Source organism: Gadus macrocephalus, chromosome 1 (assembly GCF_031168955.1).
Source record: "Gadus macrocephalus chromosome 1, ASM3116895v1".
In the NCBI taxonomy this organism is placed as follows: domain Eukaryota; kingdom Metazoa; phylum Chordata; class Actinopteri; order Gadiformes; family Gadidae; genus Gadus; species Gadus macrocephalus.
Genome location: NC_082382.1, coordinates 24,806,777 through 24,867,724, shown reverse-complemented (window position 1 = coordinate 24,867,724; position 60,948 = coordinate 24,806,777). Strand labels below are relative to the sequence as shown.

General features: G+C 44.1%; 3 protein-coding genes and 2 long non-coding RNA genes across 7 annotated transcripts in view; 4 read left to right on the top strand and 1 right to left on the bottom strand.

Annotated features, from left to right (window-relative positions):
• The first annotated feature begins 2,459 nt into the window (after positions 1–2,459).
• Positions 2,460–2,898, top strand: LOC132463739 (uncharacterized). Its single transcript, XR_009527136.1, has 2 exons — positions 2,460–2,550; positions 2,709–2,898. It is a non-coding gene; the product is annotated as an uncharacterized LOC132463739 (long non-coding RNA).
• A 60-nt stretch (positions 2,899–2,958) lies between these two features.
• On the top strand, positions 2,959–34,943 carry LOC132464133 (uncharacterized; the record flags this gene model as incomplete). Its single annotated transcript, XM_060060337.1, has 9 exons — positions 2,959–2,973; positions 4,769–4,793; positions 4,893–4,980; positions 9,999–10,162; positions 23,649–23,668; positions 23,777–23,822; positions 23,924–24,023; positions 32,550–33,564; positions 34,805–34,943. Coding segments are annotated over 8 exons (1,170 nt in total), but the record flags the coding sequence as incomplete, so codon positions are not given.
• LOC132463717 (uncharacterized) lies at positions 29,045–32,041 on the top strand. The gene is made up of 3 exons (XR_009527122.1): positions 29,045–29,186; positions 29,584–29,668; positions 31,907–32,041. It is a non-coding gene; the product is annotated as an uncharacterized LOC132463717 (long non-coding RNA).
• A 2,326-nt stretch (positions 34,944–37,269) lies between the features above and the next one.
• On the top strand, positions 37,270–50,370 carry LOC132463579 (tumor necrosis factor receptor superfamily member 14-like). Of its 3 annotated transcripts, XM_060059869.1 has the most exons (9): positions 40,741–41,029; positions 45,926–46,075; positions 46,201–46,332; positions 46,559–46,714; positions 47,135–47,222; positions 49,242–49,408; positions 49,579–49,604; positions 49,737–49,764; positions 50,127–50,370. In XM_060059869.1, the coding sequence occupies exons 2-9, from the start codon at positions 45,955–45,957 to the stop codon at positions 50,366–50,368; spliced, it is 960 nt and encodes a 319-aa protein (XP_059915852.1). In that variant the 5' UTR covers positions 40,741–41,029; positions 45,926–45,954; the 3' UTR covers positions 50,369–50,370. The 3 variants fall into 3 exon arrangements, with proteins under 3 accessions (XP_059915846.1, XP_059915837.1, XP_059915852.1); XM_060059863.1 differs by lacking the exons at positions 40,741–41,029; positions 45,926–46,075; positions 46,201–46,332 and adding exons at positions 37,270–37,492; positions 37,604–37,729; XM_060059854.1 differs by lacking the exons at positions 40,741–41,029; positions 45,926–46,075; positions 46,201–46,332; positions 46,559–46,714 and adding exons at positions 37,270–37,492; positions 37,604–37,729; positions 37,998–38,156.
• A 10,323-nt stretch (positions 50,371–60,693) lies between these two features.
• actr5 (actin related protein 5) overlaps positions 60,694–60,948 on the bottom strand; it is a 5,747-nt gene continuing 5,492 nt past the window's right edge. Inside the window, 1 exon segment of the mRNA XM_060059764.1 lies at positions 60,694–60,948. This exon segment is cut by the window's right edge and continues 817 nt beyond it. The gene's annotated coding sequence lies outside the window, so the exon portion shown is untranslated.

Genomic DNA, 60,948 nt, shown 5'->3' with positions numbered 1-60,948 from the left:
GCCGTCAGCCTACGGCTATCCCGGGATGGTTGGCTAGTGTTAGCCAGAGCTAGCCGTCAGTCTACGGCTAGGCTATACCGGGATGGTGTTAGCATAAGTCGCATATCCCTTTTAAAAAGTAAAGGCAGAAAAAACTTCCACAGCTTTGCGAAAAAGTTAACGCTGGCTAGAGCTGTTTTATCTTATTTCGAATAAGTAAATGCGGTAAATGGGAGATTTTAACCCCGTTGCAAAATACGATGTGCAGGCCGACATGGCGCGAGTTAACGCGTCTGCCTTTTCCCACCGTGGTCAGGCCAGCGGTCACGGAATTGCGCGGATCGATCACAAAACATCGATACTACAAACAATAGGTCTCGTTTTTTAAGATCGACTCTAGCGTCAATATGATCGATACGAGTTTTCCCCCTCCGCGTCGTGCCCGTAGATCTATTCTGTCCGTGTCCGGAAAAACGACTCATTGACGTCTGAGCGCATGCGCACTTTGTCATGCCACCAGAGAATGTCTTAAAAGTCAGCTCCCCTGAGGGCCGGTTGTCACTGTAAGACTTTATAATTTAACTATTCCTTAAGATGTTATTAAATAACTCTGGGTTTAATTATTATTTTTTTCAAGTGTACAAATATTCATTGCATACTTGTACATGCATTTGAAAATATATGTAAACAACTAAGAAAATTGCTCCATAACATAAATCCCTTTACTTGATCAAGTTAAGAAAACCAATATTAATTCATCAATCAAAGATCGAACTGAATAAAAGTAATATTATCAAACATAAGTTATTACATTAACTTTACTAGGCTTGAAAACTTGTTTGAGGACCGCGGTCCTATCAATTCTGTAGGGTATGTCACATCTCCATATTCTGAGCCACCCCCTCAAAAAATACTGGAACATATAATGCCGTTTCAGGGAATTTGGGGACCCCAAGCAAAACTTCCGAGCCGGGAATTTGGGGCCCCAAGCAATTGCTTGGTTTGCTTGCCTTCTCGCGACGGCCCCAGTTCCAGAACCATTTCACACAGGGCTTCTTGGTGGCGAATGCAATGATAGGTTATCAGAGGTGTGTGACAGAACTTTTTCTGATTAATTTGAACTCTTCAAGTTCAAGTTCTTCAAAGCAAGGTAAACTAAACTCTGTCCTTAAATCTAATCTGATATTCTAGTTATATCTGATTAAATTAGTTCGTTTATATTTCAATTTGGGATTGAAGTTATAACAAATGTTGTTATGCCGTTAATTGAAAGGAAGGCTTGACTATACGAAACAGGAAAAAGAGGACGAACTTTGCGACGGTTCCATCGCTCCTTTCCTGCAGTATCGCCTCACCAGTTTCATCTGCACCTTCTGTCTCTCGAGTTGAGCGCTACAGTTCCCAGAGCCCCGCCTCCTCTCACTCGAGTCACTCGCAGCGCTGTCTCTCTTCAAAATGTCATTTTAGTGCTATTAGCACTACAGGACTATTGTCCGCTGTATTTATACAGATATGTATTTTAAGGTGACAAGACATCGACGTTGTACGGGGATCGACGTCTGATATTTTAATTTAGTGTACAATTCTTAATTAACTTATGTCTACAGAACCATAGATACGATTCCCCTATTGGTAACGTCAAGTAGGGTACATTTAATCATGCAACTGGGGTATAACATCTTTATTTATTTACAACACAGAAATAATAACAAACTACAGAACAGTATGAATAGTTGATTGAACCAAACACAACTCTTTTCAAAACCCCCAAATGATCTTCTAACCCGTCCCCAGAACTCGTTATTTAATTGATGAAATGCTTTTCTTTCATCTCTCCCCAGATATTTCTGAAGGTCAAGAAGAGTCTGTGACTGCAGTTGGATGGTTGAAGCCCAAACAAACCTGACAACCATGTTTCTACCATTCATGTTAATATGTTCAGTGTTTATTACGTATAATGTTGGCGTTGCTGCTTCAATCGAATGTCTTGCCCCGAATGAATACCAGGCAGGGACGGAATGTTGCCCTGAATGTCCGCCTGGTAAGAGTCAAATATCTGAACTTTTATCACGCTGTCTGAAAGTCTACAACGTATAGAAAATATACTGTTTAATAATCTACAACAGATACCATATCTGCTGTCTAATATTCTACCACAGATACCATATCTACTTTCTAATAATCTCCAACCGATACGACATCTACTTTCTAATTCTCTACAACAGATACCACATCTACTTTCTAATAATCTACAACAGATACCGTCTACAAATCGGTCCACAAATCTACAACATGTCCAACATATACTGTCTATGTCTACAACATATTCAAAATGTTCTTTCCAACAGGATGGCATCTTGTAAAGGACTGCATAGACGGAAGCATTACAAAGTGCTCAACGTGCCCCGATGGTACTTTCCAAGCAGGCCATACTAAGGAGCAGCAATGCTCTGCCTGTACAAAGTGTGACGCAGGTACATCTGTTATTTAATGGAGATGCCCCCCATGCAACCCCCATATGTTGTGTTGATGAGGACGTTGTGTTGTTCATATTGATATCAGAGAAGTTGTGTTGTTCATGTTTATATCAGAAGTTGTGTTGTTCATGTTTATATCAGAAGTTGTGTTGTTCATGTTTAGATCAGAAGTTGTGTTGTTCATGTTTAGATCAGAAGTTGTGTTGTTCATGTTTAGATCAGAAGTTGTGTTGTTCATGTTTATATCAGAAGTTGTGGTGTTCATGTTTATATCAGAAGTTGTGTTGTTCATGTTTATATCAGAAGTTGTGTACTCTCAGGTTGACTCAGGTTCCTCTGTAACTGTTGTGATTGACAGGTCTCGGTCTGAAGGTGAAGAAGTCGTGTTCATCAACATCAGATGCTGTGTGTGAGCCCCTGGATGGATTCTTCTGTAGTTACTCTAACGGAGGTGGATTTAGGGCCGCTCAGAGACACCGTCTGAGCTGCAGTCCTGGACAATACATCGGTCAAAGAGGTTGGTGTTCTATATATATATACTGCACATCAACTTTATTTAACTGCCTTTTTTATTTAAACTTTAATTTATTCAGGACGTCTTCTTGATGTTTAGACACCAATTCAACAAGAGACCAGGGGCCGTATTCACAAAGCATTTTATCTTACCGCTAGGAGTGCTCCTAACTCGCGCTAAAACATTTTACGTAGGAGTTTTTTCTTAAAAGTTATTCACAAAGCCGCTGAGACCTACTCTTACTAAGGATAAATCACAAAGAGTGAACTAAGAGTGACGCGCCGTTGCTATGGATTACGTCAATTCTCGTGCACGAGTTTAGAAGCTGTTCGGTGATTGGTTGTTCAGACGAGCCCACTGAATCACCGAAAAACAAGGAAATAGCCCAGGCTAGAAATGAATTCCTATTAAGTAGTTATAGTGCAGTTAGCAGAATACACGCATGATGACAATTTTGTGCAGACCACGATAAGGACGTTGTAGCCTGCACGTTCAAGAGAGAGAGAAAGCAAACAATAAAAATACGTAAAAGAAAATAAATGTTACGAACTACCCAAGTGTTGACTGATTTGTGCCAAGGTGTTTACCTAAAATGTGTTTTCAAAGTGATCCCTAAATGCCTGTCCACTCGGTTCCACACGGCCAAATTCCTTGTAATGTTGATCGCCATCATCATCATCATCATCATCATCATCGTCGTCTGGCTGTGGAATGTTCCTCCGCTTGCAGAGGTTGTGTAGAATGGCACATACAGTGATTACTGTGCTTGCCCTCTCTGGGGTGAGGCGTATTTCGCCGTGGAGGACATGAAACCGACGTTTCATCTGCCCAATTCCTCTCTCCACAACATTTCGTGTATGTTTGTGTGCTCGTAAAGAGCCAATACGATGTGTTTTACGCATAGGACTAAGCGTAATCTGCGTAATCACTTACATTTAACTGTGCTCCCGGTTGTGGATTGAGGTAGGGACGGGTGTCTAGAGCCACGTCTTGCATGGATAGTCACTGTCACCCAGCAAGTGACACCCAACTGGTACATCTCAAAAAGCTGCCTCAGACCACTCACCATTAAAATGCGCGAATCATGGGTAGCTGAAGATCCAGGCCACTTTGCAACAACATCCAGTAGGCTATGTTAAAATTTGCATCAAAAACAACCTGCGTGTTGATGGAATGCACTTTCTTCCTATTGACGAACACGTCCTCGTCTTTTGATGGCGCAATTATTTTTATTTTTTATAAGTTATATATATTTTTTTATAACTTTATAACTTTATAACATTTTATTTCGGGACTAATCGGATTATTCCTGTTAGTCGGGGATGTTATTGCATCGCGCATTAACTCCACAATAAGTTGAATACCCTAACATTTCGTCTCGCAGGCATTTTAAGATTCTTTGTGAATAGGTCTTACTGAGTTAGGAGTCCTCTTGAGGACTTTTAAGCTCTCCTAGACTTAGGTGCTACTTTTAGTCCTAAAATACTTTGTGAATTGCTCTTAGTGAAAAAAGTTAGGAGTCCTAAATTTAAGAGTGACACGCCCATTATTTTTAGGAGTTACTCCTAAATTCGCCAGTTAGGACCTACTTTTAGCCCTAAGATCCTTTGTGAATACGGCCCCAGAACTTTAAAGTATAGCTTTAAACATCTCCTGATTCTATTCAGCCCAGCCTCTTAACATTTAATGTATTGGTGTCCAAGTTATTCCCTGATCAAATACAAATAACAGTCTGGCAATGAGTCGAATGATAGAAACACCTTTGAATTACAATTCTCTGTTTTCTTCTTCCCCGGAGCTTGCGCCAAACAATTTTGGTGAAGGTAGTTGCAATATTTGACTTAATGTTTTAAACAAATGTAATGTTTACACCACATTTGAGAATGATCGTGTTCTAATAAAACATCTTTATATTCCTACAGGAACAGCAGATAAAGACACAGAGTGCCTTCACTGTACTGATGGAACATTCTCAAATGGCACATCAACGTCTTGTCAGAACCACACAAAGTAAGTGAATATTATAGTTTATTTATCAGTACATTAGGGGTGGACGGTATACAAGTATTGTTTGAATATTTATTGAAAAAGTGTTCACTTGAGACGACCAGCGCTGTGAGCTGGCCTGTGCTCACACTAGGCAATCTCAACTGGGCCTGAGTACGGTGGCCTCTTGTACGTCATCACGTCGTAATGCGTCACCACCAAGCGTCCGCTGTTTAGTAGAACAACACAGAGAACACAGTTGACACTTTACTGACTTTGTGGCTTATTTCTGGGATGCAAACACATGTATGACAAAAAAAGAGAGAGCTACCCGAAGGCGGAAAAAATATGACGGCATGATATCCTATTATCATGAGAAGGCCTATGCTATATGATAAAAAATATATTAGTTACTCGGTTAAAGTGCCTTTTTAAACTAAGTTAATTTATTTTCACACACACACAAACACACACCTCTGCATTGGATATGCGATCACAGGTACAGGTACTGGCAGTGTAGGCCTGGCACTGTCCCTGATCATATCTGCTGCTTAGGGGGTTTCTGGAGGAGGGTTTCGGAGAAGCTGTGCAACACTTTGTGTAGTTTCTTGTTGTCACTTTCCTCCGATGAATGTCTGCCTTACAGTGTGCATACAGGGCATGTACACCCCTTTAATGCAGTGTGTGCATTTAGCACATCCTCTTTTCTCAATTTTTTTGAAAAAGTCAGACAGTGGAAAGTTATGCTTCACTGAATTCACCTCAGTCGTGGCTTCTAATTTTAGCCATGACCACTTCCTGCTGCACAATAAGTGCATCCTTCTCCGATATTTCCCACCACTATCCTCTGGCCGGGTCGGGCCGGGCCTTTGATCGAGCATTTTTATTTTTATTTTTATCATTGGTTTATTGGCCTAATCTGAGGAGAAATCTATGCCATAAACAGAAATATTATAGGCCTTTATTACACAGGTCTTCTCAATGCCGTGGAACACTCCGTTCACTTTGGTAGCTAGTCCGGTGACTCGTTAACCCCAGTGTCTTCTGTTGCTAAGCGACGTCACCGTCTTTGCGGACACTTTATTATTGCTGATCAACACTACGAATAATAATAATAATAATAATAATACATTTAATTTAGAGGCGCCTTTCAAGCCACCCAAGGTCACCTTACAGAGCATAAAGTCATCATAAATCTTTTAAAAACAAGACATCGTGAAAAAATGATGAATGAATGCTGGTAACGAATAAATTGTAAAAAGGCGCACCATGTAAAGTTATTTTTTTAGTTTTGGCAAGTAGCCGTGTAATAAGCGGGATCATGTATAGAACGTCGCCGGTCATTTTCGAAAATAAGCCCCTTCAGGGCGAAGCAAGACGCCTTCGCTGCGCGTCGGTGTCCTGTTCGCCCTGTCGGGGCTTATTTTCCCGATAATGACCGGCGTTCTATACATTATCCCTTACATATATATTTAGCTGAGTAGGCCTAGTAACAAATGTGTACAAAGTTACATATGTGTTAAAATAAATGTCGGGTTGAAATCGGGCTAGGGCTCATAATTACAGTTAATGTGTCAGGATAGAACGTGCAGAGGGTCGGGGTCGGGCTTGATTTTCTGAGCCCGATCTAATGGTGCGTTTTAATATCCATCCGTCTCGGAGCTCCGAGGACGTTGCCTAGCGACACGCACAAACACGCCCCTTTTCCTCGGAAGTCGATCTCGCCATCTCGTTTGAACTCAGCGGTGACCGAGCGAGGCTTCCGAGATAGAATTGAAGATGGATGCGCCCAGTGTGACATGTAGTGAACTGTTTTCATTGTGTTTGGACCGCTTTGGTGGTTTAAATCGCAATTTCAATCACTCGTATTGCTGTAATAACTTACATATGCAGAAGATACATTGAAACATGAAATGAAGTGAAAATTGTAGAAGTTCAAATGGCTGCGTTTTCGTACGGTGAAAACGCACCGTTTCATTTATATTATTTCGTAGTCCTAAAATAATATAAATGAAAATAGTAGAAGTAGTCGGCCAATGCTACCGCAACAATAGCTTTCCGGGTGGCGTCCATGTTTTTCTCCGACGACCTACACTCAAAACATAATAAAACGATTTTAGTGTGGGCGTGGCGTCCGATCCGAGATCCGAGTCGGCTCGCAGAGAATACTCGAACGCACCATGAGCTCTACCGTGCGCATGCGCATCCAATATTTCGACGTGACGACAAGGGCTGTGATTGGTCCATGGACATAATAAAGGATGGACCACGGACTGGAAAATGGCCGCCCATTCATTCCTATACAAACTGCTCAGTGGCGCAGGGTAACATACAGGAGCGATTTGCTTCCGCGTTATGGGGCCAAGAGACGTGGCCTAGTCCGTGACGTACCGGATGCAGAAATATAGAACTGATACCGTAATGCACCGGTTCTTTGTCTTTGGATCTTTTGAATAAATGGATCAATACATGATGAATCACAATGATCGCAAGCAGAGGACCGTGAGAGTTATTGATCAGCAGATGAACCAGTCCAAAAATCGGACACGTTAACGGAGCACTGAACTAGGCCCTCTCGGATGCCATTTGTTTCACTACGACTCCTTTCAGCTGCACACCCCTCTTCCCCAGCGAGATAACGGCTAATAAAATGCTTGAGGTGGCGTCATGGAAAGAAAAAACTTACATTTTTTTAGGACATGGCATGAAGGTAATTATGAGCCTTTGATTGATATCCAGACATTTTTTGCGGAGACACAATCCTGTTCCCCACTTGTATTGGAGTGGACGGCGATATCTACTTCTGGGCCACATGAAATGACGGACCCCCGTCCACAGCCAGCTTAAACAGCTGCAATACCAGGCTTGGCCTCTGAGCACTGGTGGATTGCGGAAGTATGCGCCTATCCTGGGGGCCTGGATTGGTCCCATAACAAAATCATTTCCGGAATCACTTTTCTTTACTTCGAAGGCACGGGGGGTCTCAGTCAGTCAGATTACGGAATATTGACACCTGTACGCGCGCACCGATCGACGCAAAAAAACCTCTTCGGATCTGCACGAACCACACAGGTCCCCAAAATGTATGATACAAAAGCGACTCGCGCCGTTTGCATGTCTGTTATTTGGAACAGCCCTCTCTCACTGAGCGTTTTTACAATGCCAAATAGGACGCTTTATGCACGCTTTTTTGCTGGCACGGTCCGCGCGTTTACACTCCCCGAGGTAAATTGCCTGTTTGAGCTAGAACCCCAATTTACCCGCCCGGACCCTGCACACATTGGTGGTTTATTGGGTTTCATTCTGTTGTAAATGCGACGGCTCCGCGGTTCCAGGGTTAGGGTTAGGGTACAGATGGCCTAGTGAGGGTTAGGGTTAGGGTACAGATGGCCTAGTGAGGGTTAGGGTTAGGGTACAGATGGCCTAGTGAGGGCGCACTCACACTAGGCCATCTGTACCGTGCCCAAGTCCGTTTCACACCTGTACCGTGCTAAAGTCTAGATTGTGTGGCTAGTGTGAGCACGCCAACCGTACTCAAGTCCACTTCAATTCCGTGGACTGAGCACACTTGGGAGAGGTGTGCTCAGGCCACGGAACAGATGCTAATGAGCCGACACGCGCACACGCATGGCTACGAAACCTGAGCTGGATGATGTATAGTCCATGCGACCTTCTACCCCATTACACAATAAACATGACGGCAAGCGGTTCACGGTGGTGCGTTAGGAAAGTTTAGTTTTTGATCAAAAATCCCCCGTTCGTCACGGCGCAGGCTTTCTTGGTTCACTGGAGAAGGCGGGGCTGAGCACAGTCTAGACCTCTTTAGAATATTTTGCACACTCCTGAATGTTTTTATTTTTTTATGAATGAAGACACCCGCATGCAAGAATAAGTTCACGTCTGAGTGTTGGCTACAAACACGACTAACTATTTACAAGTGCAAAAACGCCAACATATTCTTTACTTTGCTGACCACTTGTTTTTTATCCTGACAAAAGCCTCGTTCCTCAGCGTCTCTCTCGTAGATCGCACCATCTTTCAACGTCATTGTTTAATACGACTGCATCCCCTTCCCTCACATGATCAGCAGCTTGCGGATTTCACTTTCTCTCAAGTAAAAAGTCAACTGCTCATGATCATATCGCTGCGTTGTCTCTGTGGAGACAGAGAAGCAACACCACTACCCAAGTGTGATTGCGCCCTAGATGAGATGAATCATCTCTCAGAGAGCCATTGAGATTAGGGAGCATAGAGGGGGAATATTGAACGTCCAACTAAATTCATAATCGTTGATATCATCGAGTCAAGTGTCCACCTCGACTCTGCATAGCCACCCTCCCCCTTCTGGCCACCATTGTACATTGTATTGTGTTGTATTGTATTGTGTTGTATTGTATTATAGTACTTAACTGTGTAGCAACTGCAGTAGCTGCTATCATGGCTGTAACACGGGGAATGGGTTAGCCTAGCGATTGTTGTACTTGCACTTGGTTCTATGAACATCCTTACTGTACCGACAGCGATATATTGATGCACTTCTTCTTGTGACTAATGTACTTATTGTAAGTCGCTTTGGATAAAAGCGTCTGCTAAATGCCCTGAATGTAAATGTAAATATCATTGTGTGGGTCGCCATTCGTCTGAAACATCCAGACTATATTAAATGCATTTTAAACTAATCAATCAGAATATATGGTAGGCTATAATATAAAAGTGAAAGCCAAGACTAGTGTGAGTGTTGTTGCGTCATTGACTCAAGACAAGTGCGTCATCACTGACAGACACGCCTCCAAGCGAGAAGCCCGGTTGTAACGGACATGCAACCCAGCCGGACCGGGCCGAGCCAGTAGAGTATAGTGGAATAACGCCATCGCTCAAGAACCTAGCTGAAGGCCTACTGATGGCTCATGTGGACATTGGGGATCGATCCCAGTACCTTTGGACCAGGAGCCAAACACCCGGTCTAATATCCTGCCCCCCAGGATAGGATATACACTACACACCCTGAAACTAAACCTGTTGTCTGGTCCTTCTCATTTCAGATGTGAATCTGTGGGACTGAAACTGATGAGACCAGGAACTGATTCAACTGATTCAGAATGTGGAGAACATGGTCCACATAGAGGACTAGTGGCAGGAATAGTAATACCAGGAGTCGTAATGGCTTTGATAATCGGAGGCCTTATTCTGCACAAGAAAAAAAGAGGTAAGTGTTGCATTAATCTAAAATGTATCATGTAACTAACGTGTATCTGGGTTATGTTGAATGATAGACTGCTGTCCTGACATGTTACTGTATTGTTTATCTCTATATAGAAAAGGCTAATCAAAGACGTGATAAGGTAAGTGTTATTACTGGTTTGATACAGAACACAATAATATGTGTGAACCTAGCTGGCAGTGGTGGAGTTATTATATGATGATTTTATTGTGAACCCGATATTGATATTTTATTTACATTTTTTATTTTATAGAAAAGTGAAACACAGGAAGAGGAGAAGGAGATAACTGGTAAGTTCATATTCCACATGTTTCATTTAGTAAATTAGTAACAGATAACTTTAGTGATATCTATTTTTTTATTAATATCTATTCACTCTTCTGTGAAGAGGCTAAACCAGAGTCTAAACAGTATGCTATATAAAATACAAGGATTAAAAGTGTATTCAGTAGCTTGATCCTCTGGTGTTCTGTTTCGAGGTTGTGTGTTTCTGGTTGTGTTTCTGGTGGTGTGTCTAGTTGTGTTTCTGGCTGTGTCTGGTGGTGTGTGTCTGGTTGTGTTTTTGGCGGTGTCTGGTTGTGTGTCCGGTTGTGACCTGAGAGTACCCAGCTGCAGAGCTGCTCCACTGGGCTTCAGTCTTCAGTGAGTGTTGCTGCATGTGGAGGCTGGCTGTATGTCCTGACTCTCTGCTGCCTTCTCTCCCAGTGACTACACCACTAAGGTCCACTGACGGTCCTGAACCAACCAGGGACCAACAAGAATGTACCATAACTATCCCTGATGGAACTATGGATGATCATCATGGTGACCAGGGTCTGGGTCCAGCCCGACCCTCAAGCCCCACACATAATGGATCTGTGTCAGTCTCAGTCCATTGTGAGGACAATCCTATTGTTTCACCTTCTTCTGACAAACATACCATCACTGTAAATGGTCAGTCTGTCCACTTGAAGAGTGAAATTGGAGGCGCCTAGTCCATCTCCATAGTCTCTCCTAATGCCGCGTTTCCACTGCAGGGTGCAGTACGGGTCGGTTCGCCTCAGTCCGGTAGGGAGGGGCGGTGTAGCCCCGCTCAGTTCCGAGGTCGTGTTTCCACCGCCGACAGTACCCTTTAAGGTACGCCGGATGTCGATCGCCGCGGCAGCTACGTAAACATCGTAAACAATGTCTCCCTCCCCAAGAATGCAGAGGAACGTCTCCACCTCCTTGTTCGCCCAAGCAAGCGTTTGACGCGACATGTTCATTGTAAAGAATAATACCTCGAGGCTACTGTTTGTTTGTTTCTATCCCCACGTCGCCCGGACGTGACGATTCTGTCAACCAATCAACTTTTGGAGGTGGAAACGCAATCCGTTCCGCACCTTTGCAAACCGAACCGTACCGCACCCTGCAGTGGAAACACGCCATAACACTACGCCCCCTTCACCTCCCAGTCCACCCCCCTCAGTCTGGTGCCCCCCTTCACCTCCCAGTCCACCCCCCTCAGTCTGGTCCCCCCCCTCCACCTCCCAGTCCACCCCCCTCAGTCTGGTGCCCCCCTTCACCTCCCAGTCCACCCCCCTCAGTCTGGTGCCCCCCTTCACCTCCCAGTCCACCCCCCTCAGTCTGGTGCCCCCCTCCCAGTCCACCCCCCTCAGTCTGGGTCTGGCCTTTATGTTGAGATGGGGAGAACCTTCAGCCACAGATTAAGGCCTAACAAAAAAAAAGTTTGGTTCCTGTTGGTCGTCAGTTGAGGTCATGGGTAGGTAGGGAATTTATTTTATTTTTTTATTTTATTTTTTCCAGCGGCAGCGAATGATGGGTGATGATGGGTTTTTTCATTTAAAAACGAGAGAATGCGCTCATCCTTGTACAGAATGAAGAGGGGCTGTACTAAAACGTTTTTTTTTTTTTAAAGCTCATAAAATAATTTGGGTCGCACATAAATTGACGGGGTCTGTCGGAAACCGGAACCAAACAAAAAAAAATGTTTAGGCCTAATTTGCCCCAGGGGCAAAGACTGAGTGCTCCTTTGTGCCGTCAGCCATTAGGCTGTACAACAGCGATTGATGTATGTATCTTTCAAAGCACTTCTTAGATTTTGTACATTGCATTTACATCCTTTACTGTACTGTGACGAACTGGCACTAGGCCACTTTATAATTTATACTGTTTGCCCTATTTGTTTTGTTTTTCCTAACTTCAGCGTCTATTTTGTTTTACTTAGCACTACTTAGTATTTTTATTGTGACTGAATCACCCCTCCAGGCCTCCAGGTGATTCATCCAGTTTTATCTATCAGCCTGGGTCTCCCCTCCCAGTCAGTTTACAGGTCTGCTGCTGGATTTTACTTTTTTTTAACCTATTTTCTTTTGTTTTATTTTATTATATGACTGTTTCTACGTGAAGCACTTTGAGTCGGCCTCATGTAGTTGCCTTGCCTCATGTACGGTTTGTTCAAGGACCTATTACGCCCCTGGCGGGAAGAGACTGTACCGTTGTCTTCAGAGTAATAACATGATGTGTGAATAGGACCAAAGTTGGGTGTAGAAGCCACGTGTGGACAGTGTTAGATAATAACTGCCTTTGAGCTCATGGGAGAAATCAGTGAGACTATGAAAACGGTTTGCCAATGCTGGAAAAACCTTGATAAACGGCTGATGTCCACCAACTCGGCTTCGTATTACATTTTTAATGTTCTAAATAACAAGCTTTGGCGGTTTCCTGATCTCTTTCAGTGTCTGTGTTGTACCACATACATTAATATTTGTACAGGAACAGCAAATAAGGACATTTTAAGGCACTGAATGAACAGTCTCGTATGCTATATAAATGTGTATTTATTTGTATATTTATTTTTATTATTGAAGACTTTCAAAAAAAATAAAGATGTATATTTATTCAAACGATCACTGCCGAACCTTGTCTACAAAACCTATTGCTACTGTCCTACAACTGAAGATGTGTTAAACACCATATTCTTACAGCCTCTTTCATTACTGAGATATCGGGCCTCCAATGTGACCACACACTAAGAACATAGCTCAGAGCCCGAGCAAGGAGACTCAGGGAGTGACTTGAGTCTGGACTTGGTACGACCTGAAGCCACCCAGCTTCAGCACCGTCAAAAAAAAAAAAAAGTATAAAACATACCAGAAATATCAATGTACATATTAAGAACCAATTCAATATGAATGGCGTCAGCTATTTAAACGTCCTAGGAAGTCCCCACCATCACATAGATCTGCTCTATATAAACGTCCAGCGCAAGCCAAATATTTGCAAGTGTTGGGGTCCCTACCTGCTCTGCTGTGTTACGTGGCCTGATGTATGGATTTATGTGTAGGGCATCTGAGTCCGAAAATAACTTAATTGCAGTTTTGGCCAACCCTCTATGCAGTTCGGTTAGATTTTCTTCCAGACTGTGGAACCATTGGCGATCATGTCTGTATGCTCGGCACTGAATATTGTGAATTTGTGTATTTTTTTTTTTACTCTGTTTGGTTATTTGTTTATTTTGTTTGTGTTGAAATGGATCCTCCTGGGTCTGAAATAAAGAATTATTATTACATAGATCTGTTCTATTTAGTAGTCCATCACATAGATCTGCTCTATTTAAACGTCCATCACATAGATCTACTCTATTTAAACGTCCATCACATAGATCTACTCTATTTAAACGTCCATCACATAGATCTGCTCTATTTAAACGTCCATCACATAGATCTGCTCTATTTAGACGTCCATCACATAGATCTGCTCTATTTAAACGTCCATCATAGATCTGCTCTATTTAAACGTCCATCACATAGATCTGCTCTATTTAGACGTCCTAGGACGTGGGGGGACTCCCATTCATTCTGCACTTGCCTGCGAGCGCCCTCGCATGGATAGTATGTGTTACGGCAACCAGTCCAGAAAGAGGAAGTTACCACAGTTCTCTGGGTCAAAGTCAAACCGGATAAGTGATTCTGGAAATTATTTTGTTAGAGGACCCATCACAGCCCTTGCCGTCTCCGATGAGTCGACGGATAGTTTAAAAAATATTGGATGCGCACGTAAGCTACCGAGAGGGTCTCCGACAGGCTTTCCGTGTCTACGTACAGCACTTTACGGAGGACTATAAATCGGCCTTTACAAAATATTGAATGCGCACGTAGAGCTAACGCCTCGTTTCCACATACGTACATTCTCGTATGCGATCCAACCGTCTCCGACCGAAAGTCCATTCATTCCTATGTGATTCTCCGTAATGTCCGTTTTTCCTCCAAGACTCCTCCCCTCCGTAAAATTTCTGTCCGGTATGTCCGTTATACGTTCAAAAAATTTAACTTTCGCCGTCGTTTTACGGAGATACCGTATGAAAGTTTTTATGTTTTTCACAAAACTTTTAAGTACCTGGCAGGCCAAACTCCTCACCGATCTCTTTCCAAGCCTGGTTGGTTTTGTTTTTATCTCTGTATATGTCGATCCTCATGTTCCAAAGTACCGGTCTCCTAAAAACGGCCATTATCATACGCTCCCACATCTTTTGTCTCATCTAATTTTCGTCCTCTTATCCGGGGTCGGGTCGCGGGGGGAGCAGCTCAAGCAGGGGGCCCCAGACCTCCCTTTCCCGGGCCACATTGACCAACTCTGACGGGGGGATCCCGAGGCGTTCCCAGGCCAGTGTTGAGATATAATCTCTCCACCTAGTCCTGGGTCTTCCCCGAGGTCTCCTCCCCACTGGACGTGCCTGAAAGCACTACAGCACTTTACGGAGGAATATAAACCAGCCAGTGTTTTTGGGAGACCTTCGCCTTCGGTCTCGATTTGCTGCCGCATCAGGTAGATCAAAAACCGCGTTTGGTCCTCGCCAAAGCCGCCCTCATTTGATATAATAGCCATCAGTGTGGCATCCACCATAAAACCAAAGTAAAATGACAACGCCCCCCCCCCGAGGCCAGTGTTTGGGCAGCCAATCGCAAAGGGGTAGTCTGTCCGACGTCATGCACATGGGCGGAACCATAGATATAATATAACTATATATATGGTAGTTCCCCTGGCTGGAACACCGCCTGGATCCTGTCACAATACGCGGATCGCCGTCGAGAAACCATCGAGGTAGGTACAGCTAGGTTTACTTCCCAATGCTTTACCCAATGTGTAAAGCAATGTGTTTTTAAAGCAAGTTAGTACTTTTCTTTTCTAACTGTTGTATTTATTTATTTTTAATCTCTCCCCAGATATTTCGGAATTTGAAGAGACCGGGTCAAACTGCACAGCATGGGGATCCTCATTTTAACAATATGTTTCGGATTATCAGTAGCAACATTAGTTGGCCAGTCTGCTATGGTATCAGCAACTTGTCCCCCGGATGAATATAGACGGGGATTAGAATGTTGCCCTTCATGCCGTCCTGGTAGGAACCACATTCATGAACTGTTGTTAAATTTATGAATTAAATATTTGATTGAAGTGAACAAATGAACAAATGAATTAGGATGAATCAAAACTAAATTACATATTCCACCTTTTCTTTTCAACAGGAATGCATGTTGAAAAGGACTGCTCAGAGTTACATGAAAGGATTACAAAGTGTTCAATGTGCCCCAATAGTACTTTCAAAGCCGGCCGTAATGAATTGAAGCAATGCTCTAGCTGTACAAAGTGTGATGCAGGTACATCTGTAATTTAATGGAAATGCCCCCCATGCAACCCCCATATGTTGTGTTGATGAGGACGCTGTGTTGTTTTTGTTTATGTCAGATGTTCTGTCGTTCATGTTTATATCAGAAGTTGTGTTGTTCATGTTTATATCAGAAGTTGTGTTGTTCATGTTTATATCAGAAGTTGTGGTGTTCATGTTTATATCAGAAGTTGTGTACTCTCAGGTTCGTCTGTAACTGTTGTGATTGACAGGTCTCGGCCTGAAGGTGAAGAAGTCGTGTTCATCAACATCAGATGCTGTGTGTGAGGTCCTGGATGGATTCTTCTGTAGTGACTCTAACAGAGGTGGATGTAGGGCCGCTCAGAGACACACGGTTTGCAGTCCTGGTCATTACATCGGTCAAAGAGGTTGGTGTTCTATACTGCACATCAACTTTATTTAACTGCATTTTTTATTTAAACTTTAATTTATTCAGGACGTCTTCTTGATGTTTAGACACCAATTCAACAAGAGACCTGAACTTTAAAGTATAGCTTTAAACATCTCCTGATTCTATTCATTCATTTAATGTATTGGTGTCCAAGTTATTCCATGATCAAATACAACAGTCTGGCAATGAGTCTGGATAGAAAGGATAGAAACACCTTTGAAATACAATTCTCTGTTTTCTTCTTCCCCGGAGCTCACGCCAAACAATTTTGGTGAAGGTAGTTGCAATATTTGACTTAATGTTTTAAACAAATGTAATGTTCACACCACATTTGAGAATGATCGTGTTCTAATAAAACATCTTTATATTCATACAGGAACAGCAGATAAAGACACAAAGTGCCTTCACTGTACTGATGGAACATTCTCAAATGGCACATCGTCTTGTCAGAACCACACAAAGTAAGTGAATATTATAGTTTATTTATCAATACATTAGGGGTGGACGTTATACAAGTATTGTTTGAATATTTATTGAAAAAGTGTGAAGGCATGTTCACTTGAGACGACCAGCGCTGTGAGCTGGCCTGTGCTCACACTAGGCAATCTCAACTGGGCCGGACTACGGTGGCCTCTTGTACGTCATCACGTCGTAATACGTCACCACCAAGCGTCCGCTGTTTAGTAGAACAACACAGAGAACACAGTTGACACTTTACTGACTTTGTGGCTTATTTCTGGGATGCAAACACATGTATGACAAAAAAAGAGAGAGCTACCCGAAGGCGGAAAAAATATGACGGCATGATATCCTATTATCATGAGAAGGCCTATGCTATATGATAAAAAATATATTAGTTACTCGGTTAAAGTGCCTTTTTAAACTAAGTTAATTTATTTTCACACACACACAAACACACACCTCTGCATTGGATATGCGATCACAGGTACAGGTACTGGCAGTATAGGCCTGGCACTGTCCCTGATCATATCTGCTGCTTAGGGGTTATCTGGAAGAGGGTTTCGGAGAAGCTGTGCAACACTTTGTGTAGTTTGTTGTTGTCACTGTCCTCCGATGAATGTCTGCCTTACAGTGTGCATACAGGGCATGTACACACTAGGGATCGACCGATATATCGGCCGATATTATCGGCCGATATTCGCGTTTTTTACGTGTATCGGTATCGGCCGATACGCGGCTGATTTTCGCCTATTTTTTTATATTTTTTTTATTCTTGTTCTACCTCACCTGTTTTTACTATTTGTTAAATATTGTTCATCTACTTGTTCTTACTTGTTCTACTTCACCTGTTTTTACTATTTGTTAAATATTGTTCATCTACTTGTTCTTACTTGTTCTACTTCACCTGTTTTTACTATTTGTTAAATATTGTTCATCTACTTGTTCTCACTTGTTCTACTTCACCTGTTTTTACTATTTGTTAAATATTGTTTTTTATATTGAAGTTCAATAAATGTTTCTTAAAAAAAATAAAAAAACTCAAGAAAGTCGGTATCGGTGTATCGGCGTATCGGCTGATGAAAAAATATCGGTATCGGTCGATCCCTAGTACACACCTGCTGGCATAATTCATTTCTTTAATGCAGTGTGTGCATTTAGCACATCCTCTTTTCTCAATTTCTTTGAAAAAGTCAGACAGTGGAAAGTTATGCTTCACTGTATTCACCTCAGTCATGGCTTCTAATTTTAGCCATGACCACTTCCAACTGCACAAGCACCCTGCGTCCTGCTGCACAATAAGTGCATCCTTCTCCGATATTTCCCACCACTATCCTCGGGTCGGGCCTTTGATCAAGCATTTTTATTTTTATTTTTATCATTGGTTTATTGGCCTAATCTGAGGAGAAATCTATGCCATAAACAGAAATATTATAGGCCTTTATTACACAGGTCTTCTCAATGCCGTGGAACACTCCGTTCACTTTGGTAGCTAGTCCGGTGACTCGTTAACCCCAGTGTCTTCTGTTGCTAAGCGACGTCACCGTCTTTGCGGACACTTTATTATTGCTGATCAACACTACGAATAATAATAATAATAATAATACATTTAATTTAGAGGCGCCTTTCAAGCCACCCAAGGTCACCTTACAGAGCATAAAGTCATCATAAATCTTTTAAAAACAAGACATCGTGAAAAAATGATGAATGAATGCTGGTAACGAATAAATTGTAAAAAGGCGCACCATGTAAAGTTATTTTTTTAGTTTTGGCAGGTAGCCGTGTAATAAGCGGGATCATGTATAAAACGTCGCCGGTCATTTTCGAAAATAAGCCCCTTCAGGGCGAAGCAAGACGCCTTCGCTGCGCGTCGGTGTCCTGCTCGCCCTGTCGGGGCTTATTTTCCCGATAATGACCGGCGTTCTATACATTATCCCTTACATATATATTTAGCTGAGTAGGCCTAGTAACAAATGTGTACAAAGTTACATATGTGTTAAAATAAATGTCGGGTTGAAATCGGGCTAGGGCTCCTAATTACAGTTAATGTGTCGGGACAGAACGTGCAGAGGGTCGGGGTCGGGCTTGATTTTCTGAGCCCGATCTAAGCTCTACCGTGCGCATGCGCATCCAATATTTCGACGCGACGGCAAGGGCTGTGATTGGTCCATGGACATAATAAAGGATGGACCACGGACTGGAAAATGGCCGCCCATTCATTCCTATACAAACTGCTCAGTGGCGCAGGGTAACATACAGGAGCGATTTGCTTCCGCGTTATGGGGCCAAGACACGTGGCCTAGTCCGTGACGTACCGGATGCAGAAATATAGAACTGATACCGTAATGCACCGCTTCTTTGTCTTTGGATCTTTTGAATAAATGGATCAATACATGATGAATCACAATGATCGCAAGCAGAGGACCGTGAGAGTTATTGATCAGCAGATGAACCAGTCCAAAAATCGGACACGTTAACGGAGCACTGAACTAGGCCCTCTCGGATGCCATTTGTTTCACGAGGACTCCTTTCAGCTGCACACCCCTCTTCCCCAGTGAGATAACGGCTAATAAAATGCTTGAGGTGGCGTTATGGAAAGAAAAAACTTACATTTTTTTTAGGACATGGCATGAAGGTAATTATGAGCCTTTGATTGATATCCAGACATTTTTTGCGGAGACACAATCCTGTTCCCCACTTGTATTGGAGTGGACGGCGATATCTACTTCTGGGCCACATGAAATGACGGACCCCCGTCCACAGCCCTGGTGGATTGCGGAAGTATGCGCCTATCCTGGGGGCCTGGATTGGTCCCATAACAAAATCATTTCCGGAATCCCTTTTCTTTACTTCGAAGGCACGGGGGGTCTCAGTCAGTCAGATTACGGAATATTGACACCTGTACGCGCGCACCGATCGACGCAAAAAAAACTCTTCGGATCTGCACGAACCACACAGGTCCCCAAAATGTATGATACAAAAGCGACTCGCGCCAAAAAGCGCGCCGTTTGCATGTCTGTTATTTGGAACAGCCCTCTCTCACTGAGCGTTTTTACAATGCCAAATAGGACGCTTTATGCACGCCTTTTTGGTGGCACGGTCCGCGCGTTTACACTCCCCGAGGTAAATTGCCTGTTTGAGCTAGAACAGTGGCGAAACTACCGGGGTGACAGCTGCCACCCCCCAAAAAATGCTTGCCACCCCACTTGCCACCCAGGTTGTTAGAAGTGTCTCCAATATACATTTATTGAATGGTATTATATTTTTTGCTACTGAAGCTGTTGATCTCATTGGTAACTTGTTTAAGTTTAAGAACTAAAATCTTTATGTCCCCCCTCCCCTGTAAAATGGTTGAGTCCATGAATCCTATTTGCTCTCTTCTCACCGTGCGCATCTGCCACTTCATTCAAATGAAGACAGAAACGGTTTGAAAGCCAAAGAACTGGAGACAAGCCAACTGTACGCTTGCAGTGATGAAAAAAGGTACAGTACAGCTGAAACTTGAATCAAGAAAATGTGATGGGTGGTCGCATGTGTCTTAAATCTGCATGCCTGTTGTGTTCGTGTGTGGACGAGTGCGTGCTCGCCATTGACACACTGATTGCGATTGACGGTGGGGTTTCGAGATCGGACAGATCCAAACGCGCGCGCACACACACACACACACACACACACACACACACACACACACACACACACACACACACACACACACACACACACACACACACACACACACACACACACACACACACACACACACACACACACACACACACACACACACACACACACACACACACACACACACGCACGCGCGCGCGCGCACGCGCTTTCACAGTGCAAAGGCAGGAGGTGTTGCCCAGCCCTTCTCTCAGGTAACAGACAACACAATTACTTTTCAAACGATCGACACCACATCAAGTCCAGCCGGCGCACAATGGGACCGCCCAAACACGCAACTCCACAGGCAGAGAATCCACAAGCCCTTTCCTTATGAATATTAACAATGACAACCCATCACAACGAGGTGATGTAAATCAATCAAATATTAAATTGATTTAATATTAATCAAAGGGAGAGAAAATAAGTATTAAATTGGCTTTTCAGTGGCTGTTTCCCGATGTGCTCGGATGATGGGCGGATTAACCCGAAGGGAACCACACTGAATCATTAAGTCTTTTGTGTAGAGATGGACGGGTAGATAGACGCAAGACTGACAGACAGACACACAGACAGACACACAAAACTTAAAATATAGACAAACAGAAAGATAGACACAATATGTTAACTGTTTTCATTAGCGATTGGTATAAATAAATACATATAGACACCAGGCATGTGTGTTTCCAACAATAAAAAGACTTGACTTGACTTGACTTTTTGTGTGTGATTTGCCACCCTTGAATTTAACTTGCCACCCTTCTGCCACCCCATGTAAAATTTTCTAGAATCGCCACTGAGCTAGAACCCCAATTTACCCTCCGGACCCTGCACACATTGGTGGTTTATTGGGTTTCATTCTGTTGTAAGTGCGACGGCTCCGCGGTTCCAGGGTTAGGGTTAGGGTACAGATGGCCTAGTGAGGGTTAGGGTTAGGGTACAGATGGCCTAGTGAGGGTTAGGGTTAGGGTACAGATGGCCTAGTGAGGGTTAGGGTTAGGGTACAGATGGTCTAGTGAGGGCGCACTCACACTAGGCCATCTGTACCGTGCCCAAGTCCGTTTCACACCTGTACCGTGCTCAAGTCTAGATTGTGTGGCTAGTGTGAGCACGCCAACCGTACTCAAGTCCACTTCCACTCCGTGGCCTGAGCACACTTGGGAGAGGTGTGCTCAGGCCACGGAACAGATGCTAAAGAGCCGACACGCGCACACGCATGGCTACGAAACCTGAGCTGGATGATGTATAGTCCATGCGACCTTCTACCCCATTACACAATAAACATGACGGCAAGCGGTTCACGTTGGTGCGTTAGGAAAGTTGAGTTTTTGATCAAAAATCCCCCGTTCGTCACGGCGCAGGCTTTCTTGGTTCACTGGAGAAGGCGGGGCTGAGCACAGTCTAGACCTCTTTAGAATATTTTGCACACTCCTGAATGTTTTTATTTTTTTATGAATGAAGACACCCGCATGCAAGAATAAGTTCACGTCTGAGTGTAGGCTACAAACACGACTAACTATTTACAAGTGCAAAAACGCCAACATATTCTTTACTTTGCTGACCACTTGTTTTTTATCCTGACAAAGCCTCGTTCCTCAGCGTCTCTCTCGTAGATCGCACCATCTTTCAACGTCATTGTTTAATACGACTGCATCCCCTTCCCTCACATGATCAGCAGCTCGCGGATTTCACTTTCTCTCAAGTAAAAAGTCAACTGCTCATGTCATGATCATATCGCTGCGTTGTCTCTGTGGAGACAGAGAAGCAACACCACTACCCAAGTGTGATTGCGCCCTAGATGAGATGAATCATCTCTCAGTGAGCCATTGAGATAAGGGAGCATTGAGGGGGAATATTGAACGTCCAACTGAATTCATAATCGTTGACAGAGGCGCCGCGTCCCATTAGGCATACCAGGCAATTGCTTGGGGCCCCGGGCCACTACTAGGGCCCCCAAAAGCCCCCCCCCAAAAAAAAAAGAAAAAAGAGTTCATCTATCGGCCACGTCTTCACCCCCCCCCCCCCCCGTCAACAATCGCTCCGAACCCCCACCCCCCCCCCTGATCGTTGATATCATCAACGAGTCAAGTGTCCACCTCGACTCTGCATAGCCACCCTCCCCCTTCTGGCCACCATTGTGTTGTATTGTATTGTGTTGTATTGTATTATAGTACTTAACTGTGTAGCAACTGCAGTAGCTGCTATCATGGCTGTAACACGGGGAATGGGTTAGCCTAGCGATTGTTGTACTTGCACTTGGTTCTATGAACATCCTTACTGTACCGACAGCGATATATTGATGCACTTCTTATGACTAATGTACTTATTGTAAGTCGCTTTGGATAAAAGCGTCCGCTAAATGCCCTGAATGTAAATGTAAATATCATTGTGTGGGTCGCCATTCGTCTGAAACATCCCGACTATATTAAATGCATTTTAAACTAATCAATCAGAATATATGGTAGGCTATAATATAAAAGTGAAAGCCAAGACTAGTGTGAGTGTTGTTGCGTCATTGACTCAAGACAAGTGCGTCATCACTGACAGACACGCCTCCAAGCGAGAAGCCCGGTTGTAACGGACATGCAACCCAGCCGGACCGGGCCGAGCCAGTAGAGTATAGTGGAATAACGCCATCGCTCAAGAACCTAGCTGAAGGCCTACTCATGGCTCATGTGGACATTGGGGATCAAACCCAGTACCTTTGGACCAGGAGCCAAACCCCCAGTCTACTATCCTCCCCCCAGGATAGGATGTACACTACACACCCTCAAACTAAACCTGTTGTCTGGTCCTTCTCATCTCAGATGTGAATCTGTGGGACTGAAACTGATGAGACCAGGAACTGATTCAACTGATTCAGAATGTGGAGAACATGGTCCACAGACAGGACTAGAGAGAGGACATGTGACAGGAATAATATCAGGAGTCATACTGGTGGCTTTAATGGCTTTGATAATCATAGCCATTATTCACAGGAAGAAAATAAGAGGTAAGTGATAAATTAAACTAACATGCATCATGGTTACATTAAACTAACGTGTTTCATGGTTACATTAAACTAACATGTATCATGTTACATTAACCTAACATGTTTCATGGTTACATTAAACTAACATGTATCATGTTACATTAACCTAACATGTTTCATGGTTACATTAAACTAACATGCATCATGGTTACATTAAATTAACATGTTTCATGGTTACATTAAATTAACATGTTTCATGGTTATACTAAATGATAGTGACTGCTGTCCTGACATGTGACTGTTTTGTTTCACTATATAGAATGGAGATTGACATCAAAGGTATGTGTTATTACTGGGTTGACACAGAATACAACAATATGTGTGAACTTGTACTGAGTGATATCTATTACTTGCACCGTGTCAATCATTTGATCATATTTTATTTAGATGGAGACCCTGAGCCAGGAGTTGAGCCAAGGCTGCTGTCTAACAGGTAGAGGGGTGCCCTGATCTCCACCTGAGAGTAACCTGCTGCCTCAGTCTTCAGTGAGTGTTGCTGGCTGTATGTCCTGACTCTGCTGCCTTCTCTTCCAGGGATTTACTCTCCTGCACCAACCGGCGACCAACAAGAACATCCCACAACTACCCCTGCTGCCGCTATGGATGATCATGATGGTGACCAGAGTCTGGGTCCAGCCCCCCCCTCAAGCCCCCACATAATGGATCTGTGTTGCTCCCACAACATCCTGAGGACACTCAGACTGTCCTCTTCAGGACAGACGGAGGACAGGATCTCTGTCCCCCTCACTCTGCACGCAACCAAAATTTAGAACATCTTTAGTTTGACACTAGCTACGTCGAGCGTAGGGTTAAGGCGGACTTTACACCCGAACTTATGATCGGCTTTACGTTCTGCTGGTGCAACCGACTGCAGGTCACTGAAACCCGTAACCAACGGCAACAATCCACACGAACAACAACTGGTTACCCGGGAAACCCCCAACCCGGTCCCTTCAACGTGCAAGCCCCCCACCCTCCTGTTCTCCCAAGCCCCTCCCCCAGCTGACCTGATGATTCGCCCCCCACACTGATTGACAAGGAGAACATTCCAATGCATGCACACAGAACAACTGGCATATTAAGGCCAGTTCAGACCAAAGATTCACGGACTAAAGAAAAACGAAACTAACGGACAACGAAATACAATGCAACACATAACACACAAACTCTTTAAATGTCCCAGGGTCGCTACAATACATTCGTCATACGGCGCTGCCAGGTTCCTCAACCATTACTGTCAACATCCGGCATCATGGTGAACATCGGACAGTGGGCAACACCGTGGCTGGCTGGTGTTTGACGGGACGAGCCAGACAATGTTCTGTGCTCTCTGTCATGAACATGCCTCGGATGGCCACAGGTCCAATAGTTTTGTGAGGGGGACACAAAACCTAAAATTGGAAGCCGTGAAGGACCACGAGTCTAGAAGACCAGACTTCATGGAGGGGTAGAAGAAAACTGAGGAGTGTGCCTCTGATACCTCAGAATCAGATTCTGATGAGTGACTCAACAGGTTTTTTTTGGGCGAGACTTTGTGTGTCTGGTGCCCCCCTCAGTCCACCCCCCTCAGTCTGGGTCCCCCTCCCCCTCCCGGTCCACCCCCCTCAGTCTGGGTCCCCCCTCCCCCTCCCAGTCCACCGCCCTCAGTCTGGGTCCCCCCTCCCCCTCCTGGTCCACCCCCCTCAGTCTGGGTCCCCCCTCCCCCTCCCCGTCCACCCCCCCTCAGTCTGGGTCCCCCCCCCTCCCTGTCATACTACAGGACAGCCCTCATTGAGATGGGTCCAGTCCATTGAGGGAGCACCAGACCCACTGTTCTGTAGGTGGTTCTCCAATGTGTTCACCCCTATGTTCTTAATAAGTCTGAGTAAGGCCGGGTGTTGGACGTTCGATACTATATCATTACCATTCTAATCATTACCTTGCCTTCTATGCTGTATTAAGGAGAAGGGTGTGATAGTCTTTGGTGAGTCTTCTGATGACTCTTGTTTCTTGAGAAGATCATCCGATGTTCTTTTTTTCTTTTTGCCTTTATTTTACTTATTTTAAAATATTTTCTTTTGAAATTTGATTGTATGACTGTTTCTACGTGAAACGGCTGTTGTCCACCAACTCGGCTTCGGATTACATTTTTAATGTTCTAAATAACAATCTTTGGCGGTTTCCTGATCTCTTTCAGTGTCTGTGTTGTAACGCATACATTAATATTTGTACAGGAACAGCAAATAAGGACGTTTTAAGGCACTGAATGAACAGCCTCGTATGCTATATAAATGTGTATTTATTTGTACATTTATTTTTCTTATTGAAGACTTTTTGAAAAAAAATAAAGATGTATATTTATTTAAACGATCACTGCCGAACCTTAACTACAAAACCTATTGCTACTGTCCTACAACTGAAGATGTGTTAAACACCATATTCTTACAGCCTCTTTCATTACTGAGATATCGGGCCTCCAATGTGACCAGACCACACACTAAGAACATAGCTCAGAGCCCGAGCAAGGAGACTCAGGGAGTGACTTGAGTCTGGACTTGGAATGACGTGAAGCCGCCCAGCTTCAGCACCGTCAAAAAATAAAAAAGTATAATACATATCAGAAATATCAATGTACATATTAAGAACCAATTCAATATGAATGGCGTCAGCTATTTAAACGCCCTATGAAGTCCCCACCATCACATAGATCTGCTCTATTTAAACGTCCATCACATAGATCTGCTCTATTTAGACGTCCTAGGACGTGGGGGGACTCCCATTCATTCTGCACTTGCCTGCGAGCGCCCTCGCATGGATAGTATGTGTTACGGCAACCAGTACAGAAAGAGGAAGTTACCACAGTTCTCTGGGTCAAAGTCAAACCGGATAAGTGATTCCGGAAATTATTTTGTTAGAGGACCCATCACAGCCTTTGCCGTCTCCGATGCGTCGACGGATAGTTTAAAAAATATTGGATGCGCACGTAAGTTACTGAGAGGGTCTCCGACAGGCTTTCCGTGTCTACGTATAGCACTTTACGGAGGACTATAAACCGGCCTTTACAAAATATTGAATGCGCACGTAGAGATACGGAGAGGGCTCTCCGTGTCTAGTAGTAGGCCTACAGCACTTTACGGAGGAATATGAACCAGCCAGAGTTTTTGGGAGACCTTCGCCTTCGGTCTCGATTTGCTGCCGCATCAGGTAGATCAAAAACCGCGTTTGGTCCTCGATAAAGCCGCCCTCATTTGATATTATAGCCATCAGTGTGGCATCCGGAACACACCATAAAACCCAAGTAAAATGACAACGCCCCAATTTGACCCGAGTTTGGGCAGCCAATCGCAAAGGGGTATTCTGATGGCGTCATGCACATGGGCAGAACCACTAGGTTCTGCGCGCGCTGCTGGAGGAGCTCGCTGCCGGAAGTTTGGAACACCGGCTGGATCCTCCTGTCATAATACGCCGGTCGTCCGTTCAACAACCATCGAGGTAGGTACTACAGCTAGGTTTACTCCCGGCTTTTTCACAGTTCTGTATTGAAAAAAGTAAAGGTCGAAAAAACGTCGACAACTTTGTTAAGAAAGATGCTTGCTCGATGTGTTTTGTACTCTTCCGAAATAATTAAAGAGATTTAACCTGTTGAGGGGGGGGGGGGGGGGGTTAGCAGCAGCTCCTCCGTGACTTCTACGTTATTTGCACTATATTGTACCTTTTGTCAATACCAACCAAATACCAAAATAGTTAAGCTATTTACTTTAGCTAACCTTGTTTTCATTCGAGAACCACATATTGTGGCAATCCCGGGGTTCTGCTCCGTATCCAAATGCGCTGCTTCGTGGTTCCGCGCATGCTGATAGTGGAGCCTCGTCTGATGAGGACACTGGTCTGTTGATCAACACAAGCGAGCACTTTCTGATGGGGTAGCGGAACTGGCAGAACAGTGTATACAACAACGACCCTGTCAAAAAGGGCTCTCTTATGTGTTTGGTAGCGCATTGGTTTTGCAGATCAGTGTCCTCTATCAGACGATGCTTCCACTACGTCGGCAGGCGCAGGACCTATTTTGATAAGTAGCTTAAATTGGCAGAACACCGGCCGTGGTCACCAAGTCCGGGTGCCGCAAAGGGACCGGTTTAACCAGACGGGGCCACACCCCTGTGCCCCCCCTCTCCTGTCCTTGCCAGACGGGGCTACACCTCCGTGCACTGGCACGTCAGGGACCGTCTCATAGGCTGTCAAAAGAGAGAAAACAGCGGCTCTCTCTCGAGAGAGGTTTTTTTTTAAGTGCTCTTGACACTACGAACCAATAACCCAATAAACAAACTGAAAAAAGTATTTGAGATCAGGAAACTCTGACATTACCCTCACCTAAAGTCAAGCTTTTTAACTATCATTTTAGAGAATGTCTAAAGTCAGAGTTGTCCTAATCTCAAACTATATCAGCCGTTGTCAGAATTTATGGAGCAATTGGTAATGCAATGTGTTTTTAAAGCAAGTTAGTGTGGAAATTGCACAACTTCGCACGTTGAGCACACAGCCGTGTGACTCGTTTATTTTGTCAAAGAGAATAACCGGAAATCAAAGCGTGCTGAAGGTAAACAAATCCCGCATGGGCTCTGACGTCATGAGACGCTCGTAATCCTTAAAAGGGACCGCGATCCCTGAACCACCAAGACAGTAAATTACATGCAGTAAACGACAACACAATTGAAAGAACAACACATAACAAAATACTGTAGGTGAATTATGTTACACTTAGTACTTTTCTTTTCTTTTCCAACTGCTGTATTTATTTATTTTTGCTCTCTCCCCAGATATTTCGGAATTTGAAGCGACCGAGTCAAACTGCACAGCATGGGGATCCTCATTTTAACAATATGTTTCGGATTATTTTATTTAGTTGGCCAGTCTGCTATGGTATCAGCAACTTGTCCCCAGAATGAATATAAACTGGGATTAGAATGTTGCCCTTCATGCCCTGCTGGTAGGAACCACATTTATGAACTGTTGTTAAATTTATGAATTAAATATTTGATTGAAGAAATACGAATGAATTAGGATGAATCAAAACTAAATTACATATTCCACCTTTTCTTTTCAACAGGATGGCTTGTGGAAAAGGACTGCTCAGAGTTAGAGAACAGGATTACAAACTGTTCAAGGTGCCCCAATGGTACTTTCCAAGCAGGCTATAATGAGCAGAAGCAATGCTCTAACTGTACAAAGTGTGAAGCAGGTACATCTGTTATTTAATGGAAATGCCCCCCATGCAACCCCCATATGTTGTGTTGATGAGGACGTTGTGTTGTTTTTGTTTATGTCAGATGTTCTGTGCATGTTTATATCAGAAGTTGTGGTGTTCATGTTTATATCAGAAGTTGTGTTGTTCATGTTTATATCAGAAGTTGTGTTGTTCATGTTTATCAGAAGTTGTGTTGTTCATGTTTATATCAGAATTTGTGTTCATGTTTATATCAGAAGTTGTGTTCATGTTTATATCAGAAGTTGTGTTCATGTTTATATCAGAAGTTGTGTTGTTCATGTTTATATCAGAAGTTGTGTTGTTCATGTTTATATCAGAAGTTGTGTTCATGTTTATATCAGAAGTTGTGTACTCTCAGGTTCTCTCAGGTCCCTCTGTAACTGTTGTGATTGACAGGTCTCGGCCTGAAGGTGAAGAAGTCGTGTTCATCAACATCAGATGCTGTGTGTGAGGTCCTGGATGGATTCTTCTGTAGTGACTCTAACAGAGGTGGATGTAGGGCCGCTCAGAGACACACGGTTTGCAGTCCTGGTCAATACATCGGTCAAAGAGGTTGGTGTTCTATATATACTGCACATCAACTTTATTTAACTGCATTTTTTATTTAAACTTTAATTTATTCAGGACGTCTTCTTGATGATTAGACACCAATTCAACAGGAGACCTGAACTTTAAATTATAGCTTTAAACATCTCCTGATTCTATTCAGCCCAGCCTCTTAACATTTAATGTATTGGTGTCCAAGTTATTCCATGATCAAATACAACAGTCTGGCAATGAGTCGAATGATAGAAACATCTTTGAAATACAATTCTCTGTTATCTTCTTCCCTTCTTTCCTTCTGGTGAAGGTAGTTGCAATATTTGACTTGATGTTTTAAACGAATGTAATGTTCACACCACATCTGAGAATGATCGTGTTCTAATAAAACATCTTTATGTTCATACAGGAACAGCAGATAAAGATACAGAGTGCCTTCACTGTACTGATGGAACATTCTCAAATGGCACATCGTCTTGTCAGAACCACACAAAGTAAGTGAATATTATAGTTTATTTATCAATACATTAGAGGTGGACGGTATAAAAGTATTGTTTGAATATTTATTGAAAAAGTGTGAAGGCGTCTTCACTTCAGATGACAAGCGCTGTGCGCTGGCCTGTGCTCACACCAGGCAATCTCAACTGGGCCGGAGTACGGTGGCCTCTTGTACGTCATCACGTCGTAATGCGTCACCACCAAGCGTCCGCTGTTTAGTAGAACAACACAGAGAACACAGTTGACACTTTACTGACTTTGTTGCTTATTTGGAACAGCCCTCTCTCACTGAGCGTTTTTACAATGCCAAATAGACCGCTTTATGCACGCTTTTTTGGTGGCACGGGCCGCGCGTTTACACTCCCCGAGGTAAATTGCCTGTTTGAGCTCGAACCCCAATTTACCCTCCCGGACCCTGCACACATTGGTGGTTTATTGGGTTTCATTCTGTTGTAAATGCGACGGCTCCGCGGTTCCAGGGTTAGGGTTAGGGTACAGATGGCCTAGTGAGGGTTAGGGTTAGGGTACAGATGGCCTAGTGAGGGTTAGGGTTAGGGTACAGATGGCCTAGTGAGGGTTAGGGTTAGGGTACAGATGGCCTAGTGAGGGTTAGGGTTAGGGTACAGATGGCCTAGTGAGGGCGCACTCACACTAGGCCATCTGTACCGTGCCCAAGTCCGTTTCACACCTGTACCGTGCTCAAGTCTAGATTGTGTGGCTAGTGTGAGCACGCCAACCGTACTCAAGTCCACTTCAATTCCTTGGACTGAGCACACTTGAGAGAGGTGTGCTCAGGCCACGGTACAGATGCTAACGAGCCGACACGCGCACACACACGGCTACGAAACCTGAGCTGGATGACGTATAGTCCATGCGACCTTCTACCCCATTACACAATAAACATGACGGCAAGCGGTCCACGTTGGTGCGTTAGGAAAGTTGAGTTTTTGATCAATAATCCCCTGTTCGTCACGGCGCGGGCTTTCTTGGTTCACTGGAGAAGGCGGGGCTGAGCACAGTCTAGACCTCTTTAGAATATTTTGCACACTCCCGAATTTTTTTATTTTTTTTATGATTGAAGACGCCCGCCTGCAAGAATAAGTTCACGTCTGAGTGTAGGCTACAAACGCGACTAACTATTTACAAGTGCAAAAACGCCAACATATTCTTTACTTTGCTGACAACTTGTTTTTTATCCCGACAAAAGCCTCGTTCCTCTGCGTCTCTCTCGTAGATCGCACCATCTTTCACCGTCTTTGTTTAATACGACTGCATCACCTTCTCTCACATGATCAGCAGCTCGCGGATTTCACTTTCTCTCAAGTAAAAAGTCAACTGCTCATGATCATATCGCTGCGTTGTCTCTGTGGAGACAGAGAAGCAACACCACTACCCAAGTGTGATTGTGCCCTAGATGAGATGAATCATCTCTCAGTGAGCCATTGAGATTAGGAAGCATAGAGGGGGAATATTGAACGTCCAACTGAATTCATAATCGTTGATATCATCGAGTCAAGTGTCCACCTCGACTCTGCATAGCCACCCTCCCCCTTCTGGCCACCATTGTGTTGTATTGTATTGTGTTGTATTGTATTATAGTACTTAACTGTGTAGCAACTGCAGTAGCTGCTATCATTGCTGTAACACGGGGAATTGGTTAGCCTAGCGATTGTTGTACTTGCACTTGGTTCTATGAACATCCTTACTGTACCGACAGCGATATATTGATGCACTTCTTGTGACTAATGTACTTATTGTAAGTCGCTTTGGATAAAAGCGTCTGCTAAATGCCCTAAATGTAAATGTAAAGATCATTGTGTGGGTCGCTATTCGTCTGAAACATCCCGACTATATAAATGCATTTTAAACTAATCAATCAGAATATATGGTAGGCTATAATATAAAAGTAAAAGCCAAGACTAGTGTGAGTGTTGTTGCGTCATTGACTCAAGACAAGTGCGTCATCACTGACAGACACGCCTCCAAGCGAGAAGCCCGGTTGTAACGGACATGCAACCCAGCCGGACCGGGCCGAGCCAGTAGAGTATAGTGGAAAAACGCCATCGCTCAAGAACCTAGCTGAAGGCCTACTGATGGCTCATGTGGACATTGGGGATCAAACCCAGTACCTTTGGACCAGGAGTCAAACCCCCAGTCTACTATCCTCCCCCCAGTATAGGATATACACTACACACCCTGAAACTAAACCTGTTGTCTGGTCCTTCTCATTTCAGATGTGAATCTGTGGGACTGAAACTGATGAGACCAGGAACTGATTCAACTGATTCAGAATGTGGAGAACCTGGTCCACATGCAGGACTAGTGGCAGGACTAGTAATATCAGGAGTCATACTGGTAATAGCTATTATTCACAGGAAGAAAATAAGAGGTAAGTGAAACATTAAACTAACATGCATCATGGTTACATTAAACTAACGTGTTTCATGGTTACATTCAATTAACATGTTTTATGGTTATACTAAATGATAGTGACTGCTGTCCTGACATTTGACTGTTTTGTTTCACTATATAGAATGGACTTTGACAAAGGTATGTGTTATTACTGGGTTGACATAGAATACAACAATGTGTGAACTTGTACTGAGTGATATCTATTACTTGCACCGTGTCAATCATTTGATCATATTTTATTTAGATGGAGACCCTGAGCCAGGAGTTGAGCCGAGACTACCGTCAAAGAGGTAGAGGGGTGCCCTGATCTCCACCTGAGAGTAACCTGCTGCCTCAGCCTAGAGAGTGTTGCTGGCTGTATGTCCTGACTCTACTGCCTTCTCTTCCAGGGATTTACACTCCTGTACCAACCAGGGACTCTGCTGCCGCTATGGATGATCATGATGGTGACCAGAGTCTGGGTCCCCCTCAAGTCCCACATAATGGATCTGTCTCACTCCCACAACATCCTGAGGAGACTCAGACTGTCCTCTTCAGGACAGACGGAGGACAGGATCTCTGTCCCTCTCAGTCTGAGTCCCCCCTCCTCCTCCCGGTCCACCCCCCTCACTCTGGGTCCCCCCTCCCCCTCCCAGTCCACCCCCCTCAGTCTGGGTCCCCCCTCCCCCTCCCGGTCCACCCCCCTCAGTCTGGGTCCCCCCTCCCCCTCCCGGTCCACCCCCCTCAGCCTGGGTCCCCCCTCCCCCTCCCGGTCCCCCCCCCTCACTCTGGTGCCCCCCTCCCCCTCCCGGTCCACCCCCCTCAGTCTGGTGCCCCCCTCCCCCTCCCAGTCCACCCCCCTCAGTCTGGGTCCCCCCTCCCCCTCCCGGTCCACCCCCCTCAGCCTGGGTCCCCCCTCCCCCTCCCGGTCCCCCCCCCTCACTCTGGTGCCCCCCTCCCCCTCCCGGTCCCCCCCCCTCACTCTGGTGCCCCCCTGCCCCTCCCGGTCCACCCCCCTCAGTCTGGATCCCCCCTCCCCCTCCCGGTCCACCCCCCTCACTCTGGGTCCCCCCTCCCCCTCCCGGTCCCAGTCCACCCCCCTCACTCTGGTGCCCCCCTCCCCCTCCCGGTCCCAGTCCACCCTCCTCACTCTGGTGCCCCCCTCCCCCTCCCGGTCCACCCCTCTCAGTCTGGGTAGCAGGGATGGAAATGAACGCCCGCCACACGCCATTTGCCCGTGGATTTGTTTGGTGGCGGGTGAATTGTGTCACTTCACCCGCCACTGTGTCGGGTGATACTTTCAAGTAAGGTCAGATCAAATTTGCATGTTTAATACTGTAATGACCTCGCCGGTGACATAACGATGTCCAGTCATAAGTATTTGAAGGAACTTTAATGTAACAAACCAGGTCACTGAAACCCGTAACCAACGGCAACAATCAACACGAACAACAACCGGTTACCCGGGAAACCCCCAACCCGGTCCCTTCAACGTAGAGCTGTAGCGAAATTTGCGATCGACGTCAAAAATTCGTCTACGTCAAATTTCTCCGTCTACGATTTTCCAGGACAATGGACAACAACACAGAGAACACAGTTCGCACTTTGCTGAGTCTGTTGCTTATTTGGATATATGTTTACCGTTTAATGGGAAAGAAGGCTCGTCGCCTTTAGCACATCACACCCATTCTGGCCTCCTTGCACTGGCTCCCAGTTATTTTTAGGATCCATTTAAAATTGTTTTATTTGTTTATAAGGCACTCAATGGGCTGGCCCCAGCCTATATCACTGAGCTTGTTCAGCCCCACTCTGCCCAAAGGTCCCTCAGATCCTCTAACAAAGGGTTTCTGTATGTGCCACACTCACGGCTCAAGCAGAGAGGTGATAGAGCCTTTGCCATTGCTGCTCCTCGTCTGTGGAACCAGCTCCCCCTGGACATTAGATCCGCCCCCTCCATTTCTGCCTTCAAATCTAGGCTAAAAACCCACCTCTACTCCCTGGCCTTCCTTGCCCCTTGACCTTTTAGCCTACCTCCTGTTCATGTCTGTGTGGTATGCCCTGGAAATGAATGTTCCCCCTTTGTATTATTATGACCTATGTGTTGTTGTATTTTATTCACTTTTTATCTTTATTTATTATTATTATTATTATTGTTATTTTTAATTATCATTATTATTTTTATTATTTGTATCTTATTGTACAGCACTTTGGTCAGTGTATGCTGTGTGTAAATGTGCTCTATAAATAAAACTTACTTACTTACTTTATTATGACCGTGGTCGTCGCATGGACTATGCGTCATCCAGCTCAGGTTGCGTAGCCGTGCGTGTGCGCGACTGCGCGTGTCGGCTCATTAGCATCTGTACCGTAGCGGCCCGTACCGTAGCAGCACACCTCTCCCAAGTGGCCAAATTGAACCGGCCTGGCCAGACTGCCAACACTCACACTGGCAGACTTGAGCACGGCTGGCCTTTCATTTTGTATAACTGAAACTATTTTATGTATTTTATTTAGTGTAAAGCAGAAGGTTTTTTGCTGTGCAAAACTGTTGTTAAATAAAGTATATTATTAAGAATTTTTTGGTATTTATTTGAGATACATTATGGTTTTTATTAATCGAGCAACAGAAATAGATAACCATCCAATTAGTCATTAGATTAGTCGACTAATCGATGAAATAATCGGCCGATTAATCGTTTAATAAATAATCGTTTACCCCCAGCCCTGCTTCAACGTGCAAGCCCCCACCATCCTGTTCTCCCAAGCCCCTCCCCCAGCTGACCTGATGATTCGCCCCCCACACTGATTGACAATAAGAACATTCCAATGCATGCACACAGAACAACTGGCATATTAAGCCCAGTTCAGACCAAAGATTCACGGACTAAAGAAAAACGAAATTAACGGACAACGAAATACAATGCAACACATAACACACTAACTCTTTAAATGTCCCAGGGTCGCTACAATACCTTCGTCATACGGCGCTGCCGAGTTCCACAACCATTACCGTCAACATCCGGCATCATGGTGAACATCGGACCGTGGGCAACACCGTGACTGGCTGGTGTTTGACGGGACGAGCAAGACAATGTTCTGTGCTCTCTGTCATAAACATGCTTCCAATGGCCACAGGTCCAATAGTTTTGTGAGGGGGACACAAAACCTACAATTAGAAGCCGTGAAGGACCACGAGTCCAGAAGACCAGACTTCATGGAGGGGTAGAAGAAAACTGAGGAGTGTGCCTCTGATACCTCAGAATCAGATTCTGATGAGTGACTGTCAACAGGTTATTTTGGGAGAGACTTTGTATGTGTGTGTGTGTGTGTATATTTAAGCAATAGATCACACCAGGCTGTGGTATGTGCTCATTATACCACTGTTAAGGGGCGTTGTTCGGCCCCGACGCGCAGCGGAGGGCCGGCGACCCCCTTCACAGTGGTATAATAGATTAAACCACCAATTCAATATGAATGGCGTCAGCTATTTAGACGTCCATCACATAGATCTGCTCTTTTTAGACGTCCATCACATAGATCTGCTCTATTTAGACGTCCATCACATAGATCTGCTCTATTTAAACGTCGATCACATAGATCTGCTCTATTTAGACGTCCATCTCATAGATCTGCTCTATTTAGACGTCCTAGGACGTGACCATCTCAGCCTCAGCCTCCACAGAGGCGGGAACGGAGGTGGCGGGGACGGCCAGTCCTCCCGGCGCCACCTCTTATATTCCTCTCCAACTTTATCTTGGGTGCCTAAATGTATGCCTACCCCTGTATATTCCCCAACCCTGATGCTGTGCCCATTTTGTGTGATTACTCACAGGACGGTGACCTAGAGGAGGACGTGGACGCGGCGGACACATCCACACAGACTCAGACTACAGCGGATCCCTCCTATCAGAGCCACCGAGTGAAGTCTGTGGAGCGCGGGGGGTTCACCTCTAGGGTGCGCTCAGTCGTGGTCATGGTGAAGCAAAGAGAACTCCACGGCCGTTTAGAGGAGGTGACCCAGCTACCAGGACGCCAGACACCAGTCAAAGAATCAATGTTTGTCAAAGGCCTTGCATTATTTCACATGAAGTTCTGTCATTGACATTTGCTGACCTATAGCAATTCATGTGCAGTTTGTTTACATCACGTTATGTGAGTCTTTCAGCCTCAAAGGGGGAATGATGTAAAGGATTTTAGTCTATGCTATTTCTGATGACATGTTTCAAGCTGACAACAGTTATGAATGGTTTCTTCTCCACATAATAGACAACACCATATAAGGTTTTATGATTTTGTAGATAAGTTAAAGACTACAAACATGGCCACTTTGCCATTTCCGCTAAAGCCAAGACAGACCAAAGGTTTACCTGGGTAGAACATGTAGGTGTGGCTTATTTCCAAATAGTTGTACAGTTAGTGCTATTAATTATCTGATGTGCTTGGACTAATAATAATTATAATAATATCTTTATTCATATAGCACCTTTAAAAGGTGCTATATAAATAAAGATATTATTATTATTATAATGGGGGGGGGGGGGGGGGTTGGACAATCGCAAATTGGACCTCTGGCACCTCCTATAGGTCCTTTGCGACAGACACTGTGTGGGATTTGTCTCTATGGGTGGGTTAGTGTAACTGTGTGGTATTGAGTTATTATTCCCGACACCGTCACGGTTATGTTAATTAGTTATGTTGAGTGTGTTTTGGTGTTTGATGTGTTTGTCCAATAAAGGCAACTCTCGGAGTCGTGCGGCGTAAGGGGCGCGAGAGATGTATAACTGCTGAACCTGGGCTCCCGTCCCGTCCTTCCCGTGTTGCTCGCCACAATATTAATCTCACAAAACATCAAATGGATGTTTCTGGTAAATGTTGGGAAAGAGGTCATATCTGATCGCAACTCATTTAAAATGTGTTTCGATTGAGTTTTCCCGTTCAGTGGGTCTACCCTAAGAGACTATTCTTCATCACATACGGCCACTAGGTGGCTCCTGGTCACGCTGAGAAAACAATGAATTCGTTCACATCACACGTTCATTCGGAATTCTTTCTTGTAAAATGTTGCATTCATTAGCTGCCTTTTTTTTTATTTCTCCCCAGTTATTTCAGAATGTCAACATGCATGCCAATGATGAAATGGCAGCCACTGTGGCCCATATAACTTAAATGAAAGCAAAACACTAAACCTTATTTTACACTTTTTTTTTACAAATTAATTGCAGCCACACAACTTTGCTGCCCTCAAATTAACATTTTGATTGTTTAGATTAAAACAGATTGGAAAATGTTGTTTTTCATTTTGGAATTTATTTTCAAGATATATTTACTTTTATTTCATATTTATTATATTGACAATGCAACTGCATCAGCAAATTGTCGCCAAGCAGAATGCAGTACAGAAGAGGGCTGTTGTCCAACCTGTCCCCCAGGTAAGAGACAATATCCTGACTAATTACCTGGTTCAAAAAACTCTAATTTGGAATGTTATTTTGTTAGCATTTTGGTTTTTTCATCATAGTCAATTGTTTTGGTTCCAACAGGAATGTATGTTAGTAGACTTTGCACAGGATTCAGAAGTACATCATGTGCATCTTGCACAGAAGGTACTTTCCAAGATGGCGACAATGGGCGTGAACAATGCTTTTCATGTCAACATTGTGATGCAGGTACATTTTCACTTTTCAACTTATTAGCTCAGTGATATGTACCCATGTCCTTTAGAACCCTTTCCCCCTTAAACAAGAGCATGAATACTGAGTAACAGGGAAGGAATGAGAAACTTGAGTTTAGATTAATGAGGGTAACAGATGCCTAGATGCCCCTTGAAGGCACTGAATACTTCCCTTCTGTTCCTATCAAGTTATTCTAATCAAAGACATCCTCAGACAACCTTCTCATCCTCTCAGGTTCCTCTGTAACTTTTGTGATTGACAGGTCTCGGCCTGAAGGTGAAGAGGTCGTGTTCATCAACATCTGATGCTGTGTGTGAGGTCCTGGATGGATTCTTCTGTATTGACTCTCGTAGAGGTGGATGTAGGGCCACTCAGAGACACCGTCTGAGCTGCAGTGCTGGTCAATACATCGGTCAAAGAGGTTGGTGTTCTATATCGGTGAACGTCAACAATGATTTGATATAGATAAGTAGTTAGGCTAAATAAATTGACATCTACTGAATATATTCAGCCATGCCATCCATCTTCTTGCGATTTAATGTATTAGTGTGCAAGTTACTGCATGATCATCTACAACAGTCTGGTAATGAGTAGATGGCCAGGAAAACCTTTTAAATTACTTACTGCCCTTTATGCCTACTGGCATGTGGGATTTCAGCTGGTTGCTTTTATTTTATATTGCAGAAGTTAAAAGCCATATTTTTGGTCACAATTGATAAATGCAATGTTTGCACTACCTCTGCAAATGGTTGTGTTTCAATAAAACATGAATATTCATACAGGAACAGCAGACAAAGACACGGAGTGCCTCAAATGTACAAGGGGAACATTCTCAGATTCTCACATTCTCAGGTGCATCGTCATGCCAACTCCGCAGGATTTAAGCGGGTGTTCATTAAACAATACAGTACAATAATTGGATCAAACCCAGTACCTTTGGACCAGGAGTACACTACACACGGTACAACTAAACCTGTTGTCTGGTCCTTCTCCTTTCAGATGTGAATCTTTGGGACGGGTGCTGATAAAACCAGGAACTGATTCCACTGATTCTGAATGTGGAGAACATGGTTCAGAGAGAGGACATGTGGCAGGAATAATACCAGTCATACTGGTAATCGCTTTAATAATCATACCCATTATTCCGAGGAAGAAAATTGGTAAGTGTTACATTAAACTAACATGTATCATGGTTACGTTAAACTAAAACGTATCATGGTAACTTTAAACTAACATGTATTATGGTTATATTAAAATAACATGTATCATGTTACATTAAACTAACAGTTATCACGATTACATTAAACTAACATGTTTCATGTTAACATGTATCGTGGTAACATTAAACTAACATGTATCGTTGTGGTTAGGGATGGGCGATATGGCCTAAAATCCATATTGCGATATACATTGCAACCTATTGCGATAACGATATATATCACGATATATAAATCATAATAGAACCATTTCAGAACAGGTTACATATACTCTAAGGATAGCCAAATTGCTAAATGTATAAAACAAAAGAAAGAAACTTAGTAGGCCTATGTCGTTTTGAGAACATTTATTGTGCAAAACTGTAATCATACAACATAATGTTGTAGCTGCAGAGACTTTAACAAAGAAAAAAATCTTCTGTGTAATGACGTACACTTCTCTTAATTAAATTAAAACTGGTGGTGTCTTGTTAAAGGCACCCAGTGCAACTTTCGAGGCTTAAAAATAAACATTCAATTTCTAGTCTTTTTTACACGTAGTAAGTTTCAATAACTCCATACCATTACATACCGACATTTAAGCAGCAAAGATGAGATGTCGTTGTGTGGTGAGAACTGATACAAAATCGATAACAACAACAATGCCGCCATTTTCTCTATTTTTTGTAACCTACAATAAATAAAGCAGGCTTCCAGTCAATGGAAAAATGGCTTCTACCCACCGGCGATTGTTGTTGTTTACGATTTTCTATCAGTTCTCACCACACAACGACGTCTCATCTTTGCTCCTTGAATGTCGATATGCAATGGTATGGAGTTTTTGAAACTTACTACGTGTAAAAAAGACTAGAAATTTAATGTTTATTTTTCATTGAATGTTTAGATAAAGTTGCACTGGGTGCCTTTAATAAAGAAACGGATACTGTGAATTAGGGAAATACGTATTAGGCATGGCTATTCTAAATAAAGAAAATCTTCCAAGTGTGTGCACAGATACTTGATATTAAAACATAAAAGTGCAAAGTGAACGCATACAATTTTAAAATGAACATGAAATGAGGGCAATCACCAGCTCCTCCGTTTCGCTTTCAGCCATATTTGCTTAGATGACGATGATGCGTTGAAGCCGGATGCAGCTCATGGCTCTTTAAATTTCGCGGGTCGCGGATGATGCGATGAAGCCGGTTGCAGCTCGTGGCTCTTTAAATTTCGCGGGTCGCGGATGATGCGATGCAGCTGGTTGCAGCTCGTGGCTCTTTTTAAATTTCACGGGTCGCGGACGATGCGTTGCAGACGGTTGCAGCTCGTAACTCTACCCATGACCCTCTCTTTATATTTCGCGGGTCATGGATAGATCGCGTGAAACATGCATTATCGCGATAGAGCAATATAACTAAAATCTCTATCGTAGGCCATTTTTTATCGTTTATATCGTGCATTCCTAGTTGTGGTTACATTAAACTAACATGTATCACGATTACATTAAACTAACATGTTTCATGTTAACATGTATCTTGTTAACATTAAACTAACTTGTATCGTGGTTACATTAAACTAACATGCATCACGATTACATTTCTCCAATCTAAGGACTAGAATGCCAATCATGAAATAACTTTTTCCATCGGGTATTCCAGGCACCGGGATAAGACTGATAGAGATAACATAAGAGTATGATATAAAATGTTTGGCGGGACTGTAGAATTTAAATGGCTCGGATCTCCTGTAGCTGGATAGGTTGACCTGATCCAGTCCTCATGACGTCCCGCTCGTTCATTGGTTGATATGTCATGCTTCCTAGAGAAGACCTGGTGGGCGTGGCGTTATTTTTCTATCTCCTTCCTGATAATGCATCAGACAAGACATACCTGTGAGGCTGGACATGCCGACAGGACACGACAGATGGATCTCTTCTCTCATGTTCGCCCTTCACCCCAAACATGGACAGACAAAAAATAGTTTGTGGACTTCACTAAAATAGTTTGTGTGCTCAAACGTTTTTTTTCCCCCTCGGATACAAACCCACCTGCCGCAAGACATAAGGACGAGCCTGTGGATCACCAGCATAACCCATTAGGTATGTAACATTAAAGATTATATTATTATATAGGATAGATCATCACTACAATGTAGAACATAAAAAAAGCTACTAAAGAGCTACTTTGGATGGTTGTCAGCATGTAGCTTTGCCCAATCGTTACTACACCACATTCCCTTGCTCATGGCTAATCCAGCGTTCCAGGCAAACCGTATTTTCACAACCTTCTCCCTTTAAAATTGCCCTGGAACGGCAGTCAAGCTTGCAAGTTAAGAGCTGGAACTGGGAGTACATCGATCTGGTATGAGTTCACGGTTAGTGAGTTATGGGTTTGACTGCCGTTCCAGGGCACTTTCACCGGCAGAGGGTTGTGAAAACACGGGTTACGGGTTGCCTGGAACGCACCATGAATGTAAATGTCCCCTTCTTATTTCAGGAATAACGTTCTGTATGGACTGCCAAAACACAAATGTCCCCTCTTATTTATTTCAGTGATGTGATAACCCGCTATGTTGGCTGGTGTAGCCAGCGCTAGCTGTAAGACTGCGGCAGGTCTATCCCGGGGTGGTTGGCTAGTGTTAGCCAGAGCTAGCTGTCAGCCTATGGATAGGTTGGCTGTTGTAGCCAGAGCTAGCTTTCATCCTACGGCTATCCCGGGATGGTTGGCTAGTGTTAGCCAACGCTAGCCGTCAGTCTACGGCTTGTCTATCCCGAGATGGTTGGCTAGTGTTAGCCAGAGCTAGCTGTCAGCCTACGGATAGGTTGGCTGGTGGAGCTAGCCGTCAGCCTACGGCTATCCCGGGATGGTTGGCTAGTGTTAGCCAGAGCTAGCCGTCAGTCTACGGCTAGGCTATCCCGGGATGGTTGGCTAGTGTTAGCATAAGCCGCATATCCCTTTTAAAAAGTAAAGGCAGAAAAAACTTCCACAGCTTTGCGAAAAAGTTAACGCTGGCTAGAGCTGTTTTATCTTATTTTGAATAAGTAAATGCGGTAAATGGGAGAGTTTAACCCCGTTGCAAAATACGATGTGCAGGCCGACATGGCGCGAGTTAACGCGTCTGCCTTTTCCCACCGTGGTCAGGACAGCGGTCACGGAATTGCGCGGATCGATCACAAAACATCGATACTACAAACAATAGGTCTCGTTTTTTAAGATCGACTCTAGCGTCAATATGATCGATACGAGTTTTCCCCCTCCGTGTCGTGCCCGTTTTCTGAAAGAGTAGATCTATTCTGTCCGTGTCCGGAAAAACTACTCATTGACGTCTGAGCGCATGCGCACTTTGTCATGCCACCAGAGAATGTCTTAAAAGTCAGCTCCCCTGAGGGCCGGTGTAAGTACCATATTGGCTTACGCTATCTACAGCAATAAGGTATTTTATGGCTTAAATTAAAGAGCCTGTAATGATCTTTCATTTTGAACATAGACCATTCCCAACCTATCTGTATGGATAGTTTTCTTCTAAAAACAAAACATCCCTCGGAATCATCTTGGCTGTTAAGATAAGCCGTCCGTGTTGCCAGATTGGGCACATTTTCAGCCTGATTTGGCTACTTTGAATCACGTTAGGCTGGAAAAACGGGACATTTGCCCAATCTGGTGCAACCAAGCTGGTGTGTAGTGAGCGTTCTGGCACCGATTGGCTGCCGTGCATCACCCAAGTGGGTGCTACATATTGGTGGTGGTTAGTGAGGTCCCCCCTTCACTTTAGGCGTCTTTGAGTGTTATTAATTATTATTATTCTTCATGTTTAACCTCTGTTTTCCTTTTATTCCTAGTCTGTTTTACATAGTTTTGAATGATGACTATATGCTCTGTAAGGTGACCTTGGGTGTCTTGAAAGGCGCCTCTAAATTAAATGTATTATTATTATTATTATTATTATCTGGCAACACAAACCGAAACTAGACAGACCTACTCGCGCTCACACATGTGCTCGCTGTGGTTGCTATGACGACAGCCAGAGCTACAGCACAAAACAGCCAATCACAACTGTCCCTTAGCAGCCAATCACAATGTAGCCTACGCCCATTCAAGCGTACAGCCAATGATATAGAGTGGCGAAGTCACGCCCCTTCCGGTAGGGCTCATGGGACCTATGAGATCGAAAAATATGAATGGGTGTCAATGGAGAGAAAATAATTATTTTCTGGTCCCGGTCTTTATATGCCCTGGATTACACATATGTTGTTTGTGGATTTAAAGGATAATTTTTCATGCAAAGAGTTCGACCGTTTATTGTGCAATTGTTCAGATAAAGGCTGTAGAGAAAACACAACGAGAAAGACTACACGGCTCGTATGTGACGTCACGCTACCTGCGACTGGCGTGGAGAAGACCGACAATCTTCCCATCGGCATAACTGAAACTCTGCACGTGCCCCGACTTATAATGGTTTTCACCTCTTTCGATGCTTTTATCCTCCCCTTGGAAAAAGTGGTGAAGTGGGGCAGAGAGATCGCCATCTCTGTGCCGAGTTCCTAGGGCGGGTGTGGCGACGTATATCATATGCGTCGAGAGCAGCGAAGAGCTGTAGTTCACAAAGCGGCCTCACGTAAAACCTAAAATTATCAAACTTCTTCACGAACATTTTTAGTTTTCTTTGCATGAAAAATTATCATTTAAATCCACAAACAACATATGTGTAATCCAGGGCATATAAAGACTGGGACCAGAAAATAATTATTTTCTCTCCATTGACACCCATTCATATTTTTCGATCTCATAGGTCCCATGAGCCCTACCGGAAGGGGCGTGACTTCGCCACTCTATTGTGTTACGTAATCAGCAGACGACGGACCCCGAGCCGATCTGGTAGCCGAGCCAATATGGTACTTACACCGGTTGTCACTGTAAGACTTTATAATTTAACTATTCCTTAAGATGTTATTAAATAACTCTGGGTTTAATTATTATTTTTTCAAGTGTACAAATATTCATTGCATACTTGTACATGCATTTGAAAATATATGTAAACAACTAAGAAAATTGCTCCATGACATAAATCCCTTTAATTGATCAAGTTAAGAAAACCAATATTAATTCATCAATCAAAGATCGAACTAAATAAAAGTAATATTATCAAACATAAGTTATTACATTAACTTTACTAGGCTTGAAAACTTGTTTGAGGACCGCGGTCCTATCAATTCTGTAGGGTATGTCACATCTCCATATTCTGAGCCACCCCCTCAAAAAATGCTGGAACATATAATGCCGTTTCAGGGAATTTGGGGACCCCAAGCAAAACTTCCGAGCCGGGAATTTGGGGCCCCAAGCAATTGCTTGGTTTGCTTGCCTTCGCGACGGGCCCAGTTCCAGAACCATTTCACACAGGGCTTCTTGGTGGCGAATGCAATGATAGGTTATCAGAGGTGTGTGTGACAGAACTTTTTCTGATTAATTTGAACTCAAGTTCAAGTTCTTCAAGGTAGGGCTGGGCGATATATGCGATGTATCGCGAGATGTTCTCCAGGGGATGTATAAAATGCCCATATCGCGAACATCGAATATAAATTGGGACGCAATGTTTCTTTTTGCCGCCGCCGGCATACTCGTTGTGCTTTCACGCGACGGGGCGACAAGATCTCATACAAAGTGAACGTAGAGACGCGTATCTGCCAATCAGCGTTCAACAGCGTGGCCACTGAGTGACATGTGTAACGTAACAGCCAACCAGCGTTCAACCGTCAAACTCGGTGCAGTGCAGTCCGGGGTGAACTGCAGCACGGAGGAGAAAGTGATTGTTGCCGTTTGCGACTCCCGGAGCTCTATATATAATAATATATAATATAATATAATATAATTGGTTATATAATATCACGGATAAAAGCTCTGTGCGCCTCCTGATGGCCGTAGCGTGGGGAGCTCTCATAGGGATTGGGCTTCTCGGGGTTTGTTTAACGCACAGTGTTCCCTTCTCTCGCTATTTCCGGTGGCTCTCTAAACTCACTCCCCCCGCCCATTGCGAGTCCACGAGATTCTCATGGACGCGCGTGTGTGACGTAGTCTGGAAGGCGCGCTGCTGTAGGTGCGTGTACCTCCGACTGGTGAGTGAGAACAGCCAGAAAGAGAAAAAAGGATGGAAACTGAGGATTTGGTTTCGAAAAAGAATAGCACTGGATCCTTCGTCTGGCAGTGTATATATAATAATTATTATTCAAACTGTTAATAAATAATTAACGGTTTGAATAAATGCTGTGTTGGTAAATCTAACTTGCTGTGATTTTCCTTTTCTTATGTGCAAGTTCTAAATTGTTCCAATAGAAAGTTTAAACAATATGTTGTTTCATGTAATCTAAATGCAGACTTATGTTTCAGTAATACTAGAATTATTACTGACGTAACATTATGCCAGACATGGTTGAATCGAGCATTTATGATGTGCTCTAGAGGAGATTCAAAATATATCGAGATATATATCGTGTATCGAGATATAGTAAAAAAATATCGAGATATTCATTTTGGCCCATATCGCCCAGCCCTACTTCAAGGCAAGGTAAACTAAACTCTGTCCTTAAATCTAATCTGATATTCTAGTTATATCTGATTAAATTAGTTCGTTTATATTTCAATTTGGGATTGAAGTTATCACAAATGTTGTTATGCCGTTAATTGAAAGGAAGGCTTGACTATACGAAACAGGAAAAAGAGGACGAACATTGTGACGGTTCCATCGCTCCTTTCCTGCAGTATCGCCTCACCACTATCAGCTGCACCTTCTCGCTCTCGAGTTGAGCGCTACAGTTCCCAGAGCCCCGCCTCCTCTCACTCGAGTCACTCGCAGTGCTGTCTCTCTTCAAAATGTCGTTTTAAAGATCAGATGGAAACACGGCCCCGCCAGTGCACCAGGCAGATTAAAACCACGGTATTAAAATTGCAATCGGTGCATCTTTATTAACTGCTGTATTTATTTGTTTCTTTTCTTTACACAGATATTTCAGAATTTTAATAGATAGTCAAAATGCACATCCTGGGGACCCTCATGTTCATAATATGTTTAGCTGGCTATGGCTATGCAGTCGTACGTTGTCCCTGGGATGAATACCGAGTGGGAAGTGAATGTTGCCCATTATGCCCTCGTGGTAAGAACCACATTTCTGAACTGTTGTTAAACATATAAATAAAACAAATATCTGATTGAAGAAATACAAATTAATTAGTATGTATGTATCAAAGCTTAACTACATACACCTTTTCTTTTCAACAGGATGGCATTTTGTAAAGGACTGCTCAATGTCAAACAAAAGCTCTACAAATTGCTCAAAGTGCCCCGGTGGTACTTTCCAAGCAGGCAACAACAAGGAGAAGCAATGCTCTAACTGTACAAAGTGTGACGCAGGTACGTCTGTTATTTAATGAAAATGCCTCCCATGCAAACCCCATATGTTGTGTTGATGAGAACGTTGTGTTGTTCGTGTTCATTTCAGAGTAGTTGTGTTGTTCATGTTTATATCAGAAGTTGTGTTGTTCATGTTTATATCAGAAGTTGTGTTGTTCATGTTTATATCAGAAGTTGTGTACTCCCAGGTTGTCTGAGGTTCCTCTGTAACTGTTGTGATTGACAGGTCTCGGTCTGAAGGTGAAGAAGTCGTGTTCATCAACATCAGATGCTGTGTGTGAGGTCCTGGATGGATTCTTCTGTGGTGACTCTAACAGAGGTGGATGTAGGACCGCTCAGAGACACACGGTTTGCAGTCCTGGTCAATACATCGGTCAAAGAGGTTGGTGTTCTATATACTGCACATCAACTTTCATTTAACTGCCTTTTTTATTTAACCTTTAATTTATTCAGGGCATCTTCTTGAGGGTTAGACCCCAATTTAACAAGAGACCTGAACTTTAAAGTATAGTTTTAACACCTCCTGATTCTATTCAGCCCTATAAGGGGTCATCCAGCTTTTAACATTTAATGTATTGGTGTCCAAGTTATTCCCTGATCAAATACAACAGTCTGGCAATGAGTTGAATGATAGAAACACCTTTGAATTACAATTCTGTTTCCTTCTTCCCCGGAGCTTGCGCCAAACAATTTTGGTGAAGGTAGTTGCAATATTTAACTGAATGTGTTTTAAACTAATGTAATGTTCAGACCACATCTGAGAATGATGGTGTTCTAATAAAACATCTTTATATTCCTACAGGAACAGCAGATAAAGACACAGAGTGCCTTCACTGTACTGATGGAACATTCTCAAATGGCACATCAACGTCTTGTCAGAACCACACAAAGTAAGTGAATATTATAGTTTATTTATCAATACATTAGGGGTGGACGGTATAAACGGTATACTAGTATTGTTTGAATATTTATTGAAAAAGTATGAAGGCGTGTTCACTTGAGACGACCAGTGCTTTTGACCTCGAACCCCAATTTACCCTCCCGGACCCTGCACACATTGGTGGTTTATTGGGTTTCATTCTGTTGTAAATGCGATGGCTCCGTGGTTCCAGGGTTAGGGTTAGGGTACAGATGGCCTAGTGAGGGTTAGGGTTAGGGTACAGATGGCCTAGTGAGGGTTAGGGTTAGGGTACAGATGGCCTAGTGAGGGTTAGGGTTAGGGTACAGATGGCCTAGTGAGGGTTAGGGTTAGGGTACAGATGGCCTAGTGAGGGTTAGGGTTAGGGTACAGATGGCCTAGTGAGGGTTAGGGTTAGGGTACAGATGGCCTAGTGAGGGCGCACTCACACTAGGCCATCTGTACCGTGCCCAAGTCCGTTTCACACCTGTACCGTGCTCAAGTCTAGATTGTGTGGCTAGTGTGAGCACGCCAACCGTACTCAAGTCCACTTCAATTCCTTGGACTGAGCACACTTGAGAGAGGTGTGCTCAGGCCACGGTACAGATGCTAACGAGCCGACACGCGCACACACACGGCTACGAAACCTGAGCTGGATGACGTATAGTCCATGCGACCTTCTACCCCATTACACAATAAACATGACGGCAAGCGGTCCACGTTGGTGCGTTAGGAAAGTTGAGTTTTTGATCAATAATCCCCTGTTCGTCACGGCGCGGGCTTTCTTGGTTCACTGGAGAAGGCGGGGCTGAGCACAGTCTAGACCTCTTTAGAATATTTTGCACACTCCCGAATTTTTTTATTTTTTTTATGATTGAAGACGCCCGCCTGCAAGAATAAGTTCACGTCTGAGTGTAGGCTACAAACGCGACTAACTATTTACAAGTGCAAAAACGCCAACATATTCTTTACTTTGCTGACAACTTGTTTTTTATCCCGACAAAAGCCTCGTTCCTCTGCGTCTCTCTCGTAGATCGCACCATCTTTCACCGTCTTTGTTTAATACGACTGCATCACCTTCTCTCACATGATCAGCAGCTCGCGGATTTCACTTTCTCTCAAGTAAAAAGTAAACTGCTCATGATCATATCGCTGCGTTGTCTCTGTGGAGACAGAGAAGCAACACCACTACCCAAGTGTGATTGCGCCGTTCTCAGTGAGCCATTAAGATCAGGAAGCATAGAGGGGGAATATTGAACGTCCAACTGAATTCATAATCGTTGATATCATCAACGAGTCAAGTGTCCACCTCGACTCTGCATAGCCACCCTCCCCCTTCTGGCCACCATTGTACATTGTATTGTATTGTGTTGTATTGTATTATAGTACTTAACTGTGTAGCAACTGCAGTAGCTGCTATCATGGCTGTAACACGGGGAATTGATTAGCCGATTGTGGTACTTGCACTTGGTTCTATGAACATCCTTACTGTACCGACAGCGATATATTGATGCACTTCTTATGACTAATGTACTTATTGTAAGTCGCTTTGGATAAAAGCGTCTGCTAAATGCCCTGAATGTAAAACGTAAATATCATTGTGTGGGTCGCCATTCGTCTGAAACATCCAGACTATATTAAATGCATTTTAAACTAATCAATCAGAATATATGGTAGGCTATAATATAAAAGTGAAAGCCAAGACTAGTGTGAGTGTTGTTGCGTCATTGACTCAAGACAAGTGCGTCATCACTGACAGACACGCCTCCAAGCGAGAAGCCCGGTTGTAACGGACATGCAACCCAGCCGGACCGGGCCGAGCCAGTAGAGTATAGTGGAATAACGCCATCGCTCAAGAACCTAGCTGAAGGCCTACTGATGGCATGTGGACATTGGGGATCGATCCCAGTACCTTTGGACCAGGAGCCAAATACCCGGTCTAATATCCTGCCCCCCTATACAATCCACACACCCTCAAACTAAACCTGTTGTCTGGTCCTTCTCATTTCAGATGTGAATCTGAGGGACTGAAACTGATGAGACCAGGAACTGATTCAACTGATTCTGAATGTGGAGAACCTGGTTCACATGCAGGACTAGTGGCAGGACTAGTAATAGCAGGAGTCATAGGAATGGCTTCAATAATCGGAGGCATTTTTCTGTACAAGAAAAAAAGAGGTAAGTGTTGCATTAATCTAAAATGTATCATGGTTACATTAAACTAACATGTATCATGTTACAGTAAACTAACGTGCTTCTTGTTACATTCAACTCACATGTATCAGGGTTATGCTGAATGATAGAGACTGCTGTCCTGACATGTTACTGTATTGTTTATCTCTCTATAGAAAAGGCTAATCAAAGGCGTGATACGGTAAGTGTTATTACTGGTTTGATACAGAACACAATAATATGTGTGACCCTAGCTGGCAGTGGTGGAGTTATTAGATGATGACCTTATTGTGAACCCAATGTTGATATTTTATTAACATTTTTTATTTTATAGAAAAGCGAAACACAGGAACTGGAGAACGGTAAGATCTTATTCCACATTTTTCACTTTTGTAAATTTGTAACATAACTTTATTAATATCTATTCAGTATGTCTTCTATGAAGAGTCTAATACAGAGTCTAAACATTATGCAATATAAAATATAAGGATCAAAAGTGTATTCAGTAGCTTGCTCCTCTTGTGTTGTGTTTCTGGCTGTGTCTGGTGGTGTGTGTCTGGTTGTGTTTCTGGCTGTGTCTGGTTGTGTGTGTCTGGTTGTGTCCTCATCTCCACCTGAGAGTACCCAGCTGCAGAGCTGCTCCACTGGGCTTCAGTCTTCAGTGAGTGTTGCTGCATGTGGAGGTTGGCTGTATGTCCTGACTCTCTGCTGCCTTCTCTTCCAGAAACTACACCACTAAGGTCCACTGACGGTCCTGAACCAACCAGGGACCAACAAGACCCTACCACAACTATGGAGAATCACAATGGTGTCCAGAGTCCAGCCCCACCCTCAAGCCTCTCGCATAATGGATCTGTCTCAGTCCATTGTGAGGACGATCCTATTGTTTCACCTTCTTCTGACGAATGTACCATCACTGTAAATGGTCCGTCTGTCCACTTTAAGAGGGAAAATGGAGCAGCCTAGTCCATCTCCATAGTCTCTCCTAATGCCGCGTTTCCACTGCAGGGTGCGGTACGGGTCGGTTCGCCTCAGTCCGGTAGGGAGGGGCGGTGTAGCCCAGCTCAGTTCCGAGGTCGCGTTTCCACCGCCGACAGTACCCTTTAAGGTACGCCGGATGTCGATCGCCGCGGCAGCTACGTAAACATCGTAAACAATGTCTCCCTCCCCAAGAATGCAGAGGAACGTCTCCACCTCCTTGTTCGCCCAAGCAAGCGTTTTATGCGACATGTTCATTGTAAAGAATAATACCTCGAGGCTACTGTTTGTTTGTTTTTATCCCCACGTCGCCCGGACGTGACGATTCTGTCAACCAATCAACGGAGGGGGTGTGTAACTCGAATATTCCGGCACCCTTTCAGGCGTCTCAGTACCCCAACGGAGGAGTACTGAAGACGAGGGCAAAACGAGTACCGCTCAGTCCGGGTCACGCCCACTTTTGGCGGTGGAAACGCAATCCGGACCGCACCTTTGCGAACCGAACCGTACCGCACCCTGCAGTGGAAACGCGCCATTACACTACGCCCCTTCCACCTCCCAGTCCACCCCCCTCAGTCTGGTGCCCCCCTCCACCTCCCAGTCCACCCCCCTCAGTCTGGGTCCCCCCTCCACCTCCCAGTCCACCCCCCTCCACCTCCCAGTCCACCCCCCTCAGTCTGGGTCCCCCCTCCACCTCCCAGTCCACCCCCCTCAGTCTGGTGCCCCCCTCCACCTCCCAGTCCACCCCCCTCAGTCTGGTGCCCCCCTCCACCTCCCAGTCCACCCCCCTCAGTCTGGTGCCCCCCTCCACCTCCCAGTCCACCCCCCTCAGTCTGGGTCCCCCCTCCACCTCCCAGTCCACCCCCCTCAGTCTGGTGCCCCCCTCCACCTCCCAGTCCACCCCCCTCAGTCTGGTGCCCCCCTCCACCTCCCAGTCCACCCCCCTCAGTCTGGTGCCCCCCTTCACCTCCCAGTCCACCCCCCTCAGTCTGGGTCTGGCCTTTATGTTGAGATGGGGAGAACCTTCAGCCACAGATTAAGGCCTAACAAAAAAAAATGTGGTTCCTGTTGGTCGTCAGTTGAGGTCATGGGTAGGTAGGGAATTTATTTTATTTTTTTATTTTATTTTTTCCAGCGGCTGCGAATGATAGGTAGGGTTTTTTCATTTAAAAACGAGAGAATGCCCTCATCCTTGTACAGAATGAAGAGGTGCTGTACTCAAACGTTTTTTTTTAAAGCTCATAAAATAATTTGGGTCGCACATAAATTGACAGGGTCGGTCGGAAACCGGAACCAAACAAAAAAAAATGTTTAGGCCTAATTTGCCCCAGGGGCAAAGACTGAGTGCTCCTTTGTGCCGTCAACCATTAGGCTGTACAACAGCGATTGATGTATATCTTTCAAAGCACTTTTTAGATTTTGTACATTGCATTTACATCCTTTACTGTACTGTGACGAACTGCCACTAGGCCACTTTATAATTTATACTGTTTGCCCTATTTGTTTGTTTTTCCTAACTTCAGCGTCTATTTTGTTTTACCTAGCACTACTTAGTATTTTTATTGTGACTGAATCACCCCTCCAGGCCTCCAGGTGATTCATCCAGTTTTATCTATCAGCCTGGGTCTCCCCTCCCAGTCAGTTTACAGGTCTGCTGCTGGATTTTACTTTTTTTAATCTATTTTCTTTTATTCGAATTTATTGTATGACTGTTTCTACGTGAAGCACTTTGAGTTGGCCTCATGTAGTTGCCTTGCCTTATGTACGGCCCTGGTGGGAAGAGACTGTACCGTTTAGGGTACTGAATGAAAATTCTCTTTTGAGCATCCTACATAAATGTATATATATATATTTGTATATTTTTTATTGTTACTTTTTGAAAAAATAAATAAAGATATATATATATATATATTCAATCGATCACTGCCTACCCTTGACTACAAAATCTATCGCTACCCAGAACCTGAGCAAGGAGCCTCAGGGAGTGACTTGAGTCTGGACTTGGAATGAGGGGAAGCCACCCAGCTTCAGCACCGTCAAATTAAAAAAGAAGTATTAAACACGCCAACAAAAATATCAATGTACATATTAAGAACCAATTCAATATGAATGGCGTCAGCTATTTAAACGTCCATCACATAGATCTGCTCTATTTAAACGTCCATCTCATAGATCTGCTCTATTTAAACGTCCATCACATAGATCTGCTCTATTTAAACGTCCATCACATAGATCTGCTCTATTTAGACGTCCATCACATAGATCTGCTCTATTTAAACGTCCATCTCATAGATCTGCTCTCCGTGTCTAGTAGTAGGCCTACAACACTTTACGGAGGAATATAAACCAGCCAGAGTTTTTGGGAGACCTTCGGTCTCGATTTGCTGCCGCATCAGGTAGATCAAAAACCGCATTTGGTCCTCGATAAAGCCGCCCTCATTTGATATTATAGCCATCAGTGTGGCATCCGGAACACACCATAAAACCCAAGTACAATGACAACGCCCCCCCTAGGCCAGTGTTTGGGCAGCCAATCGCAAAGGGGTATTCTGATGGCGTCACGCACATGCGCAGAACCACTAGAAGCGGAGCCCGCTGGGGACTCTCTAAATTTATTTCTAGCGAATAACATGACGAAACAACACGAACTAAGCTAACATTAGACTATAGCCATACCAGATAACGGCATACCAGCTAACCCTAACTATTTATATTAAACTCTGAACCATTTTGCAACAGGCAACTGTGTGTTGGTGCGTCTTAAGGCGGCTGCATGCTTCAGCGTTGGTGTTACGTTGTTGCGCAAAATTTACTCAAAGCAATTCATGCTCCCTTTTAGGTTGCGCGTGTTGCCAAGCAATTTACCGCCAGAACAGTAGGTGGAGTAATATGTGGAGTAAAGTTTTTCGTTGAAGACGACCTCGAGAATGACGTCTTTGTCTGTGGGAGTCGTTGGTTTGTTTATGTGCCAAAGTTTGATGATCTCCTTTCGCGAGTCATCCGATATCTTCCCGACTCGCACCAAAACCGGCCCTTGTCAGGGAGCAGCTGGCAGATCATTTTTTGTCAGATGCTGGCGTGTTTCCCCACCAGTACTTGGAAGCATGACTTTTGATTCATTAGTTATCATGTTACACAAGTTACCTAATTTGGTTTACGTCAAACTCATTCATTCATATCCATATAAAATGTTTATACAACAGCTACTGCCTTGACAGATGAATGAATTATTTAAGTGTAGGCCTATAGCCAAAGGCTTTAAGCTATAGCGCATAATGTCCTCATAAATTATATGGTAGGCAGCATTATTAGAGAAAAGGGGTTTATTTATCAAATACAGAAAATAGTCCCACCATACACGCACACATTTTTCATTCACTACACACTCACGCTTTCAAATTTCATTCACTCAAAGAGGCTACTGAACTTATGTTTCACACAGAACATGAACACTTATGTTTCACATAGAACGTGAACACAAAACATTACGTAATTAATTCAAATAGGCTAACACTAAAACAAATAAGGCCAGTAGGCCTAATAGAACGAATATCGGGTGACAAGATCATTAAAATGGCTCACAATCCCGCATCAGCTGTTTGATGTCGCGCATCAAAATAGCACTTTGCCCCTGTGGAAGGGTTCGCATAAAGGGTTCGCATAATTATGTGCCAGATCGGGTGGTAGGTGGCGGTATGAAAACAGGAAATGTGATACTCCAGACAGGAAGTAGTAACCAGACGAGCAGACCAATCACAGCCTTGCAGGCTGCGCGGCTCGCGTAAAAGCTTACGTAAAAAATGACGCAAGTCTAGAAAAATCGCCCGACGCACGCAAGACGTGAGAAGTCGCGCAAGGGGTGCGCAAGGGCCTCTTGCGCTTGCGCTTACGCTTACGTAACTGAGCATAAAGGCCGATACATACCTCCGGATACGGACAGTTTCGTCCGGTCCCGGAGGTGTTTCGTCCGTAAATGGGTCCGTCGCCTCTGAGCTTACGAATCCGGAGTGCTCCGGGAGAACCGGAGCAATACCACCGGAATTCGAGGCGGCAGTATAGAGTCAAAAGTCTGACAATTCGCGAAAATAGATAGAGTAGTATAATATCTGACGTTTTGTACTTATATTATACTATAGGCCTATACCTGAAATTTTTATTTTATTGTTATTGTTCCCCTGCTTTGGCAATGAGTTGTAGGCTACAATCAAACAGGTGGGGATACCCCCTCACCAACTCGCAGATCCTCTCCTCCAAGTTTTGAGCCATTTTTTTAAATGTCCCGTTCTCTCTTCTTTGTTTGGTTTATATTCGCGATTGGTCTGACTTTTGACCATATACTGCCGCCTCGATTTCCGGTGGTATTGCTCCGGTTCTCCCGGAGCACTCCGGATTCGTAAGCTCAGAGGCGACGGACCCATTTACGGACGAAACACCTCCGGGACCGGACGAAACTGTCCGTATCCGGAGGTATGGATCGGCCTTAAATCTGCCTTTATTGCTTCCCACGTCTGCGTCTGCGTCTGCATCTTTCCCACTCCTGGCTAATAGTTTCAGCTTTTGTACTGTATATCAGAAATGATCACCCTGTACCACACTGCTGACTTGTTGATGTTTTGTGAGCACTCACGCATTTCTCTAGGTATCTTAAGTTTCCTACTGGAGTCATCAAAACTTTGGACTTTGTTATTGTAAGAAATATTGTGTTGCAAAAACACTTTGTGTCTTACCCTTAGCGTTACCCTAACCTTAACCCCAGTAACATTTCTTCATCATAAACTACAAGTTACGCAAAATGGCATACAAACATCCAGTCCAATATGAAAGAAAAAAGCTAGCTTCATTAAGGAATCAAACCCCTTATCCCCGCATTAATGAGTTGTTCTCTGACCACTAACCCATCAGGTCTTAGTACATGCGATTCAAGAGTTAACCACTTGACAATCTTTAAACTTCGGTTGCCTAGAAATTGTAAAGACAGTGATGTGTGTACATTGTGCGAGTATCCGTCACTCGCGATGTGTGTGCAGTCCAAAATGAAAGAAAAGACCTTGCATCACTAGGGAATCGAACCCCCAATCATCAGTTGGTCGTTGGTAACTGTAAACAAAGACATCGCATTTTTTTTAACTGCTAACTAACAAACGGGTTTATGCGTTCACTGAACAAAGATTATGGAAAAAAAAAAGCACTTTTCCATCAGAAAAATCATCAGAACCGTTATTACCAACCCATAGACAATCTCAATCCTTTGCTCGCTTCAAAATCTCAGCCCTAACCCTCGCTGTTGCGTGTTCACGCGCCGTGGAGCCATGTCCCAATACAGTTTAAAGGTAGCTTAAGGGGTAAGGGGGAGGGCTAACATCCCCTCAAAATTGAGATTTTTGATGGGCACCCTCAAAGCGCTTCAGTTCTGACTTGCTCCCACAATACATTGCGAGAAAACGGAAAATCAAGAAATATCCTAGACAAGATGGAGGGCGAAAAGATGCGACAGGATTGGAAAAACACAAATGTAAGTGTTTTCTCTGTAATTAACTATAAATTATTTTATTGATTATACTCTGCAGCCCGGCCGCGGTCTTCGAAGCCCGGCCGCGGACTCTCGGAAGATCGCGAAAGTCCGATCACGGGCTCTGCAGCCCGGCCGTCGGACTTTCGCGGGCCGCCCGACCCCGGTTCTCGGCCGGGCTGCAGCCCGTGATCGTGCTCTGCAGCCCGGCCGAGAACCAGGGTCGGGCGGCCCGCGAAAGTCCGACGGCCGGGCTGCAAGACCGGGCTGGATATCATGTCGTATGATATCCAGATCTTCCATGTTCTAGTGACTCCAGGTTAAAAAATAAGCTTTATACTAATATATTATATTATATTAGTAACATTCTATAAGTAATATTATATATACTAATATATTATATTATATTAGTAATATTACATGGTTAATCAATGTAATTTTTGGCAGTACTATATTGTGTACATAGCAATTATATATTGTACGTAACATATGGCCATATCACCCAGTTCTGGCATATAATTCCTAATTCCTTCTTATTCGTTTTCTTTCAGGACATCGTTGAGTCCACTGCCACCAGCCCCCCCACCTCTCCCTCATGCTCCTCCACCCCAGGCACCTCTTCCACCACCCCAGACACCCCTTCCAAGAGGAGAGTGCCAGGGAGCAGGCGAGGCATGAGGAGAGCGAGGCAAAGTTGGCGGAATGGTGGAGAAGATGTGATTCTCCACCATTCTCTCAAAAGCTGAGAGAGGGTGTGTGTGTGTGTGTGTGTGTATTTTTAGGTGTGCGTGTGTGTATTTTTAGATGTGTGGTTCAGTGTTTCTTCTAAAGTGTTCTTGTTCTTAACCGATTATTATCTAAAATAAAGGTATATTACGAGGGACAAATAGTATTATTTTTTTTCAACACTTTATTTAAACATGCCAATTACAAAATATAAATACCATTTCAGGTTAAACATCTTTACAATGGGTCTTGCTCGTTGCCCGAGACAATGGCAGCCAGTCTGTCTCTTGTAACATTACCAGGGGTCTGGTTATCTGCTAGGGGGCACGGGGAGGCCATGATGACGTCACAGGGTATAGGGTTGTCCCATTTGGTAGGGTTGGTTAGGGGTAGCAATGAGGGGTATCAATGAGCATGAGCAATGAGGGTTAGGGTTGAGATGTAGGGTTGAGACAGTGAGCAAAGAAACGGGATTGGGCCTAAAGCCAAAACCTTTCTCACATGCACACCCATCGTGAGTGACGGCTATGAGCAGGGCTGTAGTGGTCAAATTAGAGGTGGGTAAACTATGAATTTTGTGATCAGACCGACCTCGACACAACGCAACGCAAAGTGTTACGACTCTGTATGGCTAGCCTGGCTATATTCCATTATGTTATCAATTAAAGTCATATTAAATCAATCAATGACAGTCAATGAATGTGTTTGTAGTTTATTCAAGTTATTCAAATTTCAACAGTAAAGAAAAGTATGTGTAGATTAAGAACTATCTATCTATGGCATGTGTGTATGTGTGTGTATTAGTATGCATGCTTTTCACAGTAGTGCCCAGAGGGCCTCCTTGTCCTCCACGTCAGGTCCTGCCTTGCAGGGGCGTGTTCTGGGGTCCATGGCTCCCCTGTGCTTCACCAGCCAGGACTTCACATACGTGTTGGATTGAACTTTGTGAGTGGTGGGCCATTCAGTTGAATAAACATCAAGGACGACACTGTGACCAAGTGCAGACTGCATCTCAGGGGGCACACTATGATGTTCATTAAGCTGAACCCCCTCTCACACTCAGCAGTGCTAACTGGAATGAGATGGTCGATATTCAGGAGTGGTGCAAGGTTTTCTGGAATGATGCTTGAGTCATCCTTAAAATCCCTATAGCCTTCAAGAATTTTTCTGTCATCAAGTCTGAACCTTTGGGCAAGTTGTTTCAACTTGGATTCCCCATACGGTTCCTATAGGGGAACAGGCCAGTTTGCTGGGAAAATAACTTTAAAGAAAATAAATAAAAGAAAAATATTTATAATATATAATTATATATAATTTTTTATTGGTTTAACCGCCAACCGCCCGAATTTAATTAAAATATATATTTTTTTCGCGTCGTCCGCCTGATCCACGGTTCAGCCGCGGAGTCCACGGCTGCAACCGCCAACCTCGCATCTCCAAATTGAGGCTTTAACTATGGCGACACATTAGTGCCATAATTCACTAATGTGATAAAAGATGCATTCGGGCGTATTATATTATTCCCCACGCGTAGATATTAACTGCGAGCGCGCAAATGATCTCTGCGCGCGCGCAAATTACCTCTGCGCGCGCAAAACAGCCTCTCGCGCGCGCAAATTACCTCAGCGCACGCAAAACAGCCTCTCGCGCGTAACAGCCTCTCGCGAAAGATGTTTTTACGCTCGCTCGAATTTAATTTTGGCACTATGGGGGAGGGAACCAAGGCAGGGCGGGCTTTCCTATGATTGGCCGTTTCTGAAGCGCGATATTTGATTGACAGCCCTCCTCAGCCCTCCTCTCATTCAATTCTGAATTGTACAGTAAATGGCTGAAACGATAGTTACGTATTGTAACTCCAGATTCTATGAGTATAGGCGCAGCCTTTTAAGTGTCGGCCTCATTGTCCTTTAAATAGCTGAAGAAAAGCTGTTTATTGGGAGCAGAACGTCTGCCGGCGCCCGACTATATCTGCGAAATGCGGACGTCGTTGAGGCACGCCGCACGCGGACGTAATTGAGGCCCACGCTGTTGGTGGTCGGGGATTACACATTTTTCAGTGCTACGGCTCACGCCTAGGGATAACCCAATAGCGATAGCCTTAAAAGGCTGCGACTATAGGCCTACTCATAGAATCTAGAGTTACAATACGTAACTATCGTTTCAGCCATTTACTGTACAATTCAGAATTGAATGAGAGGAAGGCTGAGGAGGGGTGTCAATCAAATATCGCGCTTCAGAAACGGCCAATCATAGGAAAGCCCGCCCTGCCTTGGTTCCCTCCCCCATAGTGCCAAAATTAAATTCGAGCGAGCGTAAAAACATCTTTCGCAAGAGGCTGTTACGCGCGAGAGGCTGTTTTGCGCGCGCTGAGGTCATTTGCGCGCGCGAGAGGCTGTTTTGCGCGCGCAGAGGTAATTTGCGCGCGCGCAGAGATCATTTGCGCGCTCGCAGTTAATATCTACGCGTGGGGAATAATATAATACGCCCGAATGCATCTTTTATCACATTAGTGAATTATGGCACTAATGTGTCGCCATAGTCCTACGTCACTCGCTATGGGTGTGCATGTGTGCGCGTAGCAGTCACTCGCGATGGGTGTGCATGTGAGAAAGGTTTTGGCTTTTAGTGTCTATGGGTTGGTAATAACGGTTCTGATGATTTTTCTGATGGAAAAGTGGTCTTTTATTTCCATAATCTTTGTTCAGTGAACGCATAAACCCGTTTGTTAGTTAGCAGTTAAACAAAATGCGATCTCTTTGTTTACAGTTACCAACGACCAACGTTTAAAGACTGATGATTGGGGGTTCGATTCCCTAGTGATGCAAGGTTTTTTCTTTCATTTTGGACTGCACACACATCGCGAGTGAAGGATACTCGCACAATGTACACACATCACTGTCTTTACAATTTCTAGGCAACCGAAGTTTGAAGATTGTCAAGTGGTTAACTTTTGAACTAAGACCTGATGGGTTAGTGGTCAGAGAACAACTCATTGATGCGGGGAGAAGGGGTTCGATTCCTTAATGAAGCTAGCTTTTTTCTGCTCACAAAACATCAACAAGTCAGCAGTGTGGTACAGGGTGATCATTTCTGATATACAGTACAAAAGCTGAAACTATTAGCCAGGAGTGGGAAAGATGCAGACGCAGACGTGGGAAGCAATAAGACACACCAACACACAGTTGCCTGTTGCAAAGTGGTTCAGAGTTTAATAGAAATAGTTAGGGTTAGCTGGTATGGCGTTATCTGGTATGGCTACTCTAATGTTAGCTTAGTTCGTGTTGTTTCGTCATGTCATTTGTTGAAATATAGCCTATCATCACAGACTGTAGGAATGTCACCCACCCTCCATCGCGTACGACACTGACGCTCGTAATCCAGTGTAGTGCAAGGGAGTTCGTGCACAGATCCCTGAGACAAACGGCTACGCGCACACATGCACACCCATAGCGAGTGACGTAGGACGTAAAGTCCCGCCCGGCCCAGGTCGAAGTGGCGTCGATTTCTCTCCATTGACACCCATTCATATTTTTCGATCTCATAGGTCCCATGAGCCCTACCGGAAGGGGCGTGACTTCGCCACTCTATACCGGGGCACTCAGGCAGGCGGGGGTAAGAGACAAAGGGGGTTAGTGGCGCTCCTGATTATGTTTCTGTTTACCGTCAAACAACCGTCAGTAACAAGCCTCATTAACGTTGTCATCGACATCACCTTATCTTTTATTATTTTGTTTTCATTACCCTCTAGATGTTTTCATTCATCGGTCTTCTAATAAATTCTCAAACTATATTCATCACCGGACTTGGATTCATTGAAGGAGCCCACCTAAGCCTGTTGGCGGCCTTTATAGGAAGTCTGTCGCTACAGTCCAACCCCCTCAGTCTGGTGCCCCCCTCCTTCCAGTCCTCCTACAGGACAGCCAACATTGAGAGGGGTCCAGTCCATAGGCTGTACCGTTGTATTCAGGACTGAAGTTGGGTGGTAGAAGCCACGTGTGGACAGTGTTTGATAATAACTCATTTGTACAGGAACAGCAAATAAGGACACATTTTAACGTACTGAATGAACATTCTCATGTGTTTATTTGTATATTTATTTTTATCGTTGACTTTTTGAAAAAAAATAAAGATATATATATATATATTCAATCGATCACTGCCGAACCTTGACTACAAAACCTATTGCTACTGTCCTACAACTGAAGATGTGTTAAACACCATATTCTTACAGCCTCTTTCATTACTGAGATATCGGGCCTCCAATGTGACCAGACCACACACTAAGAACATAGCTCAGAGCCCGAGCAAGGAGACTCAGGGAGTGACTTGAGTC

What these genes read in the sequence shown, in the direction of transcription:
- LOC132463579 (XM_060059854.1), top strand. Translation starts at nt 37,348, where the DNA reads ATGTTGTTTTTCATTTTGGAATTTATTTTCAAGATATATTTACTTTTA. An exon ending in TCAATACATCGGTCAAAGAG is followed by an intron (nt 38,157 to 47,134) that starts GTTGGTGTTCTA and finishes ATATTCCTACAG; the next exon opens with GAACAGCAGATAAAGACACA. An exon ending in TCTGTACAAGAAAAAAAGAG is followed by an intron (nt 49,409 to 49,578) that starts GTAAGTGTTGCA and finishes ATCTCTCTATAG; the next exon opens with AAAAGGCTAATCAAAGGCGT.